This window comes from Oxyura jamaicensis, chromosome 9, assembly GCF_011077185.1.
Source record: "Oxyura jamaicensis isolate SHBP4307 breed ruddy duck chromosome 9, BPBGC_Ojam_1.0, whole genome shotgun sequence".
Classification (NCBI taxonomy): domain Eukaryota; kingdom Metazoa; phylum Chordata; class Aves; order Anseriformes; family Anatidae; genus Oxyura; species Oxyura jamaicensis.
The window spans coordinates 3,304,637-3,365,584 of NC_048901.1; the positions used below are offsets into that span (position 1 = coordinate 3,304,637).

A 60,948-nucleotide genomic window follows, 5' to 3' on the forward strand; every position below is an offset into this window, starting at 1 on the left:
AGAGCAGGAGAAAGCCCAGGAGAGCGATAGTTTTGCAGCCTTGTTCACTTTCTGCCTTTTCTTCCCCTTCCCTTCCCAGCATTCTCCCATCTCCTTGATGCATTTACAGCTCACGTTGTATAAACTCTAAGATATGCTGCTGCTACAAAACTTTTTCTCTAGACCTTCATGTCTTCCCTTTCCCAAGGAAAGGTAATTTGGATGCCAGCTATAAATATATCCCCCAGCCCACCCGCCTAAGCAGAACACTTGCTTCCAACCAGACTACGTTCAAACTCAGCATAAAGAGCACGGTCCCCTTCAAACCCAGCGATCAAGCTCTGCAGCAGGCAGCTTCTGACATAGCGCCTACGTTGACCAACTACTTACACACAGCCATTGCATTTTAACTGTCTTCCATTTGGCATTCAGGTATGAATCACCGAAGAAGGGTGACTCTTAAATACAAAGGACATGGACTATGGAGTGCTTAAAAAAAAAAAAAAAAAGCTAATAGAGGATAAATGAGGATCTGAAAGCAGAAAAAAAACATTAACTGGAAGACACTGAAATCATTCTCTCATTATTACACTACAGGAAAAACAGCTTTTTTTTGTTTGTTTCCAGAAATTTGAGTTCGATTCTTACCTCAGTTAAGTCAATACAAACCCAGAGTAACACTATGCACTTCAACAGTTTCTCTGCATTTTAGCAAGAGTCCCTGAGAACAAAATCAAACGCAGGTATACAGTCTCAAATGAGCTGTCATTTCCTATTGCTATAGATTCAATTAACTGTGCAGAGAATTAGAGCAAGATAGCTCTGGAGTAAGTGCCAGAGAGTGTCTGATGGCTGGGAAAGTGCCAAAAGGAATTATCGCATCCTTTTCACACATCAGTTTCACATACGTTTGCTAAAGCTCATCCACAGCACACAGCAGTGGCCCAAGAGGAATTAGATGGATTTATGGTTCATGAATTTATGGTTGATAAAGACAGTATACAGAGATCCCTTTGGTAACATCACTAATCCCAAAACTTTGAGTGTTGAGAAGGCAAAAACGTTGCTAAAACGTGGCCAGGCTGAAACCACAGCTAAAGGCATACTACTGGCCTATAGGAAAATTCTTGTATTTTTCTTATTGATGCATATTTCTCCCATTCTAAAGTTACTGCTAAGCTGCCTTGATCACTTTGCTATTGTACTGGCCACGTTCCTAAGAAATTATCATATCCCTCATTCCAGACCTGTATGTTGGAAGCAGGGAGGTGGGGATGAGATCTGAGTTCCTAGGTACATACTTTCTGTTCCCATCCGTGCACTCCACATTGCCCTCTTCACTGTTTTGTATCCCACAGAACTTCCACAGCTGACTGTAGGATCATCTCCATCTGCAGTAGGGCCGGAGACCTTTTCCTAAGCAAAAGATGTGAGAAGTCTGCTAATAACCAAGAGCAAAACAGAAGCAGAGCATTTTAATTTTAAAGCTGACAGAATGTCACAAAACAAGGTATTTAGTGAGAAAACATTTAAGCTTTATAACACTGGCATTTGCTCTCCCTTGTTTATGTCATTACTCAGGCATCGGGTACTGTTGCATCCTTAATAGGGAGCAGTTTCCCAAGCCATGTACCCTGCCAAATAGATCCAAAAAATCTTTGGAACAGGATTAGCTCTATTGCTCTTGTGCCAGTCAAGCATCAAGCCATGGTGTCAGTCTTGATTTACTGCTGCCTTTGGGCAGCAGGCTTGTCTGGCTGTTCCTTTAAGGGTGCTGAAAGTGAGCCAGCTGGAAATGCTTTCAAAGGAGGTGTCATTAGAACAAGTTGAAATACCAGAAGAACAGGAAAGGCACAAAAAATAAATACAGTCCAGTAGCTGCAATACAGAGAGGACAGCCAGAAGGGACTGGAGATACTACAAGAGGACATTACCCATGGAAGTGGGAAAGGAGGAGCTCAAGCAGACAAGGTATGGTTACATACGAGCTTCAGAAATCCTGAAGCACCAGGGGAAAGAGGGAGGAGGGAAGAGAGCAGTCCAGTGGGGAACTGGGGGCTAGGTGATGCTGTGTGGGAGTGAGTGGCTCTGGCACTAAGTAAGAATTGATGGAGCATGCAGTGAAAACAAACATTTTTCCGCAGAGGGGCACCAAGGCATCCCACCATCTCTCCAAAAGAGGGAAGAAAAACCTAGTTAATAAAAGAAAAAAAATGATGCTAAGGGGTGAATGAAGGGGGAAAATTTGGCTGCCTTCCACTTCAGCACCAAGGTACAGATCTCACTGTTAAATGTTTGTGGTTATAAGTGCAGAAAGTGACAACGATAGTGGTGGCCAGCAGAGCTGAGCTAGGGCAGAGCAGAGCCCTTTGATACAGCAGTGCTGGGGTGCAAGGTGAGCACACAGCCCGCTGCAGGTAGGTTACTGCCCTCCTCCTGGCTCCCCAAGGGCAGAGCAGGCTGCCCCTGCACACCCTCAGCCCACTGCACCTCTTGGCTCAGCTGCTCCACTCAGGTGGGAAACTTCATCTCAAATATCTGCCAGTCTAGCACAGGTGCCTCCACCAGTAAATCTCCAGAAAAGAGCTGCATGTCTAACCCCAAGTAGCGCACGTGCTGGGAATGGAGGGATGCACTTACCAGGGTGCACCTGAAGCTTTCTGTACACAGTTTGAAACAGATTACTGCAGCTGGTGGCACAGCCCTGCCACCAAGGGCCAGTGCCAGGGGCACAGCACCCAGTGCTCTCAGAGCCCCTGGGCATGTAGTAGCCCCCAGCCTCCCTAGAAATCTGTTCATGTCCCACTTGCATCCCAAGACATGGGATATTTTGAAAGGGTCCCTGAAACCTGCCACTCTGACTGCACACAGCCTGCCCGCTGTAGAGTGAGCACAGCAAGACCCAGAAGAGACAGGAGCAGAGAATCTAATCTGGCAAGGGAAAAATGCAACCTGGTTAAGTCACGGAGCTAATACAGACCTCTGATGGAGATTGAAGTGCTAGAGATGCCCTTTACCACCTTCTTAGCACCTGTCTCAGAGCCTCTCAGTAGCACAGTAAGTGTTCGTATGGCATTCGGGTGCTATAAGGCATTCATGATTATCATGTGAAAGGATAGTGAGAGGATGTTTTGGTGACTAAGCAAGAAGGATCCTAGGCAGGGCCAAAACTAGTCCTTGCCAACTCCCTATTTGCAGCAGAAGCTATTGCAACAACAGGGAAAGAAGGAGGGGCAGAAATGCCTTTCCTTGAGCGCTCTGAATGTGTCCCAGACACATTTTTCCTTTGCTAAGGTCATCTTGCCCTCTAGTGGTTCACACTGCAGAGTTGACATACAGCTAAATTAATTTCTGCTGTAAATCCTGTAATGTCAGTAGTTTCAGAAGTTATAGCATGAAATGAAATAATTCAAGTTCCTTTTGATCTGAACCTTTTCTTCGTGTATCATTAGCAAAAGGTGTTCACAGCATGAACTTCTAAAAGATGCAGAACACTTGCTACCTCATACTGGATATATCACACCCCAGGCAACTGCACCCTAATAGAAGCCTCCACCCAGCCAGTCGGGAGTGATGCAGTCAACAGCTACATGAATGCTTTTTTTGGGGTAGATTTTAACTCATCTTTAAAAAAGTTGAGGAAAAACACTGCCCCCAAAAATACTATTTTAAAATTAAAACAATAAGGTGCCTGAAAAGAGTTCCCAGGAAGTAGATGAGCATCTGCAGAGCAACAGCAACAGCAGCTGGCAACAGGAACAGTCCAGAGGGCTCCAGAAGATAAACCCTGTGAGTTTAGATTCCTGATATTGCCTACACCAACACGACTATGGAGTATAACCTACACTGTTCCCTCTGCGTACCACCCATCATATCCATTTTGATTTCTCTTGGGCTCTCTCCAGAAGACTTGCACCAAGATTTAATTTATTCCATAAGTCTCAGCTAGAGAAAAGAGCCCAAATATCTGCTTCATTTCATTTCATTTTAATGTGAACTATTATTTTAGTAACCACAAATGTTTTTTATAGACTGACTATAGAAGGCCTACGTCCAAACTGGACTTCTGATGAATCTGAAGCAATTAATTCCAGCTGAGGATCTGGCTTGACATCCTTTCTGTATCTATTAGTGACTCTCATTCGCTAGGCTCTAGCTCTCCATAACAGAAAAGCCACACACATCTAGGAGGCCAAGGAGAAAAACAGTGATTGTGATCTAGATGCTTGTTAATCAACATGGAGCTTGGGGGGCATCTCAGTGCTCAGCAATCTGCAGAAAAAATAAAAAATAAAAACGCCTTCCTAGGTGAAGGAAGGCTTCCCCAGTGCAGAATGAATGAGGGTGTAATTTGTCTCCCATTCAAAGATCTTCCAAATCAGTCTTCACATCCTGTCTACAAGGAGATAAACAGCAGATGTATGTACAGAAAACTTTTCACTTAAACTGAAGAAAAATGCTTCACAGTTGCCAACCTCTAAAGAACACTCCTTAGCATTAGAAACCACAAAATAGAAGTTATAATTGCAAAATATCTTTGTGCTTGCATGGGCAGCGTCATCTTTCTAACAGACTTCCTCCCCAGTTTTGCTGCACGAATCATGGGCTGCTGGAAGCAAGAGGAAACCAACACCTGGATTTTCCCCACCCTGGTCCTCTGCCTCTATGGATTCTTCTACATGATGAAGCCATCAGAACCTTTTCTAACCCCTTATCTGACAGGACCAGATAAAAATCTGACAATAGACGAGGTACGGTTTTATGCTACCTTTTCTTCTACATGAAGCACTAAAAATCAAAAGTAAAATTTTAAACAAAGCCTTTAAAGAAAGACAAAGGCAAGGAGAAAAAAAAAAAAAAAGCTAAACTGCAACCAGCTTGGGAAGGTTACAATTTGCTGCAGGTGGCATAAGTAAAAGACCCAAAATATATAACATGGTTTCTAAAATTTAAAATTCAGTAGCATGTTCAACACACTCACAGTGCTTCAGACCAGCATGGTTGTGTACATTATGAATTCTTCCCTTCTGTAAAGCCATTTAAAATCAATGAGCACATTTTCCCAATGACGAATTACACAGATTTCTCCTCTTGTAGGTTACCAACCAGATTTTCCCCGTTTGGACATACTCCTACCTCGCACTCCTGCTCCCCGTCTTCCTGATTACAGACTACGTGCGCTACAAGCCCGTCCTCCTCCTCCAGGGCATCAGCTACATCGTCACGTGGCTCTTGCTCCTCTTCGCTCACGGCGTGGTGGCCATGCAGGTGATGGAATTCTTCTACGGGATGGTGACAGCCACCGAGGTTGCCTATTACGCCTACATCTACAGCGTCGTTAGCACCGATCACTATCAGAGAGTGACGAGCTATTGCAGGAGTATCACCCTGGTTGCGGCCACGCTTGCTGCAGCGCTGGGACAGCTGCTGGTTTCCTTGGCAGACGTATCCTACTTTCACCTCAACGCCATTACCCTCGCTTCTGTGTCCCTGGCATTCCTGTGTTCCTTTCTCCTCCCAATGCCCCAAAAGAGCATGTTCTTCCACCAAAAAGCTGCCTCTGAAACTCTCCCACACCCACAAGCAGCCGTGGCTACGCTCGGCTCCAACGGGCCGCCGAGCTGCCAGCAGGACAAGGACTGCGCAGCTGCTGGCACGGGACCAGCACCACAACAGCAGGCTGAACAGCCCAAGCCCCAGAACCACATGCTCAGAGTACTGCTGCAGCTGAGCAGGGACTTGAGGGATTGCTACAGCTCTAGGAAGCTGCTTTACTGGTCCCTGTGGTGGGCTTTGGCTACGGCAGGCTTCAATCAGGTTGTGAATTACATCCAAGTGCTGTGGGATTCCAGAGCCCCCTCTCACAGCTCCGCAGTGTACAACGGAGCTGTTGAAGCAATAGCAACTTTCCTGAGTAAGTTCATGTCTAAGCATCAATCACAAAGGTAGCCTCTGAAGTTTTACTTTAGAACAGTTTTGCAGTTCCTTTCCATTGCAGATGCCCCAAGGAAACAGTATACGCATTGTGCATTCGAGATCCAGTTCTTTGATGAACAAAACAGTTCAAACACGAGCTATGCTATTTTCTGTATGACTGGGGCACCAGACTCCATCCTGCCAGCATGCAGAAGTGTACATGTCACACAGACCTTCCATCCAGCTCCTTGAGCCATTCAGAGGCACCCATGTTTCTTTTGCAAGGTTTTGCATTTTTTATCTTGCCTCCCATCCCCCCAGCAGGCATCACAACAGTTCCCATAGCAATAGTATCAGCTTACAAAGATGAGTTTTTCCATAAATATTTTATACAGGAACTTAAACTTCTCATTAAGATCTTTCTCTATTAAAATGCTCTTGCATAGCAGGAAGCAAAGAATTTCAGCAATTCCAGGATACGGGGATTTACAGGAAAACATGCTTACTGAACTCACCATGTTACTGATGTTAACCATACTCTTTTGCAGTGGGAGCAGATGCCTGCTTCATATAAGCAAAGATACCCAAAGGCAAATCGAGTGTACCACCCTTACTTGGCAGTATTCCACACTCTCATTGTGCTGCTGTGGAGGACTTGCACAAGACACTGGGGCGTGATCCACCAGGGAAAATAAGTATGTCTATGTTGCATCTGGCCATTCAAGTTACCGTTCCTGTTTTCTAAATATCTGTTAAAAGTTACTCTGGTCTGGAGGTAGACAGCTAATACAGGCCAAGTGACTGATGCATTAGAAGGAACTCCTACAGTGCCTGTTCCATGATGAATTCCTTTCTCCTGGAACCACCTAGTTCTCAGTGTAGAGGTTTTAGAGGTTTTTAAGTTGTACAAGACACCTAAGATGGATACTCTGATGGCTTACTTTCAAAACAGATGCCTTTGTAGCAGACCAACCAACCAAAAATATTGCTTATCCTTTCATTCTCTTGAGTACATTCACTTGATACTTCACAAAAGTCATCCCTCCCCTTCCCGCACCCTTTTTTTTTTGACAGCTTAGACCCTTTATGAACCGCACAGTAACCCAAAAGGTAACTGGCTGACTATACAACCAAGCTAGTAAGCAACAAAAGCTGGAAGAATTTGGAAGAATTGTTCCTTGTGAGCTTGCTGGGTACTACACCGATAAACAATCTTTTCACAAGAGTTTATCCAAGAAGTGGAGTAAAATACTATAAGACGAGTTGCAGATAATTTATGCTGTTGTCTAAAAATGACCAGTAATCTGCACAGTTTCTGAACCTGTCCGCTTCATTATTCAGTGTTGCCTTTTGGTACGTGAGGGTGGCACTTGGTGATGCAGGCTATAGAACAGATGCAACATTAACTTTTTTTCCTCCCTCTCTAGGCTCGGTAACGTCTTTCATGGTGGCATATGTGAAAGTGAACTGGGACCTTTTTGGAGAACTGGCATTAGGGATCTTCTCCACAATAGACGCTGGTTCCCTCTTCCTCATGCACTTTACTACCAACATCTGGTCATGTTACGCTGGCTACCTCATTTTCAAGGCAAGCTATATGCTCCTTATAACAATAGCAACGTAAGTATAAACCCTTACAGTACTACCATTACGTGCGTAATATTAACCCTACTTTAAGCATACTTTGCGCATCCCTCTTTTTACTCAAGAGAGGGATGATCTAACACTAGACATAACTGTTGAGGTAAAGACAAGGTAACTTAAATGCCCACTTATGTTGTTTTCATCCTTCTCAACAGCTGTAAGTTATCAAAAGAACACCGAACAACTGCCTATGCAGAAGCTAAACGTATAAAGTAACCTTATTATTACAGGCAATGGTAACAGCAAAACATGTAAGTTACTTTCCTCTTACACATACGCTGGCATAGGAGATGCAAAGTGAACAAGAGGGACAATGCAACCATCTTGAGAAAGCAGATTGAGAACCATCTTTTAATATCCCCTTACATCTTGACCACCTTGTTGATAGCTTGCAAACTATGAGCTGTGTGAAAGCAGGAAAAGATTTGCCATGAGCATTCCCCAGCACAACTTTATCCATATATCTTTAATGACATTATGGTGTAAACAAAATATAATAGCATAGCACATTTAAATGCAAATGACCTCTTACGAGATCAAGCTATTTTGTTGTCAGATATAGAAAAAATATAAATAACACATTTTCCCACTTATTGTATCGATCAGAATGCCTTCAGACTAGCTCCAAATTTTACTATGCTATTTCATTAACAAAAACATCTGATGCATTTTTGTGTCAAAAACAAGATTACTCGGATAATTTAAGAACTGCTATAACTGCAGTGCATGACAAGATGATACCCATCTTGAATGAAGTCAGTTGAATCCCGTTTATATTTTGGTGGATTTTCAGTGCATTACAGGAGATAACACCTGAACTACTTCAATATATTCAATAGGAAAAGAATAAAAGCTTGCACAAATGAGCCCTGCTGAAAGTCAGTGCAAAGCATACTGAAGGAAGAGCAGATAGATTTGTTCAGATAGAAACTTGGGAGGTAAATATCGCTAAGATGGCTGTTCCGATTATTGTCAAAAAAGATATTGCAAGGAAAAAAAAAAATCTGTGTGGTCTTGACAAGAATAAACTGCATTCTACCTCCACTCTTAAGCCACAAGGCAAGAAGTGATTCACTTCATAAAAATTTTGATTAGAACATACCCACGGTGACCACTTAAGTCCAACCTCCCAGCCAGGGCAGAACTCCTGCCGATGCCAGATCAGGTCATGGTTTTGTCCGTCCAAACCTTTAAAGCCTCCAGCCATGGAAACTTTACAACCTGTCTGGGAAACGTAACCCAGTGCTCTATTCCCTATGAGGTATTCCCTCCCCCACCCCTCATGTCCAACTTGAACTCTTCAAGACAGTTACGGCACTTCTAAGAGTTTGACACGAGACCACCAAGTGAAGCAATGTTTGAGCACTCAGAAAAAGCCCTATTGATATTGCGCTAAGCTTTCTGAGGCCCAAGAGGGGAACCAGAGGCCTGGGACTGACACAGTCTGAAGGTAGAAAAGAGAAGATCCAATTTTCTGACCACCTGATGTGGTTTGGAAAAGCAACACAGACAAGTACAAAGTCATTGAAATGCAGTCTAGTAGTCAGGACCCTGCTGGGAGCAATCAAACAGATGAAGCACCATTAAGCCCACCCTTGGGGTATCACCTCTATGATGCATTTCTCTGTCAACCACACGGAGAGCAACAGCTTCCCACCCAGTGTGAAGTACCTGACAGCCAGTCTCACCTTAGGTTCCAGATCGCCGTCAATCTGAGCATGGAGCGCTACGCTTTGATGTTTGGATTGAACAACTTCATCGCACTGGTGATTCAGACAATCCTTACAGTAGTCGTAGTGGATTCAAAAGGCCTGGGACTGGACATAGTGACTCAGGTACGTACTGTTAATTTGCTTCCATTTCACTGATTAGCTGATTCATTTTCAAAAGTTTACCAAGAAAAATCACTTCTAATTGCAGCCCAGGAGCAAACCTGGTCTGTATCTCAAGGTGAGTAATTAAATCCTTCTGCCCATGGTTTGGTCATATAATGTAGCGTGGGATATCCTATCTCACATCAGCGCCAATAGCTTCAGTCAAGGCAATTCCACTCATGTTGAAGTCAAGTGAAATCTACTGACTTCTGCAATTTCTCAGATGGTGTCTGAGAAGCTGGGACAGCTTCCTACTCACATGGATGTGAAGAAAACTACAGCTATCCAGATATTCTGCATAGAGACAGCAAAAAATATTTTGAAAGATTAAAGATTAAATCTTTAAGATTGAGAACAGGAACATGTACAGACTTCATAAATAGGCTTGCCACTGTTGTCGGAAAGACTGATACAAATTCATGTCGTATTTACTGAAGCCAGTGTGGTGACACCAGTGAAATGTGCAAGTAAGAGAAAAAAAAAAAAAAAAAAGGACTAGCTCACTCTTCACTTGCATTATTCAAGACTATGTGAGTAATGGGCATCCTAGTAGTGAAGCTACTTCTACATTTTGCAATAGAAAAAAAAATCCTATTCCCATCCCTTCCCCCTCTGATGGTTATTAGGAAGCACAGGGAGCAGAAAAAACATGGCAGTTCTTCGTACCTCAAAGACCTGCTGTTTGCTGGAAAAGCTAAGAATTTGCTTAAGCACAAAGCAAGAACTTGAACAGAGAAATTGTGCCAGGATATAAGTAAACAAAAGAGTGCCTGTCTCCAGGAGAAACAGTGTTTCCCTACCATGTGTTTTTCATTATTTTTTTTTTTTTTTGCCTTTCTCTCCCACCTCATCTCCAGTTTTTAATTTATGGCAGCTACTTTGCAGTCATAGCTGGGATTTTCTTGATCAGAAGCATTTGCATGCTTCTCTCAAGCAAATGCAGAAGGAAAATAGCAAGATCATGGAAAGAGCCTCTGAACCTCACTGAACAGGAACCAAAAGAGCAGACTATGACTGGCTACACGACCCGGCTGTAGGAGTCAAGCAAAGGCTCACGTGGCCTGGCCCTCATAGGAGAACAGCTCCTATTTGCAGCATACGTGGAACAGCAATGCAAGAGGAACATACAACTGAAGCACTATGCTGAATCACTACAGCACTTCCTTACAACATATGCCAGCTAAGAAAGATCATCAGAACGGCACCGAGCCAAGAATAAATGATAAGTTGCTTTAGATTCTTGTTTACTTGCCTTTAAACAGCTTAACAGCAATACTTTATAATCAAAAAAGAACAGCAACCACCTTGGCATCCCACTGTGCACAAAGATCCAAGCTCATTGTCTTGCTTGGTATGGCTCTTGCAACCAGTATCACCAAGCTGCTTCCACGCACACTTGCTCGTACACGCGGGCCAAGGGGCTACTGCCCGCTTTGTGCAAACCTTGCTCTGAACAGAGGAAGAAGGTATTGCATTTGCATCGTGATATTCCTTCCTGCCTAAATACAGGTGATTCAGAAGTTGAAAGCCCACCTCAGAAGCACACCTTTTGCACACAACAGTGCAAAGGCAGGGCTTGCACAACCTGTCTGAGAAGAAGGTTCATTCAACCACTGCTAGGCCACAGTTGTTGTTTGGCCCACGTTTGAAAACTGCAACCTAAACACGACACTGAACCCATAGCAATCTCAGCCCAGAAGGGTAAACATTTCAGAGTCAAAACAAAAATGAACCTTCCCCACTCGTTTCTTTGTGCTTCCAGTAAAATATTTTAAGACTGGATGTCTTCCTGTTTCAACAGGAAGAAAAAAAATACAGAAAGAGGTTGAATAGTACGGACTAGGTCCAGAAAAAGTATGTTGTTGTGGAATTGGAATGACTCTGCATAGGAATCCAGATTAACAGGAAGATTTAAAACTGAAATGAGAAAACAACTAGTACCATGCAATTTTGCTCACCAGATGAGGATGTTCACTGATCTTGGCCAAGGATTTCTCAGGGTCAGCATCTCAGAATTTATCAAGAGACTTTAAGTCCTACAGCTAATTTAGTTTAGCATAAAGAACAGTCAGTCCAGGAGGAGAAAAATTTTAAATGAGTTTGAATAGTAAATGCTTAGTTTAATATAAAAATATACCCATATGTTAAAGTTATTTCTGTACTGCAGCTTGCTTCAAGCTTGCAATACCTATATCTCACTAATAAAAATAGAAAATACTTTGCATTTGCAGAATAAATATGCTTCCTATGGAGAAAAGTTATCAACTGTACAAACATTTGTGCTTTTCACACAATTGTCACGTACTGGAACTAGGCAAACTATCCAGAGGCAAGACTAAGTAGAGGCAAGAGACTAAGCAGGAGAGGAGCAATTTGCTTTAAGTCACAACAATTAGTAGAACTTGGCCAAATGAGCCCAGCTAGTTTTCTAGTCATTTGATTTAGTATTGTGCACTGCGTGGACATTCTCAGTTGTAAACTGTCTTTAGGCAGAACAGTTTAACCAACGCAGATGTAAAAGCAGGAGATGTACTTAGCCTCCACTAAGCACTATCTTGTATTACCACAGAACTACCTACTTAATATTCCTGCCTGTAGGACAGAAGTCCAATAGAGCATGGAGTACTTGGTATTAGATCATGAATAGAAAACCTCTTTTGAGGCTTTTACTTACAAACACAGGTTCTTACAAGCAACTTCTGGACTGGCAGCTAACTAGAATTTGTGCTTTAATGAAAAAAACACTTCGTATTTAAAATTGATAGAAAAAACAGTAGAAGTTCTGAACTGGTCAAATCTCACTGTCTTCTCTGTATTGCCACTGAAGAGCAAAAGAACCAAGCAGGCAGTATATTCAGTGTTCAGCTATAGAGAACACTGTCTTCAGAAAAGTCTTTAAACATAGCTATGATTTATATTTGGATACCTGTTCTCTCTCTACAAAAGATTATGGGGTTGGGAGTTTGGAGGAGCATTTGGGAGGGGAGGAGGAATAGGGAAGCTCTGAGGAGCGTCAGGAAGGACATGGCACAATGGAATTATAAACAACAGCAAAAGAAAGGTAAAGCCTCATGTTACCTTGGGTTTTCAGCCGCAAATCAACGTTAACCCAGCACTCAGGTTTCATCCAAAATAGTGAGATGCACATCCACCTGTGTGTTCACATACAACACACATACTTTGGAGAGGCCATGGTTTGGGCCTGGCAGGCTACTTGATCTGCAGAAGGAAACTGAACAAATCCACCTCCTCTTGCATGCAGCTGTGTTTAGTATTAAGAGCTCATCTTTCCTCTCAGGGTGACCAAAAATTCCATCTAACTACAAAAACCTGAAGTGGAACACATTGCTCTCCATAGCTACAGCCCCATTGCAGTGCATCGCTAACTGCCTTTGAGACACTAGTGGTTTTGGAGACACGTCTTCACCACGATACAATCCAGCAAGCTGGTAAGGCCAGTTTTGGCCATGCCAGGAAGAAAACTGCATCTTTTTATTCAAAGCCAGTAGATATCAACCAAGCACTGTGTGGGTTACCAGAGAAATGCCAGTCAGCAGCCACCTTGCAGTAGGCCAGTTGACTTACCCAGCAGCATCATCTCCATATTTTCATTTCTCAAAAGCTATTTGTAAAGAGTGAGCATGAAACGGAGACAGAACATGCCTTGCTTCCCTGAACACTTCTAGTACTACAGGCTAGAAGCAGACTGAGTGATTTCCGTAACTGTAAAACAAAAACCTCACAGAACAACAAATAGCGTGTGGGGCCACTCCTGCCAGGGCCACGGGGTTGGCTCCCAGGGTCGGCTCCCAGGGTCAATACCCATCCCACAACTCCCCTGTGGACTTCAGGGTCAGCTCCCTCTTCTGATGAGCCATGGGAGAAGTAGGAAGCCCAGTCCAAAAACGGCTGAAGGAAAGCAAAGCTGCAGAAAGACTCAGAAGTAGTTATGTGATTCCCCCCCCCTCCCCCCCCCCTTTTTTTTTTTTTTTAAAAAAAAAAAACTTCCTAACTTTTTGTCATTTTGAAAAGTGACAGACTAGTCCTTTGATGTAATTTCTGGCCAATAAACATTGGGAAGTTTTCCGTGTCCTACCTCCCCCACACACCCACATTGAGGACAGTTGGAAAACCGTGCCCAGAGGTCTTGGTGCTATGCCCAGGAAACACCTGTGTCAGCCTAAGCTTTAAAACATGTGCTGTTATATTCTTATCCACATACTGAAGGATATGCCTTTAAGAGGTGCTCATTAACATAAAAAGGTAATAAAGTAATTGCTTTCTTGCCATGTCATTTCTTTTAATTAATCATTATTAAGATAAAGGATTAAGACTCACAGCTCTTAAAGTTAGAACCACTTGCTGACAAAACTGATTAAGTAGAAGGCTTCCCCTGCACTCTTTCTGAGGAAGTTCTGCAAGCAAGAAGAGTTGAGGTGAATTATTATTTAGTTCTGTTAACATTTTATCAAGTTCATTTCCTAAGAGTTCTTATTAATAAGACACAAGTTTCTTACTACCTCAAATCCTGAAGGATGGCTTTTGACTTCTCTTCTACAGTACAGGAACCTATCCTAGGAGGAAACTGCACATGAATCCATGAAAGACAGACCACAACCCCAGCTTTGACAGGTGATTTATGACTCTAGAGGTTATTTGGAAGAGTGCAAGCTACTCAGCACATTTGCAAGGGATGTAAGATTTATGCTCATGTCATTGATTAGGCTGAGTTTTAGTATACTTTTATTTGTAAATGATAACATATCAAGAATTCAAATACAAATTTAAGGAGTTAAGGATAACACAGGCTACTTTTGTACAAATCATTGGATCTAAGTGCAAAGTACAATGATTTACACGAGGAAGATGATAATCGGAGGCGGTCATTTAAAATCAAGATTTGATGTAAGGGTTGGTTTTTGTAATCTTCCTCTAAGGTCACGGCAATGCTGCCTTAACATCCTATTTATGGTACTTTAGTGTCAAGCAAGTAAAATAAGCTTAAAAGACACAAGTTTCTTTATTTTTGCTGCCAACTACAAAGAGGAAAAGTCCTTTTTTTTTTTTTTCCCCCTTTTAATCACCACATTTAAAAGTGAAGCCAGGAGTCCTCTGAGGAGGTAGATTCAAGAGGCTGAGAGTTTCTACATCTATGTACTCACTCAAACAACTAGAGTGTAAGAAAGGTGAGTATTAAAGAATTTTGAAGAAGCCAAGCTCACAATGGGTTGCAAGCTAGCTGGGTTTTTTTTAGTGTCTGCAAAAAGTCTTGCACTTCTGTTGTTCCGCTGGGCTCCCAGACAGGAAATCATTAGAAAAATGCCTCCCTGAGCATTCTGAGAATGAGCTCTAATCTGACAGTTTGCCCTCTCATCTGTTCAGAAATGAGACTAATGGATCTTTATTCTTCCACTACAACTACTTTGAGTCACTAAGAACAACCTTTGATAGACAAGACAGAGATCAGAGTTTACCACCAATGCCCCTTGATCCGAGTTGTTCATTTACAGGATCTCTGTAATTAGTAGCAAGCGTGGTGAAAGAAGCATTAGCTGAAGTAGCACTAGTTAAAAAGTAAACTTACAAATGAGTTTTTAGCAATTGTGAACAGTAGCTTTTTAAATTTCTGGTGCACTACGTTTCTACATAGACTATGGATTGCTGGAAAGGAGCCATAGGCAGCAACTGGATTTTTCCTACCGTCATCATCTGTGCAAATGGATTTTTTTCCACAATGAGGCCATCAGAATCTTTTCTCACTCCTTACTTAAGTGGACCAGACAAAAACCTAACAATTGAACAGGTAAGCAACTGATCTCTTACGTAATAATTAGAACACTTAAAGCAGTAAGCCTCACAGCAATAAATGAATGGGAGAAAAAGTATTCAGTAAGATAGGTATATTTTATCAAGATACCCCTATTTAAGATTGGCCTGGAAAAGGATAAGGATTCTCCTCTTTTACAAGTTTAAGTTCTGAAGTCCCCACATTCCTGGACTTTGAAACCATTTTGGTTGTTGTTTAAGAAATTGATACTTTCAGCAAGATCAGGTCAGACAGTTCCTTCCCCCCAGGAAAAAAAAAAAAAAAAGGAGCAACAATGAGATTTACTGATACTTGCTGGGGAATTATACCAACAATGAAAATGAAATAGTGATCAGATGTAAGACAACCAAGCAGACTTCCACTGATGACCTATTAGATTATTACCTATATTACTACGCTGTTCTATGCATCCATTAGTCTAGGCTGTGCAGGTCAGATTCACATAAGTTGTTTTTTAATTTTTAATTATTTTTTAAAAACCACGTACTGTGACTGTGTTCTGCTCCTCCATTCAGCACTGGTTGCTTCAGGTGCACACTTCGTAATAGAAGAGGACACAAATCAAAAGAGAATCATGAATCTAATGGCATAATCAGACAACACAAGCTAGGTACACCCACATAACCACTAGCATGAACAGTCATTCCTGATCTGCACTAGTAAAAGTTGAGGCAGAATCTGCCAGCATAGCATGAATCCAATTTTTCCTCTGAAAATGGTGTTTTTTTTTTTTTTCTTTTTTTGCAATCAGAAATGAAACCTTTCTTACACGAAGCATATAAATAACATGATGAAATGCCTTAATTCTCATTTCAGCAACATCCAGCTCAAAAATAAGGACAGTACAGATACTGACTCTTTCAGCTAAACTGTTCTGTCATGAGCTAATTCCCCAAGTTTCAGTCACTTAATTTAAAGTGCAGATAAACAAAAGCAACCCCCAGAAAGATGCAGTGATCCTGCTGCTCACCAATCATACTGGTTCAGAAAACGACAAACCACTATTGTTCTCTCAGCACTGCAAACAATTCCACTCAAGTCTAACTGCTTAAGCCAAGAACAAGCAATCGGGACCTAAAGCCAAGCAGGTCCAGCACTTCCTAGGTAAGATCTCCCCAAAGCAGACATCTTACAGCCGGAGTTCAGATCGTGACGTGTATCCAGAAGAAACACATACCTCCGCTGCAGCTCAGCAGTAGTAAACAGCACCTGCCAGCTTGGATGGAGACCAGTTTTAGAAAAATATAGGTGTTAGAACGATCAAGGGGCTGAGGGAGTTGGGATTGTTCAGCCTGGAGAAGGCTCTGCAGAGACCTTACAGCGGCCTGCCAGTGCCTAAAGGGGGCTCCAGGAGAGCTGGGGAGGGACTCTGTCAGGGAGTGTAGTGATACGACAAGGGGGAAAGGCTTTAAACTAAATGCAGGTAGGTTTAGATGAGATACAAGGAGAAAATTTTTTCTATGGGGGTGGTGAGGCCCTGGCTCAGAGAAGCGGTGGATGCCACATCCCTGGAAGTGCTCAGTGCTAGGCTGGATGGGGCTTTAAGCAACTGGGGATGGGGGAGGGTTTTGGAATTAGATCATCTTTAAGGTCCCTTCCAACCCAAACCATTCAGATTCTAGGGAAAACAATTTATTTCTGGAGCATCCATGCAATTGAAGGCCAACTGAAACTTATTCAAATACTGTTTCATCAATAACTCACTTCTCACACAATATTTAATGTGTGAGGACAACATAGTAATAACTATATACTAAGTCCAACTCCAGTTCCCCCAACATAACAGCATCTTTTATTTTTCTAATCAAGCAAAGAGGAGAGGTAATCAGCAGTATGCAATGACTCATAGGGAAGGTGAAACTAAACAGGCATTAATTTTCAGCTACCACAGGGAATAGCATTTGATACAAGATAATGCTTGTGTCATAGCAAAATCAATTTCCTTCTAGGTTACCAACCAGATTTTCCCCGTTTGGACATACTCCTACCTCGCACTCCTGCTCCCCGTCTTCCTGATTACAGACTACGTGCGCTACAAGCCCGTCCTCCTCCTCCAGGGCATCAGCTACATCGTCACGTGGCTCTTGCTCCTCTTCGCTCACGGCGTGGTGGCCATGCAGGTGATGGAATTCTTCTACGGGATGGTGACAGCCACCGAGGTTGCCTATTACGCCTACATCTACAGCGTCGTTAGCACCGATCGCTATCAGAGAGTGACGAGCTATTGCAGGAGTATCACCCTGGTTGCGGCCACGCTTGCTGCAGTGCTGGGACAGCTGCTGGTTTCCTTGGCAGACGTATCCTACTTTCACCTCAACGCCATTACCCTCGCTTCTGTGTCCCTGGCATTCCTGTGTTCCTTTCTCCTCCCAATGCCCCAAAAGAGCATGTTCTTCCACCAAAAAGCTGCCTCTGAAACTCTCCCACACCCACAAGCAGCCGTGGCTACGCTCGGCTCCAACGGGCCGCCGAGCTGCCAGCAGGACAAGGACTGCGCAGCTGCTGGCACGGGACCAGCACCACAACAGCAGGCTGAACAGCCCAAGCCCCAGAACCACATGCTCAGAGTACTGCTGCAGCTGAGCAGGGACTTGAGGGATTGCTACAGCTCTAGGAAGCTGCTTTACTGGTCCCTGTGGTGGGCTTTGGCTACGGCAGGCTTCAATCAGGTTGTGAACTACATCCAAGTGCTGTGGGATTCCAGAGCCCCCTCTCACAGCTCCGCAGTGTACAACGGAGCTGTTGAAGCAATAGCAACTTTTTTAGGTAAGTAAAAAACCACTAGCAGCTACTTCTAATCTGTCTTGGCTGGTGACATCGTTTCGCAATGTCTTCAGCGACTATTTCCTATGAGGATTAAGGTCAATAGTAACAGCTTCCAACACATAACCCCCATATAAATAGTGTGCAAAGCATCTCTTCACTATACATTATCCCTGGGGTCTTTAAAATACTCATATATACACACACAAAATACATAATCTTTTCCTTCTTGGGGCACCTTGTCCCACCAAGAAGTTTTAAGAGTTTTCATTCACAGCTCTGTTTAGTTCATACATTCAATGCAAAGTAAGCAGTTCAAAACCCTTGAGCAATGCCACCTTGCCTACTCCTCTCCCAAATATGTATAAATGAGTTGATACAAAAAGTAAGTAAAATAAATGAGATATCTGCTCTAGGCAGTCTGTTCTGACAGTGGATGAGCAGTCATTTCAGGTAAGTGATTCTGGATAAGCACATTGTGACCCAACAACATAACGATCCATTGACCCTCTTTACCTGTGTGCCTTCTGTTTTGTGGCCACCTCAAAGTGCAACTTCATTTAAATAGCTGTGCAGTACCCATGGAGCCTCATTTCCAAGCTTCCACGCATCTCCTACATACCAGCAGTCTTATCTTACACTTACACAGGGAGCTGTCCATCTGCTCTCCCTCCCTGAAGCAGCATGAGGTGTGTTTTACTGAAATTACTCCAAAGCTTCAAGACTACTGGTCTGAGCAGCATTCCTAAGAGCTTTCATGTTTTTGCACCATCTGGAACTTGATACTGTTCTGGAGTACAGAAAGCACTCCCGTTACCAGGAACCTCTGGCAATTGTAGTTACGGACCAAAGGAGGAGGCCTACTTTTGAACTATGATGAGGAACACATGCAGCCAGCAAATCAAGACCACTAGTGTACTATCCTGCCAAAAAGCACATGGGGAGCCAGTACTCGCTGCTGTATAGCCTGCCTGAGCCAGACTTCTTTTGCATTCGAGCTACTAACCTCAGCATAGTGTTTCAAAAAGCTTTCATAAACACACAGGAGGCCTCAGTGCTAGAGGAGCACAGAAATTAACCATCGCTGGATAGCATTCTTAAGGTAGTGGAAGGTATTTTTGCTCTACGTCATTATCAGTAAGGACTAGGACATTTTTCACCAGAAAATGTTTCACTGAAGCTATACTTTCATTAGGTAAAAAAAGAAGTATGAAGGAGTGCAGACTCTCATTTCATGAAGAGGTTTACATGGAAGAATTAAACTCCCCCAGGCATATTTTAACAGAAAGTGCTTGGTGGGGTTGCTCTCTTATGGTTGTCAAAAACGGCACAACAACAGTATGCCAGGCACTGCTGCCTCCAACCTGAGGCATTAGGCACTTTCTCAGAGTGCTTCATCCTGAGAAAGCTCTGTAAGCAAGAAAAAAAAGCAAAAACAGAAGACTCCCACAGCATTAATAGAAAATAGAAGCCACACCATTATCAAAGTCTACTGTGGTCTTAAAGAAAAAGTACCAAGAGCTCCTGTAATGATCCATTTACAGAGTAATGCCATGACTCCAGGAGGATAGTAATGTTTGAGTTTTAATTATTTTTCATTTTTAGGTTCAGCAACATCCATGGCAGTTGGATACATCAAAGTAGACTGGGATCTTTCTGGAGAACTGGCTTTGGGAATGTTCTCTGCAATGGATGCTGGTTCTCTGTTTCTCATGTACTTCACAGACAACATCTGGGCATGTTATGCTGGTTACCTTGTGTTTAAGGCATGCTACATGTTCCTTATAACAATAGCAACGTAAGTATAACACACAACTGTTCCAATTAAACTGATTTGAATCAGTAGAAATATCCACTTCCACACTCCTGAATTTTACTGGAAGTTTCCACAGAAGTAAGAGTTTTGAATAGGTCACTATAGCAAAATATTATTTCTAACCAATATAAAGCTATACTTAAATGTATGACCTAACCATAAAACTAGCTTATTCCAAGTCAGTAATTACCTTATTCTACATTTAGCTGTCCAATGATTTATGTATGAGACTTCTCTAAATAATCAAATGAACATACACAGGTCCTCATTTAGCAAAAATATCCCAAGTAAGAGAAGATGCACAATAATGTGGCAAAGGTGAAATAAAAAATAATCTCTGCCGAAATGAAGATACTAAAAACGTAACTATCAAAAGTAAAGCTTTATCCTGTGATGACTCCACTGTGAGCATGAAGTCATTCCCAAACTTCCTCCCTTAAATTGCAAGCACTCAAGTTCTCCAGAGCTCAGTTAACCTGGCTGTTACTCGTTTTCAGGTTCCAGATTGCTGTCAATCTAAGCATGGAGCGTTATGCTTTGATGTTTGGCTTCAACAACTTCGTTGCACTGGTGATCCAGACAATTTTGACTGTTATTGTAGTAGATTCAAAAGGTCTAGGACTGGATATCAGCACCCAGGTAAGCTACATTACTCGTACTACTCTCACATTCCCTGCTCTCCTCCAGAAGAGGGTTCTATTCAAAGTTTAGCCTCTGGGGAGATATTAGGGGATGGGTTAGTTTAGGGCACTTACTTGAAAACAGGTTCATTTGAAGTGAACTGGCAGTAGCTACTAGAGCCTACTTGTCCTCTAATCTTGTCAATGTTGCATTTCTGTAGTATGCTTAAGAACATATTTCATAGAGCAGAAGGGAGAACCATCACCTGTTACTCAGTTTCTTCTTATTTAAAGGCTTACTATTGACAAGTGTATTGTAAAAATGCACTAAACAGAAGCAAGCTGAAAGGTTATCTGTGGGTCTTTATTACTACAGAAATTTGAAGTTACGTAGTTTCATTGGATGCACTTTGAAATTACTTCAGTTATGAAAATTAACTAATCTCACGTTCCCAGACAGCTTTAGACTTCAAGCACACATACTGAATACCGCCCAAGTCTCTAGCTGTCATCTTTTCAGATAAGAGCCAGGAAGTGCTAGCCAGCTGTCCTCCTCCCTTGCTGAGGTAGGGAGGGCAAGCAAGTAACAGGATATTCTCCCCACCCCCCTTTTATGACTGCAGTCTTTCTACTGGATGAAGTCAAGCAGCCAGACTTCGAGCCATTTCAACAGGGGATTGTTCTGGGAACATAGGTGGCAGGGAAGGGAAGAAGTCAGTGTAGGGACACCCCTTATGTTATTTAACAGCAAATACAGTTCTTAATTCTTCCTCCCCTCTTCTCCCCACCCCCATCTCCCAGTTTCTCATTTATGGCAGCTACTTTGCATTCATAGCTGGAATTTTCCTGACCAGAAGCATGTACACCATTATCTCCATCAAATGCCGAAATGCCAGAGTGGCTGGTGAACCTATTGATCAGTAAGGGGAAAGAGATGAAAAGAATGGTTGCAAGCAACAATGCAGAAGGTTGCATCATCCGAACAATTAGCGGAAACAATGCTCAATCAAACAAGACTGGTCCATGATGGAAAAGGCTGTTTATGAGCCTTCAGCACAAAGAGCTTTGTAAACAGCATGATGCGTTTTTTCCCAGTTCTCTTCACCAACACTTCTAATCCCAGACAATCCTCAATCTTCTTTTTCAACTCAAATTTAGTTATGCAGTCCTGACACTAAAACTTGTATTAATGCTCAATTAGCACAATAGGAGGCAATTTCATACAGATGCCTGAGCCTCACAACAGAAGAGCTTACAGAATACAAGCTTTGAACTTTCACTTCTACTGAGTATTTTAATTAAAGGCAATTTACCATTAAATATAAGACTTTCAAACATGCCTGTAGAACCTGAAGAAGTAATTGCCCCATAGCAGCAGGACGATCTGTAGGAAAGGTTGCCACCAAAACTTTTTGGTGACTTGCACTTTTTCAACTGGAAGTTGGCATGTATTTTTAAAGCAAGTTAATGCAAGTAGCAACTAACCACCACCCCATCCCCAAAATGCTACCTCAGTAGGTTCAGAGGGATTACTACATTCTTACAAATTTCAGAGGGATTGCTACATTCTCACAAATGACCAAATGCAGTAACTTACCTGTGGAGGCAGATTTTTTTAAGCCAGCCACAGGGAGAATTCAATATCTATACAAGGCAGTCAGACTTAAATAAGAACGCTTGAAATCCTAGATATAACTAAAGCTAATCAGACTTTGAACTGTGTTCAATAATGGCCATTTTGGAGTCATTTATATCAGCAGCAATTCTCATTATGTTCCTCTACCACAAGGTACAGGTTAGTCAGGAGAGAACTGCTATTTTCTGCTTTTCAGCTCATGAGAAAATAAAAATCATGAATTCCTTTGAAAACATACTTTTTAAAACTTCTTGAGCTTACCTTTATGCCTCAGTAATTTCTCCCTCTAACAGAGGAGAATATTTGCATCGTATTTATGGCTCTTTCAGGATTCAAACCAAATTTGGTCCTTTTCACACTAACCTGTTTCAATATTTGTTTCAATGCAGAGCTTGGGAAGTATGCAACCGTTAAATTAAGTAACTAAGCTGCAATACCTGGGCATCCATCTGCCTTGCAGAGTTCATGATGTACCTCTTCCAGCATCATCTTAAACAGATGAGAACTGATATATCAGGATTAAAAGTATTACTCTAGAAGCTCACCAAATTAATTTCTGTAAAAGAGGGATAAAGTTATCAAGTAAGTTCTTTGACAGTAAAGCAAAAGAAGATACCCAGAAGTTAATGGGAGTATAGCTTTTTGGCAACTATGGCAGTCACGTGAGCAACTGCATGAACAACTGTAGAAAATTTTAAGACAAGACACGATTTCTAATCATGGGAGAAATATTTATTCATTTTGTACTTATAGCTTTTATAAAAAAAAAGTCAAGGCAGCTATGGTGTCAGTTTCTGTTCAATATGAAGGAGATTCATGACAATATACAAGCCACTTGTCTGGAGTTTGATGAAGTTAGCAAATGTACACTAGACCAGTGTGGTTGTGTATAAAGTAAGAATTGGCAGTCTTTTATGCATTCAAGCTAGTAATGGAAAAATAAGACATTCTGCTATTTCTGCAGCATAAATTAAATATGCAGCCTTGCATATTTAAATGAATTCCAGTTTTTTAGCAGTAAACAACTTCATTTTGGTCAGAACAACTTGTCCAAAGCCTAGTTTACACCAATTTAGAAATTAAGGGAGCACAGGATTGTTCCCCTTCCACAGCGTGGTCTTCATCTCATTGAAAAGACATTCAGTTCTCTGCAATAAGTGTATTTAAGTGTTCTACAAATCCTTCTAAACCCTTGAAGGTTCCCATTCTTTACTGCATTCCTGTGTCATTATTCCAGAACAGATGTCGACAATAGAGAAATACAGCTATTTATATTATACTGGTGAGGGCATCACTAACACCCTGAAAAAAAGCATAGCTGCTGGGGGTTTGCCTATGAGTTCCCCAAAGGGTCCCAGGAATTAAAACACATACACTACTCCACATCCAGCAGTCCTAGTAAGAAGGACAAGCAAGACTCCAAGTCTCTTTAAATGCATCAACAGGACAGAACAGACGTTTAAGTGTGGAATACTACTAGAAGCAATGTGTTACGTCTGCCTGTCCTTTGCAATCTCCAAAGCTTCAGAAGCTAACATACGGAAACCGCCATTCCCCACAGGTAGACAACACGAGTCAGCAGCCCTGGCATAAGAGTATTAATAGAAGCAACGATCAAGTCTTTCAGTTCCCCTGGAAATAAGTAGATCTAGCATTCAGGCAGGCAGTTACAAATAAAGTTTCTTACCTTCAGGAATTCTCCCATTTGTCTCAAACTGGCTTCGACATCATTTTCTCAAATATCTGTAATAAACTGATCCCATTTATTCCTGTTATTTTGCAAACTGTTAGATCTTCATTCTTCAACTGGCCAGAAGCTTGAAGTCCTTGTATTCACAATGTTTACATTAATTGCTTAGCTCTGGTATTACACTTGAACTTAAGCCAAATTAAGTGTTTAAAACCCACCACTGACTACTTTGATGACCGTACTCTTGTTGCAACTTTCCTATTAAGGATTAGACAAGGCACACATTTCCTCCTCTACAGAAGCTATTCTAGTATGAGCAGAAATACTCCAGTAAATAAAAAAGCAATAAATTAACATTCCACAGGAGGTCTTACTAATATATGTGCATTTTTAATAAAATGAGCACTAGTCCATTTGTTGTACCTTGGCCTGCTATTACACATACTGTTCTGCTCACAAGTAACATTCAAAGACTCCATCGTTAGCTACCCACAATTACATCTTTTAGCAGTTAACCCTTTTTCAAGTCACTGTCAGTGACTTTCAGTGTCCTTCATTATACAGCTATCCTGTTCGGTAAGTCGCTTCACTTGAGCTAGAACAGCAGGTTTAATCAAAAGGTCAAAACGTAACTAAAATTGAGGGATGCGAAAACTAAGTTTAAATCACCTTTGAGCATATCACTTTTGGTAACTCATTTGTGTATGAGATTCACAGTAGAAACACTCTAACCCAATAAAGTGATATTGCACAGAAATAAAGCTACACATTTTTTTTCCTAATATTTATTTTTTTTTTCACCTGCAAACCGTAGCAAAACATGATCAGCTTTATTATGCAGACAGGTATCCCTCTAACATTAGAGATTTAGGCATGTATAAATAGAAGAGCTCTTAGGAAAGGAAACAAACCTTCAATTTAACTTCATGACTTCCAATACCAATGGTTAAAATGATGTAGCTCATTCATTCCAAGAGATACAACAGCACCTTAAAGTGGCTGATCTATTTCCCAGTAACATTTCCACATAACAATGTGTTAAAGTTACAAATACTGATATGCACAAATAGCTATTTTCTAAGAAAAATATGTACAGTACTGCAGCATAATGAACGTGGTATCTGCAATAACTTATTAGCCAATTTTAATATACATGATACCGCTACTTTTTACCTGCCAGTTCACAGGTTCAAGGATGTTACCACAGCCCTCTGTTTTGCACGTTATTACCTGGGGAGAGGTGTGTGTGTGTGGAGGGGAGGGGGTGTTGATTTTCTTTGTCTGGGGGCAGGGGGGTTGTTTTTTTGTGTTTGTTTTTGTGTGTTTTTTTCCCCCCAAAGGTACACAAAGCAGGCTTTTATTTTAACTTCTTAAAGACTTCTTTTTTGTTTAAAGCTAATATCAGTGAAACAAGACAACAGTGCAAGAGGCGCAGAGATGTTATGTGACCACATAAGAGTTCTTTTGGGTAAAGTGTCTATAAGGCTATAAGAAAGGGTTGGTTGATGAGCTTCCTGTTGGGAATTGTCCTGTTGGTGCACCAGCCTGGGAGAAAAAGAGTAAGACACATTTCAGATTTTTTCCTGTACCACAAATTATAAATGCAGTGTATATAAAATGGTAAACAACTTTTTAGGATATTTATTTTACATTGCAGTTTTTTGTATGTGTTTTTCTCTGAAGATATAGTGTTGTAAGAGCATGGTATATAAATACCTCTGTTTAAATTTGAGCAGCCTTACAAATGCCATGTCATCATTATATTGAATTGCATTTAGGAGATTCACATGCTGCCTTCCTTCCCTTATTTGAAGAAAAAAAATCATGCAGCTCTATAATTGTTTCAGATTATGTCTCTTCAGACATACATAAGTTATTAATATCATGCAACAACTCACTTACCATAAAAGGGTTACTAGATACTCCAACAGCTGCAACTTGTCCAAAAGGAGTTACTACAGGCTTTGCCTGTCCAAATGCAGCAAAACCTGCTCCTTCAAGAGATAACAGTGAAAACATTAATACTAGTAGCCAGTCTTCATAGAGTTCTTTGCTGCAGCTCCAAAACAAAAACAAGTGGAAGCTTGGACTGCACCAATCAGCAGGACTTGTAATACTACACTGTTTATGTAAGGTAAGAGCTTTTAAACACAAAGCTTTCACTTAACAGCTCAATCTATTTATACTAGGACTTCTTGCAGACAAATCTTGTCATTATATGTATTAGCAAGATCAGTTCCCAGTTCAAGCATGCAGTCTGTCTCTCTCCTCCCCCTCCCAGCAAAGTAGCCTGAATGCAGAAATAACTTGCAGGCTGTAAGTCTTAAGTTCAGGAAGAACTTTGAATGTTCCAGCTGAAAAGCAATGAAAACAATACGAAAATCAGAACTAACTTTGGCTCAGAGCTTGCCTCTGCTCACAAATTTGGAAAACCAAGCTCTTAAGATCATTCTCATCTGGAAGGCTACTGCCTCACGCTTCAGCTATACAATCACATGAACACACTTAGTCTGCCCCAGTGCCCAGTCAAATGGATAGAATGAAGCAGATAAAGAAGCAATGTATCTTCGGAGCTCTAAAAAGATTAGTTAAGTAACAGCCATGTAAATTATACACGTGTCCGCAACAAAAATTACACTCCAGTAGATAAATAACAAGCCTAAACTATAGCTGCCTACGTTTTCTCTACAACACTGCTTCAATAGATGACTGTTTTTCTATTAATGTCATCATTCACAGTGCACTCTAAAGATGATACTTGACAACATGACTACTTCAGATACATTAGTTATTGCGTCTTAGAGCTAAAGTCCAGGAGCACTGTGCTGCAGAGCTCTGGAGAACTGATTATAAAAGCTTAACGTGACACACATGAATATCAAAAAGCTAAGTTTCTTAACAGTAGAATACGTGTAAAAATGTACAGTAAGACACCATCACATATATAAGTGTAAAAAAACATAGCTGAGCTTTTTATTTTCAACTGTTCATAACTACTCAATTCTCAACTTCTACATGTGCTTTTTTATCAATGTTTATTTTATCATATGAATTTTGGGAAAGTACATTCTGATTTTCTCACGTCTGCTTTCTGAAAGTTAGAGAAAGCATCATCTCATGCAGACCCTCCCAAATGAAGACAGAACAGTCCTTGTGACTAAACCTTTCAGGCCTTTGAACATTTATAGTTTTAGCATCAAATTATGAAGTTTGTTACGTCACTGCACACAGTCAAGCCTGAAAGCTCAACTACAGAGCCAAAACTGTTGTGAGGAGAACCTCTCACCAGTATAATTAGAAAGTTCATACAGAAATAAACATGCACCCGTTATTGCTGACAGAATTAAATCATTTTCTCCATGTTTCTGATTTAAACAAAAATTATCTAAAGTATGTAGACCTACCATTTGGCTGCTGAGCAAAAGCAGTCTGTTGGGGGAAAGCTGCCTGGGTCGGGAATGTGGGCTGCTGGAAGTTGCCACTAAAACTAGTAGGAAGACTGTAGGAGGCAGGAGTTCCAAATCCTGCAGGCATGCTCATGGATGCAGTACCAAATGTTGCTGCTGGTAGGCAAAAAACAGCACTAAGTTATTTGTAAGAGATCACTTTTTTCATAAGTTATTACCATAAAGCTATGTCAAGGGTCTCTTAATGCCGCAGTGACCACACAAGTTACGTTTCAATCCTACAGCCACTGAACTGATTCGTTACCTTGGATCATCAGAAACTAGGTGCTTAACTTACTTCGGCACTTTAAAAAATAAACAGAATAATTTAAAATGTGCTTGATCCAGCACATTCAGATATACTTTCTGGAAAGGACTCTTCGATATATTCTTGACATCAAATATTTCGCCTGAGGTTTTTCTGGTAAAAGTCTGCACACATCAGAAGCAAGCACTTTCAGGCAGCATAAGCCCCTCTTTTTCTCTACCGAGAAAAGCATGGCAATATCTTCCTACATCACGAGCTGCATTACAGTAAGTTACAAGTAAAAAAAAAAAACAACTTAAGGGATACATGCATCCCTCTCACAATCCCATCCTGTGTCGCTTTAAAGGAAATTCTCATCATGCACATTAATTTGCACACAGTTCCTAGTGCAAAACCCTCTTACTGTTGAGGTAAGACTTAAAACAAACAAACCAAACAAAATCTTTTCATCTGATTCTCTGCTGAAACATTGCAAGTTAAGAACATACAGCACATATGCAATTCGACATGCCTCCAGCAAGAACAGGAGCACATCGAGTGGTATGTATACTCTCGATGTACACAAGATGTAGTAACAAAACCATTATTCAGTGTTTTAGGAGTTATTCTTGTAGGGAGAAGAATATAGAAGGCTTTTTGGTACAAATACAGACACCAAGCATTTTCTTCTAGTTCAAACTTAGACAGAACTGTTCTTTTGAACTGCCAGATGTTAGATTTTACGCAAACCCAACAATAAAAAATCCTTGTATTTAATGAATACAGCTTAAATCATCAGTTGAAAAGTTTACCCCCAACGTACTCAAGGGCAAGACATTATACATACAAACCGCTGACAAAGTACACACAAAACTAATGTACTAACATTGTTTTAAGTTGAAATTAGCAAAGCAGCTACTCATCAGGAAGACTTGCTAAAACAAACAAAAGCACAACAAATTGAGTAACAACTTGGGATATCCCAAAAGGCAAACTACTATTAGCACAAGCTACAGGAGTCACTCAACTTGTTAGCATTCTATTGTGTCCATGGAGGATACCAATAATGGTTTTGTTTTAGTAGTTTAAAGCATTTCTAAGCTCCTCTCTCCCTTTGCCCAGTTGCCAGATACCCATACCCATTCAATTTTTAAAACATGGGAAGTCTTCTGAAATTCTACGTGCAGAGAACCAGATAGCTGCCAATAAGCTTTTACAAGCAAGAACAATTAGCCACGAGAAACTTGATACCAAATGTGGCCACCTACCAAAGTGAGCGTGAGGAAATATGTGAGAGTGCATTGCTCCCGAGAGGCCTTATGGAAGCCACAAAGAGACCAGACAATGTCAAATCATTTATACGCATTTGAACAGTAATTTCTTAGATAACTTTATAAATATACTCACACACACACACACGTAGCAAACCATTCAGCCATAGCACAACCAGTGATATATTACATTAAGAAAGCCATTAGAAATAAATGCTACAAACCAGACCTCCCTAGTAATAAATAGGGTCCACGCAGAAAGTTTAGCATAAAAGGACAAGCTACAGGTTTGTAACTTACACTGAAATCGGTTGGGTATTATCATTACCTACAGTCACATTCTTTTTTCTAGTAGATAATACTATAGCTGAAAGTGGTAGAAACTCTGCGAGCCAAGAAAAGCAGTTTGGAAGATGGAAGGATAGAGCCGCCACATTCAAATAAATGTATCTGAAGTGCATTAATCCAGTTATCTTTCATATTTTGCCATTGGGCAGAAGGACATACTGAAGTAACTTCCTTCATAGTTCGAGAACGCTGCTTCTAAAGGCTACAAGTTCTTAAAGATGATCCAAGATAGCACAGTTAGTGATAAGTGGTAACATGAGGTAAAATTATTACGTAGCTGAACTTATTTCCTTCATTAAATAGCTGAATATCTCCAAAGGGACTTAAAACAAAATTCATTTTAGCAGAGGATGTGAATCGAATCAACTCAATTTTAACTCAGCCTGACCAGTTTCATTCAGCCTAGACCTCTGAACAAAGCACAGCTCTGTTAAAATGCATATATCAGCAGATCTAAGTCTGTGGAAGCCCAATTAGCAGATAAAAGTGCCCAAGTTAGACTCTGTCTTTGTAGAGGAAAACTAATACAATACAGGATTAATTTAAATCCAAAGATCAATGCTTTCAAAGAGTTTTTTTAAATAAGGAAGTGATCGAGGTTTTTGGTGAATGGATTATAATTCTATAGAATCCTGCCCCAGAAGATTCATGTAAGTCATGAGCATAACAATTGTATTTAAACATACATTTTCTTATTTATACAAGGGAATAAAATAAATGACATCAATTCACCTGCTGTTTCAACCTATGCATTCATTTCAATCAATTACTGATTCTGTCAACGTGACCGTTTTCATATTATTCTGAATGATGTGGCTTTCTGTGCTTCTTGAAACCAAGTTTTATTTCTAATACAGTTTAGTATCAGCATACAGGCTTTGTATGGCTTACATAAATTTCAGGTAAAGCTGAATTAGCTCTTCCAGTTAGTTGCTAGTTGCAAAGTTCAGTTTTTTTTTAAAAAGACTTTAATGAAATATACTCCAGGATGTTTTTTTCCAAGCCCACCCCAAAAATTTCTATAAAATATGCAACATTAACTTGGCATTCTTTCCTGTATTAATTTTAACTGGATCCTAAATAATTCTAAGTTTAAGATTTTGAAATCTAAAGCTTCAGTTTTTCTGCTCTTCTGCATAGTTATTTGTCCCAGTCTAGGCACATTTTGAAATATTACACTGTCTGTCCCTTCCATGTTAATCCATTTCATGTTCTTTAGATGAGGCACTGAATAAATGAACTTGCAAAAAGCTAACAGTCTAGAACTTCACCTTTCCTGGTTTTAACTCCAGCTCTGACAAGCTCAGTTTTGAGGGCTTTCAGGATTTGGAACAAAAGAAAGAAAAAATCAAGTGTATCAGCTTGGCAGCAAGGCTTTCAAGATCACTGACTTCAGGGCAACCTGCCGGTAAGCATGCTTCAGAGATAGAAAGTTATAATCTTGCACAGTACTCAAGCTATTCAACAGCCTACATATTACCAGATAGGTAGCATTAAAACACCTTAACTGATCATTTTGACTTTTTTTCATGGCCACAGTCTGTAATTCTAGGACTGGACCAGAAACAGAAAACTAGTGTCCTCAACCCAACAAAAATATCATGTAACACCACACAAAGAAAGCAAAGGTAAGCTATCCATAAATATCATACTCTACATTGAGCACACAAACACACACCCCTAAAGACAGGTAACACAAAGCCTTTAAGAAAAATTACACAGCCATGAACAAAGAATCAATGCAAGCCCTGAAGAGTTTCACAAACACAGGGTTGGTTTTTCTTTTTTCCTAACCTGTTGTTCCTCGGCTATTGGTCTGGAATGGGTTTGTTGAAGGTGCCACTGGGGCAACAGGGGCAGCTACAAATGGATTTGTGGAAGGTGTTGCTGAAAGATTAAAAACATTATATTTAATAAAGTCTTAAAAATAGCCAGTCTGCCTCACATTAGGTTTATAATACCTTTCGATAGAGATATGTAAGTATCTATAAAATTGCTTGGAAATTTAGTAATCAATAATGAAATTCTTAGTTTGAAATGCAACGCATGCACAGACAACAGTACTCTTTTGGTGTCCCTTGGTAACTTAATTACCAGTAGCGTCACAGGATAGCACTATCAACTAAAAATTAGTAAGTTGCTTGCTTACAGTCCATGAAAGGTGTTAGTAACACTTACATACCTCCAAACGGAGCAGGCACACTTGAAGATGCAGGTTGTGTCTGTGCAGTAGCAGCCACAGGTACTGTTCCAAAAGCATTGCTGAAAATAATTCATACATTCAGGACAGTCAGAATTGCTTGTTTAACAATTAAATACAACTTACATTTATTGTCAGCATATAAAAAAATAAAAAGCAATGCTTACACACAGTTTGCAATGCGCATTATAATTCAGTGATGCCAGCGTCAGAGATTACTGCTGAGCAATGAAAAGTTCTCTCCACCAATGGCAAGAGAAAGAATATTGAACAGAGGCCATAAGCATGAGGTTGCAAAGCAAAAGCTTTAGGGTGCACTTGCAATACCAGGCAGCATTATAACACACATTTAGTGTTTATTACCCTAATGATCTAGAAAGAAGCAATTGGTAATATTTACATCAAAAACATTAGAATAACATTTTGCCAGGGATGACGCTATGATTCTTGGTATGTATGCAAATATTCTGTACGTAAAAGTGTTACCATCTAACAGGTTCAGCATGTAATGAGAAAGGTGCACAGAGCATTCTGCTGACAGTCTTGTATCATCATACAGTACTAGTGTTATTTAAAACAAAGGATGCAGTTTCAGTAGTGCTTCTAATCACATCTAACATTTCCTCCATTTTTGATAAAATTGAAAACAAGTTTAAGAAACCACTTTGAGCTACTTTTCCACATATTAAGTCAATGAAGAGAGTCACTATTATGTCTAACAAAAAGTACCTGCTGACATTACTGGTGGAAGTATATGCATTACTAGAGGTTGCTGTGGAGCTGAACACACTGTCTAATTCTGCTAGAGCTGCATACTTGTCTGAAGATGCACTTGACTGATTTGGGGCTGACAAAGCAGGACCTCCTGATGCTGACACTACTGTACTGAAGCCACTTCCTTGCTCACTACCACCTAGAAAGAGAGAATACAGATTAAAAAAGATTAAGGTTTCACTTTCTGCCCTGCTAATGTTGAATACTAAAGTACAGATTTTATTTTCAGACTTGAACTCAGTACAAACTATGGCATACAGAAGTGACATGCTTCTATGGATATTCTGCAGTTCCAAAGAGCGTCCAGTTTCCCTGAAAAGACTCAATACTACTGTCATCTTCAAGTAGAAGATGGAACAGATTTGAAGGTGTGCATTTTGTTACAAAACAAAGCTCTACATTATACAGCAACACAAGTTTTCACATACCGCTTGCAAAGACAAGTGAGACTTTCTTCTCAAGATTAATACAACTTTACAACTCCTGAATATACATTTCCAAACTAAATTTCCAAGCACTGAAGGAGATGCTGATGCTAATTCACTTTCTACAGAGAAAATGGACTCAAAGACTATTCTTACAGCACGAAGTGATTCCATAAGATCTCACAAAGTTTGAACAGTAACAGCAAGCTGAAGATGCAAAAAACAAAATACAGTCTTTCCATAGATCAACAGAAGTAACAATCTCTTAAGAACAGATATTAGCAGGTAAGTAGGGAGAAAAAGTATGACACCTGGGCATCTTTTACCAAGCTTCAGTACATCTCATTTGCTCCTCACAGCCAGTGGAGCTTTCTACAAGAAGAGGTGACCTTTATTTGATCTCTACACCTGATCTGTAGTCCTTCAAAAAGATTGCTAAGCCATGGAGGCAGTGTCTTGATTAAACACAGTCTTGGGCAGCATTGAATTCAGAGTGAAGCTGAATTTTGCATCTGTGCTGAAAATAACAAACTCTAGTTTTGTCATTTTATAAAAAAAATAAAGCAAAATCTTTTTGTGGCAGAGAGGTAGGCCAGTTACTCTGGCAGTTCTTTGCAACAGCTACAGCTCTCCACTTGCGAGCCTTCACCATAGCTTTATATATAAATAAAAAGGCTTAGTTCAAATATATTTATATGTATTTGAATGTGCATATATGTGCATTGCTGTATGACTCATTAGATATTTAGACAATTATTCATCTTGATATCAAGTAGATTCCTAAAAAGCAGCCTTCTGATTACATCCTTTTGGACTAACGCCTTAAAAAATCTCAAGCTTTAACGTCTTACACATTACGGATATATTGAAGTGAAATTCAACTTATAATTTAAAGAAAGGACATTTTTAAATAGTTACTAACTTGTCAGGCACAGCCATCCTTGTGGTAAGTACACACAGATTATAAGCATGTCAAAAATAAAATTAGTTACCTTGCCCTGCACTGAAGATATTATCTAAATTAGCCAGAGCTGCATATTTGTCTGCTGACTGAAGATTTGGTTTATTCACTGCAGCTTTACTGGCTCCAGTTGCTGTTGCGTTGCTCTGAGAAGCATTGAAGGCTCCAAAGTCAGCACTGGAGGATTTGGGGAAGTTATCAAAGTGAGCAAAGTTAGCATTCACTGATCCAGCACTTCCACCTGTAACAAAAGTTAGATGTGATCGATACTTTATTTAGCTTTGAAGCGTCTCCAATGTTAACTGATGGTACAATAATCCCACCTCTCTGCAGTTACCTGAGGCAACAAGTTCCCCCGGCCCCATCCCACAGATATAAGACCCTTTCCCATATCCTTCAAATTTAAGTTGGGCCAATAGGGAAAAAAAAAATTGTGTCTTTCAGTTTGCAGATCAGGGACAAAAGCTTCACCAGATTAAATCAGTCATAATTTGATCTTTCGTATCTTTCAGATCTACGTGCTACCCACCAGCTGTTAAATCAATTTCAGGAATATTTGGTAGAGTAACAAATACTTGTCTGAACCTTTAATATTCAGAATATTGCAGCTTCATTTTCTGTCATGTATCTAATGAACTACTTGAATTCACTTAATGGTATGATATGCTTGACCATTTCAGGCATCAGTCATCATTCCAGGCAAAAATGAAACAGCCTAGAAGTCCAAAAGTAGAATGATTCTACATCAAAGTTTAGAGAGTTTTGTTCTCTTTTCTCGGATTTTTAGACTAAATCCAATCAGAAAAAGGGTTGGGATAGAGAACATGCAAAACAGCTGCTTTTATACTGAGTTTCTACTTACATCAGATATACATAAATCAATTTGAAAAATCTAGCTTAGGTCCACATTAACTGAAGTTATGTTTAAATACAAAACCACGAGCTTCCATCTCTCCAGCATCCAGACATTTTATTAATATAGACAGGTCATGTACTTAAATTTAAATGAGTTACTCCATTACGTGTCTCACACTCTACAACAATTGGTTGAAGACTCCACTCATACTCTAAAACCAAAACGCTTTAATAGCTTAATCAATGAAGTTAAAACATACGCAACAGTAGAAATGACGATGCTATACTACAATGGCATAAAATGAAGCAAGCTGAGTTTTCCACTGTGTGGAACTTACTGTGTACAGCCTGAAGAGGAAAAGCTGAAGTAAATTCACCAAAACTGCAGCTAGATGAAAGCGTTCTGAACGCTGGACAGCCAGAAATTGTGTGAGGGTTAAAGTTAACATAAGAGGGGAAGAAAGAAAATTTGAAAAAAAGTTTAAAACGACACCACACTCAAAAGAAAAAAAAAGGAAAAGAAAGTCAGTCAGCCAAAGATCTAGACAAACAGCAAGTGTAAACTCAAGCAAAAGTTTTAAAGCATGATCAAATTAAAGGAAAGCAAAAATAAATCTTAGCAACAGGCTCTACACATGAAGTCACATGAACATACGCAAAGTATGTGCACCTATTACACGTTTGCATAGATGCCCTTATTTTGGTGCTGTGACATGATTTTGGTCTACCAAAACCCCTCACTTACAAGGTTAACAATCAATTCAGTATTTACCAAAAGTAGTTTTTTATTATTTATTTCAGGTGTAGAGCTAATAAACACATGGTGCCATAAAATTAGACTTCTTAGTAGCATTAGGAAAAAAAGGAAATCAACAACAAACAAATAATTCATTTTGAGTTTCCCCAGAGCTTCAGATGGCTTGATTGCATTAAAGCAGGCAGATGCAAGAAACAACCTCAGCTTAAGTACCTTTCAACATAAAGGTAAGAATTATTTCAATTAAGTATTAATCAAAAGTGCTAGGAGTTCTACCTGTATTTTGGGGCTGAAAAGAAGACTGACTTGCTGTGGGGAAACCTCCAAAACTACTCGAGCCACTAGACTGTCCAAATGCATCAAAGTTTGCAAAACCTGCATTTGCAGAGTTCTGCGCTGTAAATTGCAAAGGAACAAAACATGTTAATGGATATGGGAAACAAACAAACAGATGTATTAACTGAATTAATGGTCATGACAGCCACCAAGGGTTGTGTCCTACCTTGCAATTTCTTTTTACATGATAATTATATATGGTATTCTACAAATAAAAGCTGTCCTTGGAACAAGCTTTTGTGACTCATCATCACAGGCCTGCATCACTTAATGCTGTTTCTCTCCTCCTCACACACGCTACTACTCACAACTGCATGACTTGATTCAGTACACTTCACCTGAACCCTAGAAGGTTTGCAGAGGTGGTTGGTCAGGGAGAAACAACCCAAAACGTACAGAATACCAGATGTTCACCTGCAGAACCCAAACCAGGCATCATTCTAAACGTTAGTTTTTAAATGCTAGTTTTCAAAACAGAGTTTTTGGATTAACTGATCTTTTTTTAGTAATAACGTATAAGGTATTCCCGTAACATACTGACAATTTGAATTCCTAATATACAAAGTATCTCTTAAAAAAAATAGTTTGGTACCCCCTGAATAGTTTTGACCAGGTTTATAAGTTCATTTTACTGGAAAATTCAGTTTAAAAAAAAAGTAAAGTCAGAGTACAGAAATCAATACCAATGTCAAGAAGATTGCATTCATAGACTGTATCCACAAAATAAAATCCAAGGGAAGTTCAAATAGCATTTCAATTTGTGCCTTCCTTTTGTGCCATACTACAGAAGGAAATAAAAGTTAAAAACCATCTAACTTCAAACAGTTGGATATTCAAGCACCAACAGATTTAACAGGAATTAAAAGCCAAACTCATAAGCTCCACAGGAAGTCTTAACCACTTACAAGCAAGGAATATGCAGAAAAAATGTTCTTAATCAAATGCAAGCCAAAACCTTTTATATATATAGATATAGGTAGATTGAGTTGCTTTTTAAATTGAGTTGCTCACAAAATACCTTCTAACATAATAGACTGCAATATATTATTAGGTCACAATTTGTTTTTTCTAGAGGACTCTAGATTAAATATACACAAAAGCAGTAAGGTAAGCCAGTTAAGTACTTTAACTTATCAGCCAGGTAACGCTGGCTACTAATATGTTGCATTATTTCACTGCTATTTTAAAAGCATCTGTACCTCAGGTTTATAAACTAAAAGGTTTATAAAATAAAAACATTAATATATGAACACAGCGCTGCTAAAAAATAAAAGTGCAATTTTTTCCTTCATAGAGGATACTGGGAGAGAGGTAAGGTACTTCACATTGCTTTTCATTGGAAGCAAGCATGTGTCAACAAGCAAGAAAACCAACGAGAAAGCAAGGCCTTGGGAAAGTTCTGTCCTAAAGCTTTCACCTTTAAAGTATGCAAGGACAAACCACTGACACAAACAGGGGGAAAAAATTTCAGTTGTACTGTCTGCACTGGTTCAAACAGTATCATGAAGGCTTTATCTCCAAAATTTCACAGCTTTAAGCCAGTGGCTTTTTAAGAGGAATGACTTAAGAATTCCATTTTAATTGCTTATGAAAGTGGTGCTTTAAATACTGATGCATCAAGTGCATAGGGGCTACTCGTGATGTTTAAATGACCAAACAGGATTAAACAAACGTCACTCCTAGAATTGTCACAGGTTTTGGCTTTTTGTTTTTTTTTTTTTTTTTTAAATCACTCAGACTTATGTCAAGCATCTGATATCAAATACTTATGAGTCCAGATCAAACAACTAGAATGTATTATGTTACGGTCCACTTCATTTTATTGCATCAGCTGACACAGAATTTAGATTTGCGAGTGGGTCCATGTTAAGGCATTAGAGCTCTAAAAGCTTCTGCAGAGTATTCAGATGTTAATCTTGCTTCATTTCATGTGGTAAGGTTTAAATCTGTATAGAAGTAGCACAAAGGTAAAGACCAGGTAAGACTTGTATTTTCCTGTCCCTGAGTGATTTGTAGATCATGTTTTTAGGTTCCAGAATTGACAGTCCATCCTGAGTTTTCCACCCAGAAGCCCAAGAACAGCATTAATTTAGGCAACCTGTGGGGAGTGCAAATTGACACAGATTTGCAACTGCTGTTGTCACTGCAGATGAATGAGGCAGTATAAAAGTTGGCTGGCCAAACCTAGCTTGAGTTTGACAGCACCAGTCACAGACATGAAAGCTGTGCGCAGTCTTCACTCAGTTTCATCTGTGAGATTTGCACTACTCAGTGTGCAATAAAATGTATGAAATGTTAAAAAACTGAAGAGCACATATTCAACTACAAAATCAAAAATAATTCTCTAGAAGACAATGACTGTGTCATACCACTTTACTTTTTCCAAGTCAATTCTCTTCTCCATTGGTACATGTGACAGTTGTCCTATGTCACCACAGTTCTTTGAAATCTTTTGTACGCATTCTCTTAGTTTATAGGAAGTCCACAGGCCAAAAAAGTTTTTTTTAATCCTTTTTGTCACTATTACCAGTACGTAAACTACAAAGAACAGCCACCTATAGTCATCTTCAAGATCTAATTTTGCAGAAGCTATGGAACTTTAAATACAGAAAGTAAACGTAAAATCAGCAGTTTTTTTCCTCAACATGCAACAGTGTCCTGAGCAAACATAGTACATTAGAAATAAACCGGGAGAAAAGAGGAGCACATCAAAAGCTGCTCTTCATGTAAGATTTTCAAGCTTTACATCTAGACTTTATAGATCACAGCACAAGTTCTTCAGCATTTTCCTAACAGCTGCTGCACTGACTTGTTCCATAATTGCAGAGACAGTAACTTACACTAGAAGACCTTAAATTTGCTGATGCTCTTCAGTGATTTCTTTAGTTAGCCACAGTGTACATGAAGGGAAAGAGACAAGTCCATCCCCTGCAGGATAGCAAAAAAGCTCTAAACCAAGAACACCAGACCATAAACTTTGAGAAAGTAGTGCCTGATCACATACAAGTTCCTCCATCCTCTGCTGTAGGTATGTGACAGGAATGACAAATATGCCACTCGGTTTTGTGCCAAAGGTGGTGGGTGGGCTGACCAACCTTCCTTCTTGTGTACAAAAGGGACAATGCTGTAACACTGCATTATTAGTTGTAGTTAACACTACCCCGTGGTTACTGCACGCAGTAGAAGCCTTACAAATATTTTATCCTAGCAAATAAGAAAACTCCTTCTGCTAAAACAGCTTAACATATGTATTTCTGAGCATGTAATAGCTGAATATTTTTTTTCTAGAAATTAATTTACCTGAAACTGTTTTGGGTTCTAAAGGTTTTCCATAAGAGCCATGGATATGATGAAACGTGTAACTATTGAAGTAGAAAGCTAGTCACTACAGCTGGGCATTAGTCAGGCTTTGGATTTTCAGCACTTAAGAGATGCCGTTAATTTTTGGTTGAAATATTTTAGGTATCCTGGAGCATTTATACTGCTTTTTACCATTTTAAAAACTAACCAGAAGAGATGTGGAAGAATTTTTGCCTAGTTTTGGAACACTGTATTGAAATATAGCTTTAACAGGACTTTCTCCTTTTGAAATCAACAAATAGTAAGTATACATATAGACTCATTCAGCACAAATTTGAAAAGTTCCTGGAAAGAGTTAAAAGTCTGCAGTCTCTGCAGTAACAATTACACTATTGGCCAGTCACTACAAGTTCTCCCACTTAAATACACCTCCAAAAGCAGGATTAACATGAAATCTTACATTAGGGATTTTACAAGATACTCTGCAATGCTATTCCATTTTACTGGATTTAGCTAATTATTCTGCAACACTTTTTGAAAGTTAACTTCAAGCAAGCTTTGATACTTTGCTTAATTCTTCAGGTATAAGATGGGAGTCCTCTCAATCACACTTCCTCTCAGCCATTAACAACTTCAGGATTTCTAAGAAACACCTCTTGTTCTTGTTGGCTTAGCAGCACTGCAGTTTCTCTCAGAAAAACTAGATGAAAAGCTCATTCAGACTAGGCAGGCAAAGGTACTTTCCCACAATTGCAATGCAAGTTAACAACAACATACTTCAGTGACCACAGAATCAACCTCTTATTTAGGATGACTTCTATGGTTCAAGATCTTTGGCTGAAAATAAACCCCGAGGGCTCAATGTATTTTACTGAAGATATTCTTAAAGAACTCAAGGCCTATCCCTCTCCTCAGTCAAGACATATGTTCGAGGCTTGTTTATTCTTCTCAGAACTAGAGAACACTACCCACTACAGGCTTCATTCAGTTTTCAAAGACACGCACACAAGGGGGCGGGGTGGAAGAGGTCATTCTTTAAACTAAGGATGCCTTTGTTTTCCCTCTAAAAACCTGATAGTCATTGTCAATGCATTTGAACTCAAAGTCTTTACATCTGCTTCTTTTCCTGAATGCTCTTCCTAATAATTTTCAGAAAGAAAATTGAAAGTCTAATACCAGCTTCTCCCTTTATTCGGTTACTCATCCTCTCACTCTCTCCCACAAAATTTAAAGTTCTGGTAGTGGGCAGACAACACTCTATGCATACATATCATAGAAAATAGCTATAGCAACTCCCACTCCAAAAAAAAAATCATGATTATCAGCATTTGTGTTCCACTTCTCTCTATAAAAGTAGAAAGGAAATCTTGACTGATAAAGCATTCTAAAGGCACAGAAATTAGATATACCTTATTCATAAGTGTAGCCTAGTGTCATAAAAATCAAAATCTACTTTTTATACATATAGAGGATACACTGCTCTGAATACTCACCTGTATGACTGTTGAAGTGTGCAAAATTAGCAAAATTCGCTGTTGCAGTTGACTGAGGAGCAGGAGCAGCAAAGATATCTGAGCCAAGGTCACTGAGGAGGTCAAATTGTTTCTTTTCTTGTTGCTGCTGTCCTTGAGATCGAACTACAACAGGAGACTACAAACAACATTTCAATTAGATAAGACAAAAAAGACCCTGATATTTTACCAAAGTGGCTTTTGCAAAATGCTAGAAGGCTATGCTAAGCATATTTAACTGGTCATTTATTCCTCGAGTTTAAGATGCTGTATATGGCACAGACCCTCCTCTTACAGTAGGAGGAAGTTATTCTATTTTGTGATACTGTGACAGCATTTAAGGAAATGCCACTGCAGGCTTTTAGATTAAAATGACCTAGAAGAATAAAGTAGCAGCATATAAACAAGTTCAAAATTATGCACGTAAAACTGCAAATACTGTACTAACACAAGCAATGAAGCTATTTTTACAAGTTAGATAATAGTTATTCACTGCATTCTGAAGTCTTTAAAATTCAGTACAGGGAAAATAAAGTGTTTCATAAGGCCGCAAGATGCAAATTTCGACTGTGAAAGGTCCACTCCAGAGTTGACAGCTCTTCAGCTGTCATTAGATACTCACTTGGCTAGGTGTGCCCTTGTTTAAGTGCAGTGCAGGTGCAGCTTCTCCCAGGAGAGATTTTAGGGGCTTCACCTCAGGTGTGCTGCTTGTACTACTAGCAGAAGACCCCGATATGGACGCGTGGACTGACGCCACCACCTTTGCTTGCTCTGGAGGAACATACCTACATTCAAAAGAGCAATTGTTTTTTTTGTAAGTTTAACATGAAAAGCTCTGCCCAACACATACAAAGCTCAAGTATGGAAACTGGTAGATCTCAGCTTTGCTATTTCAACCACTAGGCCTGCAACAAATTATCAGTACTTCAGTTTGCAAAAATTTAAATGACAGATTTTTAAATGGACTACAATGCTTTTTTAATACAAACCACTCATTGTCTTCTACATCCTAATAAAATCCTGCAGGACTCATACTTCACATTACTATTGAAACAGAAATGGCTTAAGGTGATGTCATCTATGTGTCTTCTCTGCTTCCTGCAGGAACTATGAATGAAGTCCAAACATCATTTTTACCTTAGAGAGCCATTCAATCTAGTCCAAAGAGCATACAAAAAGGAAAGCACACTTGAGAACGAGGATAACAGTCACTCTTTCCTTCTGGTCAGAAGCAAACTTTATGAATTGTAAAGCTGTCTTACCATCTTTTCTTCTCATATTTTTCCTGTAGAAATTCCTTTACTTTCTGTGGATCTCTGAAGTCTGGAATTGCTGATGATCTATCATCAAATAGGCCTAGCCAAATCTGTTTGCATACCTTGTGTAAAAAAAAGGACTGATTAATCACAGAAAATATCCTAATTCCAAACCTCTTCCAAATTCCAAAGTTTACAATTGCTAATATATCAAAGGATTAAAAAGCGCATGGGTGCACATATTTTCTTCCAGACTTAGCTTCTGTAACAACTGACTGGTGCAGCATGTACTGGTCTAAATACTTGAAGTTGAGAGACCATCTGTCACTGCAGTGACAGTGAATCCTAACATCCATTCACTGGAAAACACTGCTTTTCCAAAGTATTTGCAATATGCATTCACGAAGCGCCAAAGCACCCAATTGTTACTTGTGATGATCTTCAGGACACTTCTCCTTCACCTAATGCATACAAACTGTTAACTGCACTTCATGGCTTAAACTGCGTTGACAGAGTCCATATGCCACATCATTAAGTACCAGATGCAAGCCCTAAACTATTTTAATTTTAGTATTTACAATAACTATTTGGATATAGAAACTTGTTTTAAACAGTCTTTCTTACTATGATGCTGTCTCTGAACTTCAGCGATCATTTTGGTCTCGTAAACTTTTAATTTTAGTGAGGGTATGAGAGAAGAGGGCAAAGAACTACTCTCGCTCTGCTTTCATTTTCTCATCGCAGTTGTGAGTCAGCAAAAAGTTGAACCAATTGTGAAACCCTTAGTATCTTCAGCTTCAACTCCCAGCCAAAATGAGAGGAAAGGTGACTGTTCTGAAAATCAAACAGGAACAAGAGTTCTAACACTGTCAAAATGAGGCTTTCCTTAAGCACTTCAGAGCACTCCATGCCTAACCCAAATATGCATCCAAACAATACACCAAACATTCACTATCCTCTAAGAACAGACTCTGCCATTTTAGAACAGGTTTCCTCCAGAGAAGAGTCAAAAAGGTTCTGGTTTTATGATGCATGTGCTTTCTTCCCACAACCTTTCTGAAATAGTTCTGACCATCCCGCTCATAAGCCTCCTACAAGGGTTCTCTTCTACAGTATCAGGTTCTCAGCATTGTCTCCCATGACCTTCAGAGGAAGCACATGCTCTAACAGGCCTGTGCATAAACTGATTGCCTTGAAAGTTGGCAAATTGCAGTAGCAGCTGTGATGCTTAAACTACATCACCTTCCCAAGACAGGCACTAACTCTGGGAGTGGACAATGCCGGGGGGGGGGGGGATAAATCTTTCTGTAGGCAGCTAATTTGTATCAACCTATCTTCAAACACAGCAGTCAAATTGCATAGATCTTAGCTGTCATTTCAAAGATTTCTTAGGATTATACAGATTGGACAGACAGTGTAAGTTTTTTATCCTTGGCATCTTGGTTTTATTTAGCCTACTTGTATATAACTCACACTCCATAGTCTCGTTGTTTACTGGGCAGAGGCAAACAATGGAAAACACCTAACAATCAAAGGACTGCTCTAAATTATTTAAATACTTATCTAAAAAAATAACATTAGTAATTGAGGAGTTTAATTGAAGTACAAACTATACAGCATTTGTTCAGCAGCCATGCTCCACAAAAGGGTTAACTTTCATACACTGATTGGAGTTTGCAGAGTTAAGCAGTCATAACTTGCTGTCTGTTAGTGGGTGGAACGAAATTGGAAGTAATTGTTTAATACTTCTTCATGTGAAGAAGTTGCAAGCTACAGACAGTCAAGAAGTCATACGCCTGTCCTAAACTATTTTAAACGAACAATAACAATCCCTCACTCTATCAACCATAAGCCCTACCTTACCGACAAGGTGTATAAAGTCACAGCATTCACGGGATGCTCTGATGCGGGCCAGCAGTAGTTCTGTGTACAGGTCTGTAAGTGTAACTGTACCAACTAGCAGTCAGATAATTGCTAGGAGCAGAAAAGCCTTGTTTATGGCTAAATACAGAATATCTGTTAGCAGGAGTTGGTAGCTGAATTTACACAGCTGTGCCCCCCCCCCCCACTGAGAGGAACATCAGGAAACACTGATGGAAAGGAAGAGCTGCACCTAATTTTGGATAAGCCCCAGCTTCATCCTGCACCCAGCAGAAAAACACCCAGGGCTGAACAGTGATGATCAGTTTACATCCAGTCTAAAATAAGCTAGTGAGTGAGAGAGGAGGTCCTGTTCCCTACCCATTTCAGGCCATTAAATTCCTCGCCCTTCTTGTATCACACAAGTCAGATCAAAGAAACTTACCACAACTACCACGTCACTGGTAGCACTGAAACCCACCCCGAGACCAACTCAGTCAAACCACAACCCACTTTTTCACCTTTCTCCCTGCCTTCTGCTTCACCTTCACCCTGAAGTGCCTAAGCATTCAGAGGGTGGGCAAGAGAAGAAACAAAAAAACAGACTCTACCTCAGGTAAGTCTCAAGCCCTTCTGGCAATTTCTAGGAGAAACCAGGAAGTGAGATGTTGTGTGACTTGAGGTAACTACCAGCTGTAGAGCTGGAGTAGGTATCAGCTCTGTGAGTATGCAGATAGGTAATAAGGAGGACTGTACTGCCCAAATCCCTTGTTTTAAAATGATACTTGATGCAATCGTCTTAAGTGGGTGGGTTCTTGCATATTTAACCTTCAGAAAGGAAGCTTCCGAAAACATTTCCTGGAGCAACTCACTTCTTCTAAACAGCTAAACACAAAAGCACTCACTGAAACGTGTCTTAAGTCACTGTAATAGCTTATTTAAACCTGACAGGCATTCTTTAGTGGTTCTGTTACTGGACACAGAGAGAAAAGCACTACTAATGAGTAAGGGTGAAACTGTAAGACGCAGCCACAAGGCAGCAGAACCCACACTTAGCCTCACACCCTCCAGCAAGCAGTGCTCACTTTAATAAGCAGCTTGACAGCAGTAGCCACACAAATACCATCTAAAACATCTACTTGTGCACACCAGAGATGCAAGTTACGTTTCATACAAGCTCCTTCACATAAAGCATTCATAGAAGAGTAAATGTAATTTCTTAGAAGTCTTATAGGGAAAACATTCTTTAGAAAGCTGATTTTAAAAAGCTTTATCATCACACAAGGAACTAATAAAAGGCACAGTTTTATCTATTTCTGTATGAAGTACCACCCAACGCTTTGAACATCAGCAGCTGTTCCAAGCAAGCATTCAGAACACAATAAAGGCCTCTTGTCTTTCCTTGCTTGCTGGTGACCTGTATGCTCTTTCTGGCTATACTTTTTGTTACTAGCATCTGACTTGACGGGGATCCACAATAATGCGCTGATTATGCTTCAAGCGAGCCCTAATAATATTCAGCTATCTACAAAAAAAAGCAAATGGCAGTATGCTGTGCAGTATTATAGGATGACATCAGAACTGGAAATTAAAATACAAGGAAATATTGTGGTCAGCATACTCATTGTATAGGTGTATTTTGAAATAGTGACTTCTTATTTTAAGATTATAGGAAGAGAGCTAGCAGTACTAGGTAGATAGCTAACATAATAGCTAGATAACTAGATAATAGATAGCTAACTAGATGCTTACAGGTGGTGCAAAGTAAGAAACGTGCCTATTTTTACTGAGCAGATCATGATGCTAGTTCAAAGATATTTAAAAGACAGTCTTACAAGAAAAACCAAGGAACCGCCCTTTTTTTTTTTTTTTAATGCCACACAACTTACTGTTAAATTATGGTAGGGAACGATGACTCGGCATCTACATCTTTGGTACCCTAGTTACTTCCCCTGTAATCACAGCTTTTAAATCCACTACCTGAATGTACAGTACCTGAGATAACACAAGATTAATTGGAAAAAAAAATATGGAAAAGCAGAAAATCAGATCAGCAACTTCAGTTGACATTACTTCAGCGTGAGCTTCAGTTCTTTGCTCTATCTGGCCTGACAGCTGCACAGTCAAGGCACCTGAACAAATCAGCACACAGCCATTCCCAGCAGGTGCTGACTCATGCCCAGGCATTACCTCCAAGACATGGAACAAAGGTACAAAGAGCTGGTAAAGGGCACATAAATCTGCACAAAGACAAGCTTTAGGAGACCAGTTGCTCTATTAGTCACGAAGTTTTCTTAGCTTTTAAATATAAACTTAGTACAAGAGAAAAAACAAAGTAATTATAAAAAGAAACAAAAATCACACACTTTGAGAAATTTGTGTTTGATATTGCAAAAAGCATGTATTTTAGAATACCTACTTCATACGTTAACCAGACTCTCAGGGCTGATTAATAAAATGCTCCTGCCCAGGTTTCATGATGGTACTTAAACTCCACTATAACAGAATTACTTACTCCTTTGCTTTTACGGATAGTACATAAAGAAGCACCTGAATAATCACAAAGTTGCACAACTTTACTATAAAGGTACCAGGCCTAAAATTCTACGGCTCTCTCCTCCTTTACCCCATCTTCTTGGACATATGGCTTCAGCCATTTAATATTAATATTATTATTTTCACAACAGCTCCACAAGTAAGCCTCTGCTCAAACGCTCTGTTCATTCACCAAATGCCTGGCTATACTCCTCCTTTTGATAATCAAAGCTCTATTAAACAAAATACTCCGCTTAGAGGGGAAGAGCCTGGCCAGTTGGAGCCAAGAGTAAACATTCGTGTTACGTGGGAGCCCCTAGAAACAGTGGAATATATCCAACAATCCATAATCATTGTCCACTGTCCCTGAAAAGTATAATTAGTTCATGTCCCACCGGTTCACCAATGCAGCGAGAAGAAAAAAGACAGCATTGAAGACACAGTGACTAAGCGTATGCAGTATTTGAAAGTCTACTTTTGCTGAAGGGTTGACAGAAGCAAGACTGAAGTTTTGCTTGCCTCCACTATATCTCAATGAATATGACGGGAGCTGCAAAATAAGATACAGCAAAGACAAGCAAACATTGTCACGTGACAATAATAGGTAGAAATCAAGATTCAGAATAGCTATCTTCATGAAATGTAAGAGTTCAGGACTCTTTTACGACTGGTTTGGGAAGAACAGCATCTGTTCTCCACCAACAAGCTTCAAACCTGCAAGGAATGTCATTAGATATTTGGCAACTAGATACTGGGAAGTTCAGAATTAGATCAGTAAGTACAGCATGCAGCAACGAGGGAAACAGAATCACAACCAGCTTCAACCTACTCACCCTGACCTAGTTAAAAACCCAGGAGGTATTAAGGAAGAGACTGTGAGTTGCCATAACGTAAATTTATGATGGAAAGGCAAAAACGGGCCAAGTGCATACAGTATGTTGTGATAAAGTTTTCACCTCTATTTCTCTTCATACCATTGGTTACTCTGAGTCTATACTTCAGGAAAAACTCCTAAAATAACTGTATTTACCTACCATGATTTCCATAAACGTTTAAGTTTGCAGTGCTACAGGCTGAGCAAACCCATGTTTTCAGCTCTGGCACAGAGGACTACAGAACTCATCCTATTCACTGCGTAGAACTCAGCCTAGTCATTTGTTGACCAAACAAAGTTGACCAGAAAAGTTTCTGGTTTAAAAACTATCCTAGCTGGACTCCATACTTACAGGAGTTCCAGAAGGGCTCAAAGGCTATGAGGAACATGAATTCACCTGTTTATTGTTGTTGTATTTGGTGGTAGGGTTATAGACTTGTGAGGTGGGGAGGGAAAGGCACACTAAAAACTGCTAGTAAAGGAAAAACAGCAGTATCCATCTCATTTTGCAGAAAGCCTGAAAGAATCTGAGAGTTCAGTTACTTTTGTTCTGGTGCCATGTATTTCAGCCTCCAAACCCTTCACCATGTCATAACCACTTCACTGATACAAATCTCCAGCGTGTGGGAAGGCAGATATGGGAGAGACAAAAGGCTTTCTGCTTACACAACACACTGAGCCACCACACTTCAGAAACTCCTGTTAGCACAGCTGTGCTCGTTAGGAATAACACCAATTCAGCTGGGCCAGCACAACTAAGCTTCTAGCCACGCAGTACCCTTCTCTTCTACGCTGTGCAGGTAGCGTAACAAGGCAACTCTGACAGAGCAAATACTTCTGCTAGTAAAAGCTGTCCTTCAACTAGAAATAGCACACTGTCAGACCTACAATAACGGAGCACTTCTAGTTTAGACCCAGACACAGCACTGCATAGGAAGATTACACATGTCAGTCTGGTTTAAATAGCTCTAAGGAGATATTACCTCTCAGGAGCCCAGTAAGTGCCAAATTAGCTTCCTCCCTCCCCCCAAGAAGATATCCTCGGTTATGCACCAAATGTAATGCTGACAGTGCAAAGAACGACAGATTACTACACACCAAAACTATGTTCCAAAACATAACACTCACCACAGGAAGAAAGATTTGGAAACAGTTCCCTTCTGTAAGCAAGTTAGAGCTTTGTTTAGTAGTTCAGCACTTCTGATGTCAATATTATTCATTAATCTCTGAAGGTTTAAGGAATTTTATACTGCCAGGATACTGATTTCAAAGCCAGTTTGGGTCCAGCTGCTTTCATAAGCAGAGTCCAAGCTGGCAAATCCTGCTAACAACGACACCGCTCCATACACAATCAGCTCACATCTCTCTCTAGCGTATTAACAGGACCAGGGATGTACTACAAGGACACCTGACTGCACAGCTCCTGCTGTCAGGACTCATCAGCTCCAGCTTAGCACTATTCTTTCCACTCCCAGGTTTCTAGGCCACTTTCTGCAGCAAAGGAGATTCCAGGAAAGCATTCCAGTTGGGCCAAACACCAGCTGTGAACCAGTCCCACGCTGCTACTAGTTCGGGAGTTGTAAGTCTTCAGCAATCTAGAGTGCAGGAACCCAGTAAGAAACACTTGCACAGGCGGTGCGGTTTAAGCTGGGAAGCTGGTAGGCAGCACACAGCCATTCCCTCACTGCCCTCCACGGGGACAGGGGACACACTTGGGTGAAAAAAAAAACAAAACAGTAAAACTTGTGGGTTGAGGTAAAGACAGCTTAATAGGAAAGAAAAGGGAAAGGGGAAAAAAGAAATATACAAAACAAGTCATGTGCAACAGCTGATGCTCAGCCAGTCCCCAGGCAGTAGTAGCCCCCAGCCAGCTCCCCCAGCCTTATCACTGAGCCCGATGCCATATGGCATGACACCTCCCTTTGGCCCACTTGGGTCGGCTGTCCTGGCTGTGTCCCCTCCCAGCTCTTTGTGCATCCCCAGCCTCCTCGCTGGCAGGACACTGTGAGAGGCTGCAAGGCCTTGATAAGCACTGCTCTGCAACAACGAACACATCCGTGTGTTATCAGCATTGTTCTCATCCTAAACCCAAAACACAGCACTACACAGCACAGTGACTATCCCAGCTGAAACCAGGACAACAGGTGCTACCAAGAGTCAGGAGGGTTGGCACTAAAACCCATTTAAGCACTGTTAAACTAATCCCAAGCAGCTGAGCACGAAGAGGTCTCCATTCTTGCTGCAAAAGTGAGCTAACCCCAATACCAGCAAAACCAGAGTCTAGACATCTGTTTACACCTGCAGATGACTAAGCAACACCAAAATACAGACCTCTCCTGACACAGTAAGAAGGTTTAAATCTGAACTTGAAGTAAAAACTCAAAGAAGTCACCTCTGCTAAAGAGTCATTCCTTGCAGATATACACACAGGGAAGGAAGTGCCACCTCCCATCTGAAGAGGAGCTGCTCTGAACAGCCTCTTCCCAAAGTAATCCCTTTGTGGAGGCCTTCTGGTAAGTAAAGGTTTTAGCCATGTGTGCCAGGAAAGCTGGCAATTTGTGACAACTGCGGAAAAGTTATTTCAGAAATTAAGAAAGCGTTACCCTTTAATTTTTAAGGGAACTTCAGCCTCACACAATACATTGACCTTACAAATAACTCCCTGAAGGACAGTGGAAAAACGACTTCCTCCAAGAACTCACCACCTTACTACCTACCTTATCTCAGGGAAGGTTGGTTTAACATGCTTTCTTGCTATTCTCCTTTCTGTTGAGAACAAATTCCCTGCAGTACACCACGAGCTACTAACCAGAAGCCAGAAAAACCTTACCACAGAGGTACCACAGAGGCCTGGCCACACTGGAGAATGACTAGGTGGACAAAGTAGAAATGAAGTATTTTAACACGCCACAGAAAGACAGAAGGTAAAAATACCAAATTGGGAAAAAAAAACTTGTCAAATGGCACAGCACTAAACAACTGAACGTTTCAACAGCATTTAGTTGCTGTACTTTGTTTCACATTGATCTCTAAAATGTTGGACAGGTCCATGTCGGGCTGAACAAATTAATCCCAGAAAGTTTAGTTGTTTAACATAGACACAACAGACATCTATGCTGAAAAGCAAACTAGACAAAGTTTTCTGTAAGGCGAGATGAACTTCATCTACCCAACACTTTATCTTATCTGCAGGGAAGTATTCCAAAGTCCAATATCAACCAAAGCAAGCTACTGTTGAACTACAGCAACATACAGCATGGCAAAGAGAAATTGCGTTTTTAATTAGGTTTTAAACTTCTAATGCTGTTTAAAATAGTATCACGCCAATATCTGAACACCCATTAAGCCTATCACCTGCAAGTACAGAAGCACATCTTATTTATGAGGTAGCTTATTTAAGTCGTTGCCATACTTTTGTTAATGAGAGCAATAAGTACTACAACAAACACAAAGACTTCCACTTTTGAAGCATATTATACCATTACAGCTATCCGATAAGTGTTTTTATGTTGATAATTATATATAAACTAAATCATTACGATTGAAGGGAGGTCAGGTCTATTATAAGGACAACTACACTGAGCAGTGCATTCTCATGTTTTCCTATACACTTGTGAAATAAAGCAATGTTGCAGTTTACAGCCAAATCTTACGGGAAGAGATTCTTACATAAGGCATCTAAACCTACAAATGATTCTTTATGACTCTCCTCATGCAAAGCATCAATAACATACCCTAACATATACAATGTTGCACAGCTTTACCATGCCAAAGAAATTTCAGTAAACGCTAGTCAATGCCACCGACAAAAATTTGTCGTGTCTGGAAAAGTTTAGAACTTGTTCCAGCTTTGTCTAGAAGAATCATCCACTAACAGACATTTCAACAAATAACACATTTGCTACGACAGAAAAAGAAGCTGCTATTTCTAGTGTCATTCTTAAAGCAGGCAGTTACGAACAGGGCTAAGTTTAAAAAAGTGAAGTATCAGCATTTTAACTACGGATGGGCTTTACCCCCCCAAAGCTTCACAACAACTTGTTAACAAGATACTCCATAGCCTACAATCAATAATTCTACTAAACAAAATACAGATCCAATCAAAAATAAAAAAGAACCTTTTCTATATTTGGATTAGAAGAGTTGCCTCAACTAATTTGTATACACTGTAACTTCATGTTATAGCATGTTAAAATACAAACTCCTTCCTCAAATTGAAGACATCAGTAGCCACAACCAGGGTTTACGTGCTCCACACATCTCCATAGAGGCAACTCAACATTCACCTCAGATTTAGTTTTCATCTTCTACAAAGAAAAAGAGCAGTACACTGGAACTTCCTCTCTTCAAAGGTGACCAAGCCACTCTAAACATACAGTTGCCTCTTATCTAATCCTTAGAGGAAAAAGGATTTCTCCCTTTCCTTCCTCTCTTTAAGGACCTTCAAAATAGTGATATATTTTCATTAAAGAAAGAGGCTGTTGAAACTGCTGGAAGACTGACACCTACTCAATAGAAATGCAGCTACAGGCAACAAGATTATTTTCGTCACTACTGACTCTTTCAGGAAATACTGCTGCACTAAAGATCTAGGCTTCCAGAGGAAAAGGAGAGTTGGATGCATACTGCCTTACGCAAAAGCAGCAGAAAACCCCACTCAGAAGCACTGATCATGTGAACCCGGGGTGTCTGTGTTGGGCAGTAACACACAATATTGATCAGCTACCTAAGTGAAATGAGCTTTTTTTTAAGCAAAGATACCCCATCCAGTGAACTTGGCTTCAAAAGACTCGTGTCCACCTTTTGCTTCAAAGAAAGCTCAAGCTTTAAGTACTAAAGTTGAATATTCAAGTGTCCATCACTTGGTACTCTGTAATGAATACTTACTTCATTTCCATGTTTCTGCAGAAATTCTATTTCCTGTTGTGTGAAAGTAGTCATTGAAATTGACTTCACTCTGTGGGGAGGATTCAAGCCCCGTCTAAAAGAAGAAGCAAGTAGTATTTAGTCAGTATTCAGGAAGTCTGTCATCACACAATCACTTTTAACATAACGAAAAGTCAGCCTACCCCAAAACTGCATTCAGAAAGCAAAAAGCTAACAAAGGAATTTCAGGGGAGACCAGTGTAGCACATGCTACCTGCCCCTTTTTATGCAACTTTATGAACACATTGGACTTTGACTTTTTTGAAATCTTACCCTGCTTCCCCAGACTTGTTCACCTTTTCTTCTTTCATCTCTCAATCTTGGGCTCTTTCAGAGTTTTCCTGTCCCTCCAGCTCCTCTCTTGGTTCAACCCGCTCCTACTGGTACTTCTACTTCACCACTACATTTCTGCCAACTAAACACCCCAGCTCAGACTCTTTTCCTCCCACTTTAACCTTTGCTTCCTGTCTCCTCTCAGCATTTTTTTCTAGTTTATTTTTTGCTCCTCTGCCACAGGTCTGTCGTCTTCCTCCTCCCGAACACTACGCAAGTAACAGTGACTGAAGAAAAAATGCTGCCATTTTTACTGTGCTCTCAATCAAGAGCAAACATTATTAGTGCAACAGCTCCAAATGCTCTGCCTTAAGCAGAAACTGGCACCATCCTCACCTCCACAGACCGCTGCTGCAGGACTAGTAGCAAGTCAAGTCCATTTTGTTGCCAAAGCCTAATATTGTCAAACCCAGTTCAGTCAAAAGCTACAAGCATAGAGAAAAATCTTGCTGAGCAACTGGGAGTATAAGAAAAAGCTTGAGAAGAAAAAGCTTTTTCCTTAAGTACACGCTAGCTACTGCTTTTGCCTGCAAATACTGGCGATTGCAATCACACCGTGTTTTTGCTCAGTGGCAACAAGGACGTTACATCCCACGTGCACCAAGCAGCGCAGACACTAACCCAGCTGGCACAGCTGTTAGCTTAACACTCAGGTTCGTCGAGTCTCAGTTCTTGTCATATCAAAGAAAAGGTAACTACGAGATTTCTAAGAACGTGTTACGTATGTGAGAAGAACGTTTCCAGAAAAGCTTGGAGAAGCTTTCCAGGAATGTAGTACAGGGCTAGCACACTGCTACCGAATCAGCTGATCCAAGTTAGCTTTATTGCTTCTACCTCCTACTTCGCATTAATAATAAATTTGGTTCAGATTGCCTTTAGGAACAGAAAACACTGACAACTAATTTCAGATTTAAGTTTTCTTTAACTTCATGATTATTCCAGGAACGCTATAATTGTTGTTCATCAAAGCAGCGCATTGCAAATGTGATGTTCCAAGTATTAAGAGATCCTAACCTCTGTACTCAAGTTTTAAAGAGAATTTTTTAGCTCTGAGTTTCTATTTAAGTGTAACAAAAACAAACCACTATTGTGATTTTAGCTTGCAATTTCACCTTGATGCATAAATCCTGTACCTGTACCTGTAAGAGGACAACTCTGCCCCTGTGCTTACAAAACACCTTTGTTTCCACATGTTCGCTTTAATTACAGGTGGAAACCGATAAGAACAATGAGCAGGACATTTTAGTTTAAGCTTCATATTAAAAGAAACAAATTTAAGACACCCCATTTTAAAGTCTTGAATAAAAATAAACAATTCATTGTATCTTGCTAAGACGTACCATGAACTTAAAAGTACCTTAAATGCAAAAGTCCTACGTGAATCTACTGATAGATGAGAATTAGTTTTACAGAATGCTATTTGCTTAAGCAAATTCTTCAAACCTGACTGTCCAAAATTGGACTCCATGGGTTAGTACCTCAGCAAGAAGGCATAGGAAGTTTTATTAAACTTTGCGAGAGCTTTCAAGCTGGTTTGTCTATCCAGATCAAGCATCACCTAATGAACTGCTTGTCTTCAGATGTCTAAATTCCACATTAAATTGAAAACAATTTAACTTTTTACCAAATTTTAAGCCAAATCCACATTTATTTCACAAATAAACACCACATTAAAATACTGTAGCATTACCTAACATTTTAGAAGTAATTATTCGTTTTAATATGATGCATTTAAAAAAAAATCTCCCTCAACACAATTATACATCGTCACTTCAGAGCTGCTGCTGGCATATGGATGTTTGCAGGTTTTGTCTGGCTTTTTCTTTAAATACACCTTCTTGCCCCACGCACGCAAGGGAATAACTTTTCACTAAGTCACACTGTCGAATCACAGCATAGAAACAAAGGTGGTATCTGCTTCACGTTTCACAGAAATCTGCTCCTCGAATATTATATAACAATCAGTGTCTTGCTCTTACACCAAATACAAAGTGACCTGAGCCTGGTCAATTTACTCTCCTCATATTAAGGAAGATACCCATAAAAAAGTTCATAACTATTTTAAAAGCTAGAGCTACCCACTAACCAATCCACATGTTACTCAGCACAGGCAGGCTATCTGAACTTCCACACTATCTTCTGCTGGGAATTCAAGTTTACAACACATATGGATTAAGTGCTGTATTGTACCCATGCTTGCAATTTAAAAGCACGGCACACATTATTTAACCAGGAAAATACGTGTACCTGCATTGATTTATCAGGGCTCTTAACAGCTTTTTACACGAGCAAACACACGCTGTCAGTTGTGTTAAGCAGCTGCACCAGGCATATTTAAAGCCTTGACCAGAACACTTTACCCTACCACGAGGCCTCCAATAGTCCTCTCTTGCCAGTGCAACATACATACTTCTGAAGTTCAGGTTATAAAATTCCAGATCTGTATAACCTGTATGTACAGGTTACATCCATGACGTGTGCTGGAGGTGAATTCTCATTTCTTTTCCACTCTCCTGCTAAAGGAGGCAAATACGCCCCGTCCCTAAAGGTCAGATCCCAGCACAGAAACACCAGCTGCCTCGCGTGGTGGCAGAGAGCACGTTGCCATACTGAAGTGGGAAGTCTTGAACCTTAGTGGCCAGAAACGCAAAGCTAACGGGCTAACTATCAGGCTGCATTACTACACATACGAGTAATTCTTACATATAAGATGGCAAGCGGTGGGAGGAAGCCTACGAAAAGCCTCCTCTTACACTGAACTGTATGGAATCAGACTGCAACAAAGGGTTCAATACAAGCGGCTGTATTGCTCGGCATGGAAGTACAACCCAAAGCATACACATGAGCTTTCTTAGATAAATTACTTAGGGCCTACAATCAGAACAGCTTAAAAACAGTTTTATGATTTTCAACTAGGACGAGCCACTTTCAAGCACCTGATACTCACGAACTGACTACAACTTCTCTAACAAAGCGCAGTAGGATTTACAAATTAGAGCTCAAAACAGAAAACCTAAGTACTGAAGCTCCTCTTGCTTCACAAATCCTACGATATTTTACCCTTCCTTACGTACAGAAATCATTTGATGACCCAGATGATTCACTAACAGCTCATCCACATGCAGAGGAAGCTTACTGGTAGGCAGCCAAGTACAACTATGCTTTATGAGGAATTAAGGACCCCCCTTCTTTATAGGAAAAAAATGTATCTAACACTTGCTTCACTATTCTATGCATTTGAAAAGTGCTTTGCACAGTTCTAATGCTCGACAGTATTCCTTGTTTAACAGCAGAAAAAATTGATTATAATCCTTTAGTAATGACTAAACTCAAACTGACCCTGAACAAATATTTGTAACCTGCAGGGGAGCAGTGGTACCAGTTACTCCTTTCTGTTACCGGGCTCCCGAGGACACCAGGCAGCAGCTGCCACCGCAGCACTTTCCCCAGACCGCAGCCACCCCCTGAGCAGCGCTCGGGAAGGTGGCTGAGTCAGACGGCTCCTGCCAGGCTGCGCATCCGGCACGCCATCGCTGCAGCATCCCACACCAAGAGCCCACTCACCAGGACAAGCCTCATACTCAAAATGGGCTATTTCTGGGGGACAGCGCCGTGACCAGCACTTCCAGCCGGGAGAATATCCTCCAGTGACTCGGTCCATGCTGCCAGTGACACAGCCCACCAGCCGGGAAGCGACAGAGACCACAGGCATGGCTCTTCTGCAGGGATACTGCTAAAGCACGTGTTTTTTTGAAGGAAGCTCCAAGGCTGCTGGCACAAGGTCGTGAAGTCTGATAGTTTAAACGTTAAACATTCAGAACACTGTCAGTGAGCACTGGTTACTAACAATTCGGTAGCCAATTATGGTTCAACTTGTGCTTGCTGGTGGAGCAGCCTTTCCTGCGTTCATCGCAAACAAACGGAGGAGTTTCAGAGAATACTGGCCAGGGCTGGACATGCACACAAAAAAGCACACACAGTAAGTGGGCTTTGCTGGGTTAGAGGGTCACTCCCATGGGAGGACAGGGGACAGATGGCTACTCACCACCGTTAATGTCACCCTGTGTCAGATCCTAACATGACCTCAAGGCTAAGCCAGCAAATTCTGACCCTGTAGGAAGCAGGAAGTTACTGAGAGATAGCAAACACCAGGCCAGCAGAGAGCACCTACGTCCCCAAGTGCCTTGAAAACAAGTCGCGGAAAGCCAGTGTCACCACATTCATTGTTATTTCTGTGTTACTGTTCTTAGCAAAAAGCAGTAACGGCCATTCCTGGTACCTGGGGACTTCCCTGGAGACCCTCTACCACCTCACGAGCTCACTTTATATTTTAACAGCCAAAGGCTTACATGCACAGTCAAGATTAATTTAACCTATTTCTTGGAAAATAAATCCTTTCTGGACTGCATATTATTTATTGTGGCATAGACATTTCCTTAGCTTTCCAGCCACGACACTGAAGAAAAAATGAAATATACATACACATACATATACCTCAGCTGTTTTCTGAGCATGTCCCTAAGAAAAAAAAAAGCCCTGGAAAACGATGCCAACACAGACAGCACCACCTTCACTCTAACACCACTTATTTGGACCATTTTAATTTCTGCAGAAATTCTTCTGGGGAAAGGGACAGTAAATCACAGCTGAGTTTGTTCCTGGTATTGGCCAAACACACTAGTCTGGCTGATACAGAAGTCCCTTAGCCAGGAAAATTTTAAATTTCAACTAGGAAGCAGCCAACAGAAGGCCACATCATCCAGTAATTGTAAGAAGTTACATTAAAAAAGCTTTATCATTCCCCACAGTATCAGTACGTTCTGAATATTCTTGGTTGCTCCTTCCTAACACAAGCCCAAAGTGCAACCATCTGAATGGGGAAGCTCCCAGAGGGTTGGAGGGGAAGGGGTGAAGAGGAGTACCGGGAGGAAGGGGAGGAGAGGAGTCCTGCTTATCACATCAGCAGGTAATATTCACGCCTCCTGCCAGGCCATGTTGCATCAAAAGTTTGTACACTCCAAAATTTGGGGCAGTAAGTTCATAATCAAACAGGATTTTTTTCATTCAGGAATGTAATCATCCTACTCCCAGCTTTCACGAATTAAGAGGACCAGGAGAGGTACAGAAGGAAGCTGAAAATTAAGTCAAAGAGGCATTAGATTATGACAAAGAGGAGGACAACCCTGCCAGCAGAACACACAGTAGCATCCAAAAACACAGAAGACGTCAGTACTAGCCTCATCCTTTGAACCAAAGGACCTCTGTCAAATGAAGAGAACCCTTCTGCCAACCCTGACATCACAAGGAGAAGCCTTCTGACTTGGCACTATCGTAATCCTTGACCTGATGAGACTGCTCCTGCACAGCACTTCCTCCCACTTGGGGAAAAAAACACAATGTGCGTATTTCTACACATCCTACATTCTTGTCCAACACCAAAAGGCAGCATTGGGCACAGCTTCCGTGACGCAGCATGCTTTCCTTCCACATAAAGAGAGCTTGAACACAGGGGACAAGCAGAGCCGCTATCCACACCACTGTGTATGACCATGCATGCTCCATTTTGCACAGCTCTGCCTTTGTTCTGGTAAACCCAATCCGTAGGAAAAATCCAAGCCCTTTTATATTATAGGAAACAAGTTAGTTATTCATAACAGAGGAGGTTGACAAGACTCACTTTCAACATTTAAATCAGAAACAGATCATCTTCAAGTCACTAGTTTTTCATCATTTTCAGCAGCATTTGAACAAGCCGGTCAGACTATTTTGGGAGCAGCTGGGAAAGTGGTGGCTTTGTTAAAGCTCTATCTAGTAATAAGGCGTCACTCTCTTCCTATACATAGAATTGTTAGTAGAAATTAATGATGGATCCCAAATGAAGATTTGGGGTTTGGACAGATTGTCCTTACCAGGACAATGACTAAACACCTCAGAAAACCTGCAAAAAAACCTAGTCAGGCATCAAACCTCCAAAGTTTAGAGCTGACCGTACCTAGAACAAGAAGCCTATCCAAAATCATATTGACGTTAGCAGCCGTTTATTGTAACTAACCGAGCACCTTTCTGAAGGAAACTCGTTAATGTGTATTAGTCTTGCACTGCACCTTACACTTGAAAGACAGTCTACTTGACTCTAAGAATACTTCCTGTACCAGGCTAGAAAAAAATAATTGAAACAGGAAGCAGTGCAAGTCATTCACATAGCATACAAACGAGACAAAGTAATAATAATATTATAATATTAAAGCTTCACAGTAAAACAAGCGTTAGGAGGTAGAATGCAAACAGCCGTTAAAGACTACAGAGGCAGCAGTACTTCCACGCATTTACCATTGCGTGGTTCCTCCACTGTGGAAATCTACATTAGGCATTTGGAAATAAGTTGTACAAACAGCTACTCTGACGGAAGCGTAACAAATATCAGTTTCTGGTAGTGAAGCAGACCTCACCTATCTCTAAGTCTCACTATTACGAAAATATCCCATCACCCAGGGTCTAACGCTTTAACCAGTACATGAGATCTTGCATGCACCGTTTGTGAAAGCATTACTGAGTCAATATGAAAGAAGGAGCCCAAGTTTACTTCAGGAGAAAGTTTCAAGTCCTCTTCATAGTTATTTACATCAACTTCAAGCATAGATTTTTTTTATATATAGAAACACTGTATATTTAGAATAAGAGAGCTACATGAGTTATATTAGAATAACATATTAAGAAACGCCTTTCAGAAAAAAGCCCTACTTTCTTTAAGCATAGTAGCATCCAAATGATGGCCAACCTAACAGCAAGTGACAGCTGTTCCTCGCTTACTACCTGTTTCATTGCACGTGCGTCCTTTATGTGACTGGGAACTGGACTATGGACTTCTGTAGGCCATACACTGCAGCTAACAGATAAGAGGAAAAAAACTCCTGAACCTGCGTTAAACATCTCAGCAACACACAATATATTTGTCTATTAAGATTAGGACCCCTGCCTGAAAAATAAAGGAGAATATCCTCATTTAGCAGTTTTGTCATGCTGTTTAACCAGTAAGAACACGTGCAACCATTAAATAAGCTCTGTGCAGTAGCTTAAAATAGTTTCACATGCCAGCACAAATAACAGTTTGCTAGCATAGCAAACAATAGCCAGGGCTGGCTGAGTAAGTGCCATGTACATGTCAAAAACAGGAGACTCTTCAGTTCCACAACCTGAATGCGTTTTCTGTATTCGTGTCAAGCCTGTTCAAAAGTCTGCACAAAGTAGAAGAAAAAACCAAGTCTAATTAGCTGCCTAGCATAAAAGGCAGCTTGTTCCATGTAAATTCAGCACAGAACGAACATGGTTGCTTTGTTTCGAACCTCATTGTAATTAGCAACTTTGTTCTAAAAGAGACTGCTTGGAAGACCTGCGTGGGATAGGGTACATAGTCAGTCCTTCTTAGTAAGGGACAGAAATTAGTTCAGGCTCTCGTGTGTGCTTTCTGAACTAAAACCTTTACAAACAGTCGGGATCCTTTGACACACTACTTATTACTTGGGCCACTTCTTTGACTCTGCTCCATTCCACACACACAATGCCACAGAAACAACAACAAGCAAACAGACGTAGCTAAGCAAGCACTAGCACTGAAGACAGCAGGCTTTTTCCCCAATTACGTACGTACAGCCGGCATCCTATAAACTGAAACCCTGACCTGACTGATCCCAACTGTTCTTGTTTCATACATGCCCCTCAGAGGAGGAAGGGTGGAATAGAGAGGAGTGGGGGGAGGCCCGTGCAGGAATGAGGAACAGGAAAAATGCAATCTGCTTTATCAGAGCCAAGCCCTTCCTAAGGTTCATATATAAAGTTTGTATGAAGCAAGAGTAAGACTTTAAAAAAAATCCACTACTTCTTCCTGATCATGTTAAACTGCTAAGCCTGGAGATTATCCTTTTAGCTGGAGCGTAAAGAGTTGTCTTACAAACTTGTGGCAGGCATAATTTGATACATGAAAGGCTAGACCCGGCATTCAGCATCCAAGGGAGATCCCTCAACGCCGCCACTCGGTGCTCCCGACGGGGTTAGCCCCCCAGACCCTAACGCTGCCACGAAGCCAACCGCTGGGCCACGCGTCCCCTCTTTTCCCCTGGGTCTCCCCCCCAGAATCTTTAACCGCACCTTCCACAGGCTGTCCTCGCTGCCGCCCCCCTCCCAGCCCCCCCCGGGACGAAGCCGGGCAGCCCCCGGGGGCAAAGCAGGGCCGGGGCGGCCCCAGCTCGCCCCACCGCCGCCCCCCGGGCCCTCCGCCGCCCCCCTCACTCACAGGATGCCGGAGCAGGAGGTGCACACGAAGCTGCCCACCGTCATGTCGGTGTAGGTGGGGCCGCGCTGGTCGCAGTCGAAGCACTTGCGGTTGGGCGGCAGGCTGCTCATCTCCCGCAGCAGCTTCAGGTGCTTCTCCTCCTGCTTCCGCTTGGCGCTGGCGGCCATGGCCCCGCCGGCCAGGGGACGGCCCGGCACGGCGCCGGGACCCGCTCACACCCCGACGGCGCCGGCGCTCCGGGGCCCGGCCGGCGGGAGAAGGGGACCGGGGCGGGCAGAAGGAAGAGGAGGAAGGGGCGGGCAGGGCAGCCGATGAGCCGGGGAGGGAGCGCAGCCCGGCGGGAAGGCAGGGAGGGATGGAGGGGAAGGGAAGGGAGCGGCGGCGCGGAGGAGGCCGGCGGCGGCGGCGCCAGGCCCCGGGCGGCTGAATGACGAGCCCGGGCGGAACCTGCGCGACACCTTTATGAGATCAGACAAGGAGATGGCGGCGGCGGAGCGGCGGAGCCGAGCGGGCTCGCCGGAGGCAGCGCCCTCTGCCGCCCGGGAGGACGCATCCTCTCCCTCCCTCCCTCCCTCCGCCCGCCCGCCGAGGAGGGGAGGAGGCGCTCCCGCAGCCAGCGGGGCTGCGTGACCCGTGGTGGGAGAGCGGACGGGGCAGCTCCGTAGCGAGCCTCGGTGC

The 60,948-nt window shown here is 40.9% G+C and overlaps 3 protein-coding genes across 12 annotated transcripts; 2 read left to right on the top strand and 1 right to left on the bottom strand.

The window, feature by feature from the left end:
* The first annotated feature begins 1,854 nt into the window (after positions 1-1,854).
* Positions 1,855-12,155, top strand: LOC118171383 (thiamine transporter 2-like). Its single transcript, XM_035334474.1, has 6 exons — positions 1,855-1,950; positions 4,565-4,730; positions 5,077-5,893; positions 7,323-7,515; positions 9,233-9,374; positions 10,271-12,155. Exons 1-6 carry the CDS (start codon positions 1,916-1,918, stop codon positions 10,448-10,450), a joined length of 1,533 nt encoding a protein of 510 aa, XP_035190365.1. The 5' UTR covers positions 1,855-1,915; the 3' UTR covers positions 10,451-12,155.
* Positions 12,156-14,988: 2,833 nt separating this feature from the next.
* On the top strand, positions 14,989-21,974 carry LOC118171384 (thiamine transporter 2-like). Its single transcript, XM_035334475.1, has 5 exons — positions 14,989-15,216; positions 17,190-18,006; positions 19,609-19,801; positions 20,317-20,458; positions 21,241-21,974. Exons 1-5 carry the CDS (start codon positions 15,067-15,069, stop codon positions 21,361-21,363), a joined length of 1,425 nt encoding a protein of 474 aa, XP_035190366.1. The 5' UTR covers positions 14,989-15,066; the 3' UTR covers positions 21,364-21,974.
* A 2,560-nt stretch (positions 21,975-24,534) lies between these two features.
* Positions 24,535-60,594, bottom strand: AGFG1 (ArfGAP with FG repeats 1). Of its 10 annotated transcripts, none has more exons than XM_035334464.1 (15): positions 60,271-60,594; positions 51,609-51,702; positions 41,459-41,574; positions 40,819-40,981; positions 40,179-40,335; positions 35,326-35,445; positions 34,631-34,702; positions 33,469-33,678; positions 32,007-32,190; positions 31,260-31,339; positions 30,872-30,964; positions 28,727-28,774; positions 27,170-27,325; positions 25,668-25,759; positions 24,535-25,310 (listed from the first exon to the last, which is right to left on the bottom strand). In XM_035334464.1, the coding sequence occupies exons 1-15, from the start codon at positions 60,435-60,437 to the stop codon at positions 25,251-25,253; spliced, it is 1,812 nt and encodes a 603-aa protein (XP_035190355.1). In that variant the 5' UTR covers positions 60,438-60,594; the 3' UTR covers positions 24,535-25,250. The 10 variants fall into 10 exon arrangements, with proteins under 10 accessions (XP_035190355.1, XP_035190354.1, XP_035190361.1 ...); XM_035334463.1 differs by having other exon boundaries at positions 27,170-27,328; XM_035334470.1 differs by lacking the exon at positions 35,326-35,445 and having other exon boundaries at positions 27,170-27,328.
* Between the last annotated feature and the right edge of the window lie 354 nt (positions 60,595-60,948).

Coding starts and splice junctions, on each gene's coding strand:
- LOC118171384 (XM_035334475.1), top strand. CDS start 15,067: ATGGATTGCTGGAAAGGAGCCATAGGCAGCAACTGGATTTTTCCTACC. Junction 15,217..17,189: donor AAAACCTAACAATTGAACAG/GTAAGCAACTGA, acceptor ATTTCCTTCTAG/GTTACCAACCAGATTTTCCC. Junction 18,007..19,608: donor AGCAATAGCAACTTTTTTAG/GTAAGTAAAAAA, acceptor TTTCATTTTTAG/GTTCAGCAACATCCATGGCA.
- AGFG1 (XM_035334463.1), bottom strand. CDS start 60,437: ATGGCCGCCAGCGCCAAGCGGAAGCAGGAGGAGAAGCACCTGAAGCTG. Junction 40,336..40,818: donor ACAAGGGCACACCTAGCCAA/GTGAGTATCTAA, acceptor TGTTGTTTGTAG/TCTCCTGTTGTAGTTCGATC. Junction 34,703..35,325: donor TTTTCAGCCCCAAAATACAG/GTAGAACTCCTA, acceptor CTGGCTGTCCAG/CGTTCAGAACGCTTTCATCT.
- LOC118171383 (XM_035334474.1), top strand. CDS start 1,916: ATGGAAGTGGGAAAGGAGGAGCTCAAGCAGACAAG. Junction 4,731..5,076: donor AAAATCTGACAATAGACGAG/GTACGGTTTTAT, acceptor CTCCTCTTGTAG/GTTACCAACCAGATTTTCCC. Junction 5,894..7,322: donor AGCAATAGCAACTTTCCTGA/GTAAGTTCATGT, acceptor CTCCCTCTCTAG/GCTCGGTAACGTCTTTCATG.